This window comes from Neofelis nebulosa, chromosome 15, assembly GCF_028018385.1.
Source record: "Neofelis nebulosa isolate mNeoNeb1 chromosome 15, mNeoNeb1.pri, whole genome shotgun sequence".
Lineage (NCBI taxonomy): Eukaryota > Metazoa > Chordata > Mammalia > Carnivora > Felidae > Neofelis > Neofelis nebulosa.
This window is the reverse complement of record NC_080796.1, coordinates 63,155,987-63,228,075: the sequence shown is the minus strand read 5'-3', so window position 1 is coordinate 63,228,075 and position 72,089 is coordinate 63,155,987. Positions and strand designations below refer to the sequence as shown.

The following is a 72,089-nucleotide window of genomic DNA, read 5'->3' as shown; positions in this document are numbered from 1 at the left end:
TTTTTTGGACTGAATTAACTGGAAGTTTTGGCATGCTGATGAAGTCAGAAATGGCCAAACAATCTAGAAGAGCAACATGATTTTTTCCTTCTGAGGTAAAATTATGAGGTCGCAGTCTGCAAGTGATCTTTCAAATCTTTTCAGCCAGGAGCCATCGGATAAATGGAGTTACTGGTTCAAATTGGACTTTTTTGGAAGAGAGAGTGAGTCTTCTCTGTTAAGTCAGCTGGCCGCACATTGGCCAAGCCCAGACTGAAGAGCTATTAGTCATGTCTGACTGGAAAGCACATACTGCGTCCATGGTCTTCAAGGTGATGTATGGGCATCCGATATGCTCTTTGTTTCCCCTGACAATTCCCAACACTTACTTTTCACCCAGCGTCAGATAATCAAGGATCCAGGGATCGGGGGCTGCCACTTACTCCGGTGATGGATCTGTCTTAAACCATAGGATCAGCAGGGCCTAATGAATCAGCCCAGGGAAGAATGTTCCAGTTGGAGACAGAGATCCCGACTGCCAACAAAACCACGTGCCGTTCCCCCCGCCCGACCAGCAAGGGCTTTGGGCAAATGCCTCATAAAACCCGGGGACAGCTCGAACCGAGGAGGTGCGTGTGTTTGAAGGCTCTCATGACAATTTCTCCCCCTTTGAAACTCGGCTCCACATTTGTGACCCCCTGCTTCTCCTGGCCACTGAGTCAGCAGAGATGAAAGCCAGTGGGTTTTTCACCAGCAGGGTAAATAAATGAGGACTCAGGAAAAAGAACAACTTCTTGTGTGCTTTCCCGCACAGCTTCTGGGCATTCAGCACTAAATTGAAAGAGAGTACAAACGATGCAGAAAATATGACCGAGATCACCCTGGGCGAGCAGAGCTTCCTTTTAATGCATGGAAAAGTTGGTAAGAAATATTCCACTAGAGGGGAAACACTTCTCAAACAGACCCAAATTATCTGTCCTATGGTACTGAACCTTTTGTATATACATCCATATATTTACTTATTTGTGGGGAATGCTAAAACCACAGAGTTCCTGTTTGCTCTGTTTCTTAGGGATAAAGTTATTCTGTGGTCAGAGACACCTAAGACCATTAGGCACGCACACTACAGATCTGAAGAAGGTCTATTTACCCGAGCTTCCAGGAAAAATATTGACAAGGCAGTAAAAATACTTTCCTTGATTACTCAACCTTGTATTTTAAACCTAAAATTACAGGAACTTTTCTCTTTTAGTCATTTATTTTTAGCTTCTCTATTTTTCCACCTTTTTGGGTTCTTTTGGCTCACCTTTTAAAACATGGTCTATTTATACTGACTCTGCAAATCGAGGAATAGCAAAGCCTTTACAGCGCTGTCACTGTTTCCCTCTGACTTGTTCTCAAGCTACTCAGGGACAAGTGAATCTCAGCTTCTGGAGATAAAGGGATAAAGGAGGGTTTATTCCAGAGTGGAAAGAAACTTCTGGAAGTCCTTCAGTGATGGCTTCCGGGAGAGACACCACGTTAGCTCTTTCTTCTTTCCCTTTTGACCAAAGGTCGTAAATCATTAAAAGCTGATGGGGAGGAGTTGAGTCTGACTTTATCAATAGCATACAGAAGGACTTCCCTTGACTTGGTTATGATGCTCCAGAAATAAGAGATCCAGACAATTCTGTCTTCCCCGACCACTTGCTGCAATACTCCTATCCCGTTATCTCCATCCGTGACCCTGTTTTATTTTTATTAATTTATTTTATTAATTCTGAAAAATCACTGAAAAAATTCTGAAATTTATATGTGATTCTGAAAAAATCACATATATTTATTTGATGACTCTTTTATTATTTGTGATTTTCGCCAGACTCTAAGCTCCAGGACGGTAGCCTCCCTGACAGCATAGGGTTTTTCTTTTGTTTTTTTTTCAATAAAACATGCTTTTATCCTTGAAGGAATACGTCAAAGTGTGGTTGGTTGAGTTGCATTTTTAAATCTGTTTATTGATTCACAACAGTCAATGCTTATTTGTCTCTCATTTCTAATTGACAGAGGCTCCTCTCCCCAAATCTGGAAGGTTAGATGGGGCTGGTCACAGCTGGAGAAAACTGCTCACAGAGGTGATGTCACTGATGCTGAGTCCTGCCTTTGAGTCACCGCTGTATGATAAACTTTTGCCGAGTCCTCTCAAGGTTAAGTTCTGTTTTTAGAACTTTCTGGGGCCCCCGATGGTGCTTCTGCTGCTTCAACTTGCCAGCTTATAGTTTATATATTATTGTGTTTGTCTACTTTATATCCTGCCATAGAAATACATACACTTCTGGCTAAGCGGCCATCCAGAACCTACAGAGGACCTTGACGGAGTTAAAGAAGAATTGAGTCACTTGATGATGAAACTCAGCTGTTCACTCCTGGAATGAGTAACTGCTGCTCAGGAGAGATGGGCAGCTAGGTGGGTGGGGAGGAAAAGCGTTGCTACTTAGCATTGGAAAACCCCAAGGGAAGACTTTCTGAAAATGAGACAATGCCTCTTTAGCTGTTGGAGATGAAGGCACGTTGTGGATTGCCCACTTGAAAGTTGTATTCTCCAAACCACAGAATCTGAAGTTTAGAAGTGACCTGAGACCCTGTCTCAATTTCTTCCCATCATGCAGCATATTGTTGGGCCTTTTCCCCTCACTGACGGCTGGCTACGCTTGGGCAATGCCCAACCTGGGCAACATAATTGGGAAAGCAAATCTGGGGCTGCAGGAATTAAAATGCAAGCATAGAATTCATTGAGATGATAAGCAGACATTACTGGGGATATCTGTCCAGCTACTCTTTTTTTTTTTTTTAATTTTTTTTTCTTAACGCTTATTTATTTTTGAGACAGAGAGAGACAGAGCATGAATGGGGGAGGGTCAGAGAGAGAGGGAGACACAGAATCTGAAACAGGCTCCAGGCTCTGAGCTGTCAGCACAGAGCCCGACGCGGGGCTCGAACTCACGGAGCGCGAGATCATGACCTGGCTCGAACTCACGGACCGTGAGATCATGACCTGAGCCGAAGTCAGCCGCTCAACCGACTGAGCCACCCAGGCGCCCCTGTCCAGCTACTCTTATGTATAATAAACATGGTATAAAGTTGATAATACTTAAATACTAATAAAGAACATTAACTGAGCATTTACTATGTGACATACACTGTTCAAGGTACACCAAAGCCTTTTCTTTCTCACTTCTCACAACATCTGAGATAGATACTCTAATTATTATCCACATTTAAAATGGAGGAAACGGGGGGTGCCTTGGTGGCTCAGCCCATGAAGTGTCTGACTCTTGATTTCGGCTCAGGTTATGATCTCACGGTTTGAGGGCTCAAGCACCGTGTCGAGCTCCTTGCTGACAGTGTGGAGCCTGCTTGGGATTCTCTCTCTCCCTCCTCCTCTGCCCCTCTCCCTTCCCCTTATCCCTCTCCCTCTCTCTATCTCTCAAAATAAATAAATAAACTTAATTTTTTTAATGGAGGAAGCGAAGATTCAGAGAAGTTAACTTCCCCGTGACCACCATGATCTGAAACCAAAGAGCTTTCTTCAGAGCCCATTGAGGACGCTTCCAGTCCCGACAATGACTGAGGAGTTGTTTGCACAGCCTGTGAAGTACCTTACCAAAATGAGTCATTCTCATTCAGCTTCGAAGATTTGGCCACTTTTCTATTTTCGAATCCACAAATATTATAATTTCCACAAGAAACCTCAGAGGTCCCATTTCTGGCTCAGGAGAGGGTTAACACATTCCGCCCAAGCTCTCCCAGCACTGGGCTTCATTCATGTTCCACAATGTACCATGTTCTGTTTATTAGTCTGTTCCACATCGTTAAAGGAAACTCACACACCAAGTTAGCTGAACCCCGGCCATGTGGTGCTGCAGTGACCTTGACCTCATTTCCCCCTTAAACTCTTGGTCTTGATCAATTCCCAGAACCCAAAGTTCTGTACTAGAGACTAAAACAAATGGGGGTGTTTCAGTGGTTTGCTTCCACAAGGAATCAAGTGCTCTCTTTTGATGTGTCTCTTGACATCCATTCACCGAGCATTGAAAAATGAAACAAAACAAAAACAAATTAAGTTTCCAGGAGAAAATGAGTGGAGTTTTTTGAATAGCAAATTTATGTGATATGCACGTAAAAACTGCATACATTCTATGACTTGAGAAATGTTGGGATGAACCTTGCTCCCAGCATATTTCCCTTCCGCCTCTGCCTGGTTCCACTAGAGCTTAATGCTTTGGGGATCATTTGGTTCTGTTTGAGAATCCAAAAGTAAACGTCTCTTAGCGAGGTGATACAGGAAACTGCTGTCAATCTTTAACATCCTTTTGTGATGCGGTTAATTAATCCTAGAGGATTAGAATCAGTAAGGTTTCATCAGGAGAGATCGAAACGGAGAAGGAAAAGGTAACTTTGGCTCAAAGGAGCTGAGCTGGTGGAAGAGACCTGGCAGAATTGGCCACTGGAGGCTCCAGTCAGTGCCCTTGAGGAGGGCACCACCCACTTGAAGGAAAGGGTTCTTAATGCCCAGGCTTTGGACGCCTTCTGCTGGGCTTTCTCCCTGTTCCTAGTCTCAGCTTTCCTCATTCCTATTTGAATCATGACCTTCAACATGTGCCAGTAGGAAGCTGGGCCTGAAACTTTATTTAACTCGAAGAGAAAGTAGATGAAAGGGATGTGCCCCTATAGGAGGAAACAGAAATGCCGATAATGTAGCAGATAGCAAGCATATTAGGGAATGAATAGATGGACATAATGGAATAATTAATGGAATAAGAATAAACTCTATCCATCTTTCAACAGGTCCTGCCCTGATTTATATAAACAGCTATTTGTCTGTATTTATTTTCTCTGTTCCTGAGTCTTTCGAACAGGAAAAGATTATGATCTAGCTAAGGAAATATAAAGAAGTCCTTCTTAGATCTGGAGGAAATGCCAGTTGACCTTCAAAGTATTCTATTATTCTTAAAATCCAGATAAATGGAAACTCTCGATAAAGGTATGGTTTTCTTGCCAAATCTGCAGCTTTAGGTACTGGGGGGGTTTCTTAACCTATTAATGTGTTAGGGGAGTTTGAGTTGGCTGTGACTAGTATACCAAGCACCTGGCACATGGATTCTTTTTTTCTTTTTTTTAAGTTTATTTATTTATTTTTGAGAGAGAGGGAGAAAATGTGAGCAGGGGAGGGTAAGAAAGAGAGAGAGAGAGGATCCCAAGCAGGCTCCACGCTGTCAACACAGAGCCCGACGTGGGGCTCAAACTCACGAACCAAGAGATCATGACCTGGGCCCAAACCAAGAGTCCAACACTTAGCTGACTGACCCACCCAGGTGCCCCATTGATTATTGATCATTGTTATTTGTTTTTTTTTAAATTTTTTTTTTAAACGTTTATTTATTTTTGAGACAGAGAGAGACAGAGCATGAACGGGGGAGGGTCAGAGAGAGGGAGACACGGAATCTGAAACAGGCTCCAGGCTCTGAGCTGTCAGCACAGAGCCCGACGCGGGGCTCGAACTCACGGACCATGAGATCATGACCTGAGCCAAAGTCGGACGCTTAACCGACCAAGCCACCCAGGTGCCCCTGATCATTGTTATTTGAATGAATGAATACATGGCAAATAAATCCCTCATTTTGTGGCCTGTCTTTGGGGCTAACTGATCTTGAACTTAATTGTTTATAATGGGTGGGAGAGATGAATGGCAGAGTGCAGTGGATTGTTGGTAAAGATACCTACAAACAGCTAAAAGTTTGTACCCCTTTACCCTCATGCCTTTTTCACTCAGCACCGTCCACCATGCATCTCGGGCAATCACCGACTGAGTTTCTATAAGACAGCTCTGTCTTTTCTAGAACTGCATGAAATGAAATGATATACCATATCTTCATTTACTTGCGATTTCTTTCATTTGATGTAATGAATGTGAGATTCATTAGTGTCAGTGCATCATCTGTCGGCATTTCTTTTGAGAAAGGGTTTCTTTCCCCTCATTTTAGAGAGGAGGAACTCAAATTCCAAGAGGTGGTGGTTTTTTTTTTGAAGGTCTCAGTTCATAAGTCAACCAGGCCAGGACTCCCACATGGATCTCATGTATCCTGGTTGACTTTTATCATGATGCTGCTCCTGGTGCTGATCTGAGAGGAAGAGAACACTCACTCCCACTTTGTTGGACATTAACCATGTGACGAAGGCACACAGAGCACCAGGAGAGAATGTTCTGGTAGTCTGATACAGGCGTGACTCTTTGGCTACAGGATGAGTACCTGACATAGCAAAGCCAATCAGAATTCTTCACCTGGAGTTTTCAGTGGAAATAAGGAAGAGGGTAAAACCATTTCTATTGTTAAAAGCTGTGGAGTTTGAAGCCCAGGACTAGCCATCGGCCATGCTTCCTGCACTATGGGAGAAATCTGAACTAAAAGAGAAAAAAGGGGGGCGCCTGGGTGGCTCAGTTGGTTAAGCGTCCGACTTCGGCTCAGGTCACGATCTCGCGGTCCGTGAGTTCAAGCCCCACGTCAGGCTCTGTGCTGACAGCTCAGAACCTGGAGCCTGTTTCAGATTCTGTGTCTCCCTCTCTCTCTGACCCTCCCCTGTTCATGCTCTGTCTCTCTCTGTCTCAAAAATAAATAAATGTTAAAAAAAATAAATAAATAAAAAATAAAAAAAAAATGAAAGAGAAAAAAGGGAACGCACAGAGTAAAGCAAAGATAAGGGATACAGAAATAAAGTCTTGGCTTTTTTTGATGCTCTGATTCCACTTGTTTTTTTGGGCCAACCTCTTTGTTCTTCCAATAAATTGGTTATTTAACCCTCTCTTTGGTAACCCGAGGTGTCTCAGTATCGACCAACACATTCCTTCTAAGTTGAGTTAGGTTTCTGTCACTTGCAATCAAAAGAACCCTGAGCAACACAGAGCGCTTAAAAAGATTTAAGTTGGAATTCATCATTTGCATGATATTGCCACATCTTGAAAAAAATCCGGGTTTCTTAGTAACTCTAGTTAAAAATACTGCATCTGTATCGTGCCAGGGAGAATGACAACACTGTATTTACCTTTTCAAACAAGTTGTTCATTTGGCATCTACAGACGTTGAAATATTAACAGTGCATCCCAGGAGAAAAACCTAGCTCTGTGAGGTCTATGGGTGATAAAATATATTATATAAATACTCTGTGTTGAAGATCAGCACATTCTCTTCATTTTTTTTTCCTGCTGGGAGTTCCACATTTTTATGGGAAATGACCTGGCCCACTCTAATAACTGTGAGTAAAACTGTTGGGGGATACCTTCTCTGATTCTTCTGTCATTTGCAGGTAGTGAATAACGTCTTGTGTGTCTCAAGATCCGATTTTCAGAAGTAGAATACTTGCACGTGAGAAAGGCTGGAGGCAATTGATCTCCCCTTTAGGCAGACTATATGTCAACAGCAAAACAAGTCCTTTCTATCTCATGCAAAGAAATTCCCCTTTTTTGAGGACCAGTGCCCAGGAATGCTATCAGTGCCCCCAAGAGAACTCTATGAGCAACAGAAATGAACCGTTGGCTGAGTCTGTCTTTGCTTTGCTTTTCATTATTCTAACTCTTCTTTCTGATTTTAGTCTATCCTTTGCTTAGCTGCTTTTTCCTCCTATCCTTGTTTCCCTTTTCTCTTCCTTCCCTTTCCCCCAGGGTTTATTGAGTGTGGAGACAAGTCTCCATTTCTCCTCATTAAACTCATTTGTGAACTGGAGGGGTGACCTTGCCGCCTGTTCACGTGCAGGGGGAGCATTTAGCAGTTTCCACTTTGGACTTCCGTCCAGCGTGTCAGAACGCTCATAGGGTAAATATATGAGAAAGAGAAGATAATTGAATTACAGATTTCTATTGTGTTCAAGATGTTAGCGCTTCACACATGTAGCAATTCCTGATTGCTTAAGAGGTCCCTGGTATGTTTTTGGCAAGTGAAGACCTTTACATGTGCCTGGCTCTGGTCCAGGGGACAGGCACAGCTCTGGGATCACTTAACTACTCATCTGCCTGCATTTTCTCGCAATTCCTTAGAAAGAAAATTGAAAACAAGGAGAGAGAAAGAAAAGGGGTGTTGACCTTGATGACCAAAAAAATTCCTTTTTGATGAATTCCAAGATAAACTTCCAGATAAGACACTCTTCAATGGGATACTTGCACAAAATAAGATCCAACACAGGCTTTCTCTAAACAGAAAACGAACAAGCAAACAAAAAGACTTTGACTTTTGGAAATGGGTGTGTGTGTTCGCGTGTGTATGTTTGATTTCATTTTGTGAACTTAATGGTGATCTTTGATGACTTTCAAATCTGCCTAGGATGAGGAATAAATAAATAACACAGAATAGAGTTTGTTTTAAATGATCTGATTTAGAATGCACCTGTGAGGTAAAAAGAATGAACACCAAAACTGGCTTAAAACGTTAAAAATGATTATTATTTTGTTTAAAACGATTTTACAAATATAAATTACCATGCAATGTATATGTTAATACAATACAATATGTATTAATACAATTATGTACATTTTTACATTGTTTTTACATTACCATGCAATTTATATGCTAATACAATAGATTTTACAATATATTTTAAATTACCATGCAATTTATAAGTTAATACAATACACTATGTATTAATACAATTAGGTACAGTTTTACATTATTTTTACATTATTCTGTACATTAATACAATTATGTAATTAATACAATTAATACAATATGTATTAATTACATATAGGCAAGATGAGAATTCGGACTTCCAGATAGAGAGAGAAATGAGGGGAGAATAGAAGATCCTAGGAAGACACATGGATCTGTCTGTGTCTTTGGGGATCCAAGTTTCTTGTTTCTCCTCAATAGGAACCATATCTGCTTTCAGTCTTTTGGGGGGTCTCGCATGAATGGCTGCATCTGCCCCGGGAGCTAGAAAGAACAAGCATTGTGTTCATTTGACTCAGGGCATGCTGTTCCCTTTGCTCTGCAAAAAGAGTGGTTCCCTTCCTCCTTTTCCATCAGGTCACATATCAAGTACAACAGCTTGCACATCAAATTCTAAAAAGAAAAGGATCAGGAACAGTAATTGAACTTGGCGGTGGATGACAAGTGCATGGTGGGATGGACGGTTCCCTGAAGCTGAGAAAGAAAACTGGCTTGTTTTCTCCCCTGCTTTAGAGTTAGCACCCCAATCATCTGAGGCACAGTCGTGGAATAATCTTAGAATAGGGTAGAATATTTCAATCTGGACCATCGATGGAAAATTTGAAGGAGAAGAAGGGGATGAAGGTGGAAGATGCTTGAGTCACTTACAACTTTGTGTGAACTGGCTTAATGGGCACTTTGTCCCCAAATACCTAGCCCAGAGCTTAATGGGTACTTTTCTCCCAAACACCTAGCCCATTGCCTCCAATGCCTCCATTGACATTGAGGACATAGGAGGGCTTTAGGGAGAATAGTTCCAAGCGTAAGACATAATTTTGATCATGGAGTCCTTCAAGGTTGGATGGTGTTAAGTGGGTGGTGAAGGGTCCAGATAAAGGCTTTGGAGCGTATGCAGATCAGAGACTAAAAGGGGCCATTGAGTCGTAGACAAAGTGGCAACAGCTGAGGAGGAGAAAATAGAACGTAAAGCAGGAGAGAGAGTCAACCAAGGAGGCAAACAATGGCCCATCTAAATCTGCTTGGGTTGCTGTTGCTCTGCTGTTATGCCTGCTGTGGTTACTAGAAAATTGTTCTTTGTTTCCATAAATGCTTGTTTTACTCTTTCCTCCATACTGAACGTGCTGTAAGGGCTGGGCCATGCGCTGTATAGGACTTTTGTATTCTGCCGTCATCTCTCTTTCTCATCCATGGCAGGATACAAATTTGCCAGGAGCAAAATGAGTACTCCATAACACTTAGTAAGGGTTTGACCAGAGAGGGCTAAAGGACCCAGTACCAAAGCGGGGAAAACTGGAATGCATCAATAATGCATTTTGAAGAAACCACTGTTTCTCCGTGACCCTATTTTTCAAGGGTATTTTTCTTCAATGTCCATGTGCCGTTAAGAGATGTTATAAAAAGAGACAAAGAGGTAAAACGAATGCTCTTTCTCTAATTCTCGGATACTCTAGAATTTGTCGTCAGTAGAGCCAAGAAAATCATCAGCTTTTTGGGATCGACCTTGCCTTCTCTTCTGCTTGTGGACTCTTGCTTTGTGAGCCTGTGTCACTGATGAAAAACTCCTGAGGCACCCGCAGGACTATGAATGAAACTGTGCCAAAAAGAAGATGTCAGGCAAGGTGTGCGGGGGCCACTTTTTTTCTCTGCACACGATGTTTTATAAGCCACATAATACTGATCTAAACTGTGATGGAAACTAAGACCTAGTTCAATGTGATAAGGTTCTGAAAACATCACCTCTGACAAAGGGTGGAAATGAAGTTCAACCCTCAGAAGAGCACTGAAGCACCGTAACTGGGCAAGTAAAGAACAGTTGAAGCCGCCCCTCAACTTGATAGTTATATGAGCCTTTTCTCATCAGCCACCAAAAATTTTATGGAGCAGCCAACTTTCCCGGTTGGGGGAGTGACAGACTGGAGGGCACCAAGCACAAGTTTATGGGAGCCATAGAGAAAAATGGTGTTGGGGTTTTTTCTTGCTCTTTTTCCCTCCACCTACCCTTTTTGTTTAGCTTAGCTCATTCTGGAGTGTACCATAGAAAAGGCCTTGATTATCAAATGTAATATTCATGTAAGATTGTGCTGTTCAGCCTCATATTGGGGAGTATACAGGGCTTCAGTGTTCCTTAATAAATTACCTCTTCGTGTAGCAATTAACCCCCTTCTGTGAAGGTTCAGTGTTTCCTTGGGCCTGTGCCAGTGCTAACAGCTATGGCTTAGCATTCTTTTTAATGGGCTGCAATTACTGCTGAGAGCGGGGAAACATAAAATATTAACACTTAAGCATCTTTTACACTTCTTTGAACGTTAGATTATGTTGAAAATATAACTGACTTTTCATTCTTAAACCTGATATTTGCTTAGAATTCCACAGGACCCATGAAAATGTTTCGGTAAGTGGTTTCTGTTGATTTATTAACTCTCGTGAAAGCTTAATGGAAATCCCTTGCCACCAAATATTGAATATGTTTTATGCATGCTTACAAAAGACTTGTTTACCAGTTCAACGGCTTTCTCACATTTTACAGCAGATAAATGACTTGGCACACAACTTGATGTGAGTCCCAGTTTTTCTCCTTCCATGCCATCTGTTGGGGACAGAGGGGACTGAAGCCTCCAAGCATCCAACGATTGTGTACAGGTCAAGTTGCATTGGGCTCTCCACTATGCATGTATTCACTATTATCTTTGCTCTAGTTACTTTTCCCTTTTATGGTATTGCCTGTTGATACGAAGATCTCACGAAATAAATGATGTGGGAATGTTAGTAATCTCTACGCTACTTATTATTCTTTACATAATAAGTACATGTAGAATGATATATATGTACATCTATATATAATATACGTGTTGTATCATTACATATACTATATATATGGTGTATGCACAGAACATATGTAGTAAATATACGATACTTGCAGTGTATATGTAGTGTGCATGTTTAGTGTGTGTGCATATATAGTATGCATACATGATATATATTATATATAATATACACACTATGTACACTATATAGAGAATAGACACTAATAAGTAATGTACCTATATACAACACATACATGTCTGTTTCTAAAACTATGAAATAATAGAGCTAAGAGAGCTATAACTAATTTTAAGAGATTATATGAATTCATTCCATGATTTCAGATAGTTAAGTCTAAATCCATTAAGATCAATTTATTTTCTTTGCTGTCTCTAGAGATAGCTGCCATATTAACTTTTAATTATAGAAGTAACTTAGGTACTTTTAATGATGGAAGTATATTCCATCAAATAAATAATTTTAGTAAATCATCACATAATTTCTCATAAACTGAATACATTTGATTCTGCAATATTTGTTTTTTTTTCCATTTATTCATTTATTTTTAATTTGTTTTAAGTTTATTTATTTTTGAGAGAGACAGAGCATGAGGAGGGGCTGGGGAGAGAGAGAGGGAGACAGAATCTGAAGCAGGCTCCAGGCTCCCCACTGTCAGCTCAGAACTTCACGTGGGGCTCGAACCCACGAACTGTGGGATTTTAACATGAGCCGAAATCGGAGGCTTAACTGACTGAGCCACCCAGGCACCCATTGTTTCACTTAAAAAAAATTTTTTTTGAATTAATCGAACAGGACTTACATCACTAGGTGTGTATAGATTGACTGGTACTGAGCTTTACTCTGGTTCTTCTAAACATTATTTTGTGGGGGCACCTGACTGGCTCAGTCTGTAGAGCATGTGACTCTTGATCTCTGGGACTTGAGTTCAAGCCCCAGGTTTGGCACAGAGCTTACTTAAAAAAAAAAAAAAAGTAAATAAAGATTATTTTGTGTACGAATATTATTTCTGAAATACTTTCCAATGTTTAGTTATTCTGACTGCTAAGACAGTCTTCCTTATGAACTACTGAATTATTTTACCACTTCACATAAGTCCGTTTTCTCTTAATCATAGTTTAATACAACTGAAAGTAGAAAAGAAAACCATATTGACCTCCTCCCTTTGTAAACACGAGATTCAGGTGCTAATTAAAATTCAAATACATCTATTTTTTTTTTTTTTTTCTTGCTTGCAATTGCAGCACTCTTGTAGAATGTCCTCAACGAAACGGGATTGCTTTAGTTCTCCAGCACAGGTTGGCAAACTATGGACCACGATCTAGGTCCACCACTGCTGTTTTTATACACGAAGTTTTATTGGAAACAGCCGCCCTCACTCATTTATGCATCATCTATTGCTGCTTTTGCATTACAATTGGCAGAGCTGAGTAATTGTGACAGGGACTCTCTGACCTACAAAGCTGAAAACGGTTCAGCTGTTTTCAGAGCCTTTACAGAGAAAGTCTTCCAGTCTCCGCACATAGATGGACACTTAGCACCAGTAATTACGCTGCTCTGAAAAGGAGGCATTCACATGTGATATTGTTCGCTGTATTAATAAATGTACCCAAAGGATGGTTTCCATGTGCATTTTAATATTCCATATAAACATGTTTACATTTAATTGCTTGTTTCTAAGATAATTCTCTTTAGAACTGTAATCTGCCAAAATTTCCTCAAATTCAGAGGTCTTTTGTCTTAACTTGGGACATAGAAATATCACAGTTTACCCAATGGTTAAAAATGTGGCTTTGGGGGGGCCGAAAAGTCATGATTCACAGCAAAATGTGCCATTTCATGTCTGTTTACACCTGGTAAGTACCCTGAAGAGAGTATATTACGGCATGTCATTGAATTTTCTGAGCCTTATTTTCTTCATTTATGAAATGGAAGTAATGAACATATCCATCTCGTATCTCGTATGTGAAGATTAAATGAACTTGTTATAATGTATTTATGGATTATGGCCAGAGTGCATGATGTATGCCCCATAAATAGTGCTTTTTTATGATGATCAAAGTAAATGTACAATAAAAAATAATAATTATGATAATAGTTATCTCAACTCTTCACTTTATATGTTACAAGTAGCCCTTAGTCTTGTTCCTAAATCAGTGACTCTGACTGCTTCTTTGACTTGTAATAAAACTCAACAGTTCATTCTGAACTATAATGATATGATGTGAGGCAAAACAGAACTCCTAGTTTATTTACGTTTCTTAATTAACCTCCCTCATTGAGTCTCTCTGTCTCCGGGCACAATTAAAGTGCTATGTGTTTCTCTAACACACCGAACAATTCTCTGTCCCTAGGCACCCTAGAATCTCAAACTGATGAAATGATTAAGGAAGAGGGAAATCCCAGAGGTGCCCAAGGGTGATATCTAAACATGAGAAATTGTCAAGAATGTTCACACGCATGGTGACACGTGGGAATTCCTATGGACCAACCCATGTGCTGGCAATGCCACACTGCTTCAATAGTCAGGAAAGCCTTATTTATCCAGCAGTTTGGAGTGTTTTTACACACTCTTGTACACAGTTGCCATAGAATTTGCAGTTTTACCATTCAAGAGCCATTTATTTGAGGATTCTGTTTCTGCTCACTAAAAAATAGGCAAATAACTTCTTTACGTAGCAAAACTTTTTCCCCAGTGAAAAGCAACTTCTTCCTTTAAAGTTTGCATTTTGCTTGCTACTCTTTCTCAGCATGGTGCAGTTATTTGCATATCAATCGGAATCACGTTTCCATTCCCTTTTCCATAATCTGCAAGAGAACTGGGTGCAGAGAAGATAGATATACTCAAATCTCCGTACGGCCCCGGACATGGCCTTGCACACAGGCATTTCTCAAGACTGTTACCAAAATGAAAACTATTTCTTTACTTTCCACAAGGATCTGCTTCTTAAAAAATATTCTTTGTCAGAATTCTTTTACCAGTTAATAAAAGCTATAAAAATATTGATCCAATAATCCCTTCTGCTCTGGACTGGATATTTGCGTCCCTGTTTCAAAATTCATATGTTGAAACTCCAGTCCTCAATGTGATGGTATTTGGAGGTGGGGCTTTGGAGGAGGTAATTAGGGTTAGATGAGGTCATGAGGGCGGGACTGCATGATGGAATGAATGTCCTTATAAAAGAGGAAGAGACAAGGCCTTTCTCCACTGTGTGAAGAGACAGCAAGAAGGCATTCATCTGCAAGCCAGGAAGAGCACTCTCGTCAGGAACTGAATCCGCTCGCACCTTGATCTTGGACCTCCCAGTGTTCAAAACCATGAGAAATAAGTGTCTGTTGCTTAAGCCTATGGTCTTTTTATTATAGCAGCTCCAGGTGACTAAGTCTGTTGTTTTTTTTTACCATAGCAGCTTGAACTAAGACTCTTTCTTACTGAATATTTATCTTTGGCAGACCCTGTTGTTGGCTGGCTAACTTCATGCCCGTCCCAACCCCTCTCTCTCTTACTTACTTCTACGTATAGACTCTGCCCCAGATATTGCAGCCTGGTGTAGTTATGTGGCAGATAGGGGCAGTAGGATATAAGAGGAGACTAAGGGGACTTGGTGAGAAAGCGTTCCATTTTTTAACAAAAAGGACAGATGTCGCTAGTACAGCCTTTCCCCTTCTTCCTGACTCGAATGTAGGCCAGATGGCGACTAGCACACTTCGAAGACGGCACTGCTCTGTGTTGAGGATGGTGGACGGACAGGAAGAGCCTGGGTCCTTGATGATGAGTCGGTGCTCAGTGGCCCAGCTACCGAGACTACTCCAGCAGACAGTTACCTCAAACTTCATGTTCTATCAGACAGTGAACTTCTCTCAATTCATTTCAGCCATTTAGCTGCATTTAATGCTGCTTACAAACGTTGGTGAACAGATGATTAAAAAATCCAGCAAGATTCCTCTAAAATACTGTTAGAAATACGATTTAAAATGATACTGTAGGGGGGCGCCTGGGTGGCTCAGTCGGTTAGGCGTCCGACTTCAACTCAGGTCACGATCTCACGGTCTGTGATTTCGAGCCCCGCGTCGGGCTCTGGGCTGATGGCTCGGAGCCTGGAGCCTGCTTCCGATTCTGTGTCTCCCTCTCTCTCTGCCCCTCCCCCGTTCATGCTCTGTCTCTCTCTGTCTCAAAAATAAACATAAAAAAAAAAAAAAATAAATAAAATGATACTGTAGTATAACCCATAGTATACTGGGTTATAGTACAGTATATATATATATATATATATATATATCCTTCAGAATAAGGATTTAGTGTTGGGTCCCAGCCCTACAACCCCCTACTAGCTCACTTAGGCAAATGATTCCACTTTTCCCAGCCTCAGTTTCTGTGTCTGAAAATTGGGTGAGATTATGTAATAAAAAGACTATAAGAATTATGTGTTAAAAATGCATGAAAAGCACTTACTTGGCACATCTCACAATAAAGGCGAGATATTTTATTATTTATAATCTTATAGATGAAGTCGTGCTAAAGAACTTAATTCCATGGCCCCCGTTAGGCTTCGTTGAGGTTCTACTTTAAAGTTTTTCAACCGTTCAGACGTTGGGATGCCATACTGCCCGGCTTCAGTTTGACATCAGTAAACGAACTCACTTCGACTGACCACTTGTTTCAAACAGGATAGGTGAGGCTATCGTACAAAGGTTGGGAGATATTATTTCTGTGTTTGGGTATCATCTTATTGTTATTTCTATAACAATCACAGTTTGTTGCGATTCAAGTAGTTCCAAACCAAAGGTTCATTAGAGTTAGGTTTGTTAGGATTAATATCTCAATTGCCAACGTTAATTTGAATCACCCCATCCATTCACAGAATGCTGCTTATTTCTCTTGCCCGCGCAATGTCTAAAGATTTTGTGTGTCCCGTTTCAGATTACAAAGCAAACCTTTAACAGGTGGCTGTTGTTTTATTTTTCTCTCTCTCCTCAGTTTGGAAGAGGCCTTCTCCCTGGCGGCCATAGCCAAACCAGGAGACAGCACAGGGAAGAAAGGTGTGATTTATATGAGGAAGAATGAAAATAAAAATCACACCCCACTTAAAGGAAGAGACTGGGACCGAGTCAAAATAGTCAGAGATGAAAGCTTAGCAACTTTGCACATTTTAAGCGCCGCCTGGAATTCTGACTGATGGGATATTCTGGAAGAAGGCTTAAGCAAATAAATGCGCTAAGAAGAACACTGAAGTTGTTTCATGCCGTGGCTGTTTTAATCTTTGGGCATGAACTAGCAATTATTTTCATAGGGTGTGGGAGTAGAAGTAACCAGGGGATTTCTGAGGCCCATAACGGTCTTCTGTGGTGTGCACTGAGAAGCGAATGCTACACCACAAGATTACAGGCTCTCTATCTCTTCTGACCAGTGCAAATTCTCGTCCACACTCCAGCCTCAATGTGTCATCCCAGCTGGAGTCTGCGGAAGGGGACGTCATCTTGCTGCCTGGGCTTTGGATAAATAAAATGGTATTAGCCGTCGTCTTAGAGGTTAGATGAATTCATGGCTCTTGAGGAAGTATACATGGGATGCCTTCGTAGTCTAAAGTCTGTCTCTCTCAGGTACCTCGAAGTGTATGGGATTAATTAGCCAAAACCGTTGAAACCTGCCCCCCCCCCAACCGAGTTTCCATTTATGAGAAGAAATTATAAAGCATCCAGAAAGATCAAAAATTAAAAAAAAAAAATAGCAGACTTCAGTCAGTTACATTCTTCTTGGGCCGATCATGTATCTTCAGATGTTTTTTATTAGTAACAAAAGCCAAGATATCTGAGTGTGTCCTCTCTGATAGAACAAACTCTTTGAGGACAGCCTTCCCGAAGCTTAACCCACTGTGACATGGCATAGATCCGGACCCCTTGTGCCCAGGATATTAACATCTTCTGTAGTGAAGGACGAGAGGCAGAAAAATGCTCGAGTTACTGGGAAGGCCCTTTAATACACCATTTTGTTATTCTTTTCTTTCCAACACCGGGACTACCTTTCTCCCTAAACCTGAACATCATATAAACATCATCTAATTTCTCTTTATCTCCTCATTGCAGGCACAGGATATGAAAAATAATAATGCCATCCTGAGGCTTACTGGTTCCAAAAAGGAAGTTCTGCAGCTCACATATTTGGTGGGCATTTGATTGGGAGAAGTTCGTCCAGGTTAAGTCCTGTCCCTCGTCACCATGATTTCCCTCACCGTGAAGCTAGATTAATCTCCAAAAGCATTATCTTTGTTGTGTCAGAACTGAGCCCTGGTTCCTCTTGTCCATGGTGCAATCCTTCTGTAACCTGGCCACTCCTGACTTTCAAGTCTCGTCTCTCCTCACACTTTTGCTTGAATTTGATTATGAAGGTCCGGACAAATTTGGTTACCAATCATTCTTTCAACACTCCATTTGTGCTCGTTTGCTGGTCTCCTCTGGAACACTCGTATCGTCTGCCCGTGTGTCAATCTAGTTCATGCATTGTGGCCTTCCTGGAAGAGGCCTGTTGTGGTCGCTGCAGGTCTGATATTTTCCCCTTCTAAACTTGTGCCACTCTTCCATTTGTGCCCCTATTAGGGTATTCTTTACTTATTGCCCTTTATTAAACTATTTGCAAACCCACCTGCACTAGTTCAAGGTGCATTTATTGACCGTCCTGTGCATATCCTTAAGTGTTCTGGGAACAAGGGATACCATAGAAACAAAATAAATGTGCGCCCTATAGCGCCAGGGTATCTCTTTGATTAAACTGTAAATTCTTCAAGGACATCCAATTCAGCTTTATATTTTACATACGACAATGCTTTGAACACGGAAAGAAATTACTAATTTGTATTAAATAACTAAATCGGTGCTTTCCAACCCTAAAGGCCCCAGTGGCCCTCTTCTAGGCAATAGTTTGCAATATGCCTTTATAATGCAGAAAGAAAAGTAACAAATAGGATCATCTATCTACACACATCATTTGAGAAAAGTTAATATCTCTAAATAATTAAGAATAAATAAAGAATCATAATCAATAAATTTAACACCCTTAAAAAGGGCAGTTAAAGAACAGCAATTTGTAACAAAATAATATGCGTTTCACTTATTTAAATGCTTGGGCGTGACTACTTGGAAGATGTGATGAAGTGGTCCCATGAGTTCGTTTGGATTCTCAACAAACAAAAAGAGAAGAGACCATTCCCTATGTGAAAAGCAGGGCAATGAAATTGTAGCAATACGAGCGATGCTAAAATAGAAACTAGGGTTTGGATAGGTTATAACCTAGACTCATTCATGTAAAATAAAGAGAGAAATGACCTTAATTGAAGTTGGGAAAACATGCCAAAGAAAACTTGCAAACTAACAAAGTGGAGAAATGAAGCAAGACACTCCGACAAATGAGCTGTATCTTACTTGTAAGGGGAGGGTCAAAATAATTCATATGGAATGACCTAGGGCAGAGTAGTGACAGAGTAGCACAGAAAACATATCTCCTATTTTAAATTCCTGCCACGTGTTGGGAAATACTTTCAGTTTCTGGTATTTATTAAGACTTTCAAGGCCAAATATTTTGGCAGGTGGTAGGGGGCAGAGGGTGGATTAAGAGAAAAAAAAAGAGTAATACACTCAGGAGGCTGTAGAAAACTGTTTTACGATATGTTTCTGGGGGAAGTATAAGAGGAAAATTAAAATTAATAGGCAACTCACTTCTGCTTCCGGTCACGACAGAGGAACTAGCATTGGGATAGCCTTCCTGCCGTAAACAACACGTATCTGCACAATATACAGGAAACAAATGGGTTCTGATGTTGGACAAGAGCCAGCACCAGAATGGGATTCCCGAGAGATGGGAAAGAAGTGTGTCATATAATTGCTCTGGTTTTCAGTCCGAAGCCGTGTTCCGGATCACAGCACCGTGAGCAGGAGCCTACACAGAGCACAACCATCTTAATGAACTAGAGAAACAGAATAGAGCCTAAGGAGGCTGAGACAGCTAGAAGTTGCAGGACAGAGCCCCAGAGAGAAAGAAGAAATACAGAGAAAGTTCCAGAAATCTGCACACAAGTCCCCTTAGATCTAGGATGGGATTCTGTGAGGCTGAGGAAAAACAGTTATTGGGGAGTCATAAGGTAAACAACTCTGGACCACGCATGATCCTGAGAAGGGTTTGAATTCAATCCAGAATGCAGGGCTGGAGCTCAGGAGCTGTGAGATCATGACCTGAGCTGAAGTCAGATGCTTAACTCACCGAGCCACCCAGGTGCCCCATTCATTCATATCTTTACATCTCATCTTTTCTAAAAGCCAAATGAGTAATGTATCTCCAAATCATTATCATTACATTTAACCTTATTCAACGGTTGGACAGAAGCACTCTGAAAGTGCTCAGTGACAAAGGTTATTTAAAGAAATCTGTTTCTCGATAGTTCCTGTGAACATTCCTTTTACTTTAACGCAATCAATGTCATTTCCTTGGATCTCAAGGGTCATCTCTTTACTTTTTTATCGATAACTCAGAAAAGTAGGTACATCATTTTTCAATATTTTAAATTTGGTATTAAATATTCACTAATTTTCCATTGAATGAAAATTCTACAACAGTATGAAATAGTGCACACAATCTTTATAAGCAATTTCCTTTGAGAGCTAACGCAAATGCAGGACGAGATTATCTTTTTTTTTTTTTTTTAAGGTTTATTTACTTATTTAGAGAGAGTAAGCAGGGCAGGGGGCAGAAAGAGAGGGAGAGAGAGAGTCCCAAGTAGGCTGTGTGATGTCAAGGCAGAGCCCAACATGGGGTTCGGTTCTAACTCACAAACTGTGAAATCATGACCTGAGCAGAAATTAAGAGTCGGTTGCTTAACCGCTTAACTGACTGAGTCACCCAGGTGCCCGAGGACAAGATTACTTATTATGTCAGATAAGCCTTTTAATATCTTGGTTATTCTATAGGTTTCCAAATAATCTGTCATTCAAAAGATTAGTCTTAATTTTAATTACTCTTAATTAGCGACTGATGCAAGTATTTACTGATTTGTGAAATGTTTCACCCAGATACTTGTCTCCAAGTTATCTGTGAAAAATAGAATGAGCTGCTAAACGTGGTGATTCTTTAAGTTGTTTTTAAAGGCTTGTTGATAAATTGTAGCCGGTCTCGTTATCTATAGAGCAAATGATAATATTGGAAGTGAGATTTTTTTTTGTAAAAGAATTTCAATGACTAACATCCTTATTTTATTCGTCCTCTATCAGTAAGTTTGAAAAGAATAGTTTTATACAACTTTTTCTTTCTTTGCAAATCTTATGTATGTGAACAGTAGATCTTTATCACATAGGATGCTCTCCTACACTTGTCATAAAAATGTACTTGTTGTAGGGGTGCCTGGGTGGCTCAGTGGGTTAAGGGTCTGACTGCAGCTCAGGTTATGATCTCACTGCTCTTGAGTTTAAGCCCTGCATCAGGCTCTGTGCTGACAGCTCAGAGCTTGGAGCCTGCTTCAGATTCTGTGTCTGTTTTTTTTTTTTTGCCCCTCCTGGACTTGTGTGTTCTCTCTCTCTCTCTCTCTCAAAAGTAAATAAACATTAAGAAAAGGTTTTAAAAATGTGCTGATCGTAGCATATTACTTGGGGCTAATTTTTTAACACTGTTTGCCATCTCGTCAATTCTTCTTGAAATAATATCATTGCTTGATGAAAAAGTAAAAGAAAAAATTACTGTATTTATTTTCCTTTCCATCGTCATTCTAGTAAATTCGTGTACAGGTGGTTAGATTAGCTTTCCTCCAAGATTATGTAGCTTACCACATTTTGCAATCATTTGTGCTACTCTCTAAGATTTGTTCTGTTTTGATGAAAAGACTATTTATAAACATTTCAAGGGCAAGATTCCTTGGAAATGTAGCATACCTTTGACAGATTTATTAGGATGTTTCTTTGTAAATTTTTTTTTTTTAATATTTATTTTTGGGAGCATGAAGTGGGGGAGGGGCAGAGAGAGGGAGGGACAGCCGATCTGAAGCAGGCTCTGTATTGATAGCAATGAGCCCGATGTGGGGCTCAAACTCACCAACTATGAGATCATGACTTGAGTCGAAGTTGGATGTTCAACCGACTGAGCCACCCAGGTGCCCTGTAATTTTTTTTTTAAAGATATTAATGATTTTGTTTCTTAATTTGAAAAAAAAAAAAAAAAAGACCAGATAGGGATTAAGGGCACATTGGTGGCTTTTATGGGCAAAGCAGTAAAAATCAATTTCAAGTTGATATTGTTGTCATTTTCCTTTATTTCTGATATTTTGAAATAAGATATGAAGAAATATATTCATACATAGGTTTAGTTATCATAGAAGGAATGACTACGAATATAGAGTAATACACATGTTTTGTGTTAGAAACGCAAATTTTACGACTTGAGTTTCTTTTACTGGTACTGTTTTCCAAAACGTTGAGAAAATTTTTGCAAAGCAACAAAATACAGTTTTCTCTTGATTCACACAGTAGTTGCATTTTTGCAAAATTTAATAGAAGCTGTTAAATAAATTCCTTAATTTATATACATAAAGGAATTAAGGTCAAGCCTCAGGTAATTGTACGAGTTAAAAATATATTTTTAAAAATCTGAAGAAGGTAGAACCATTATCTGCATATTAGAACTTCCCTGAACTTTGCAAGACATCTAACATACCTGGTCCCTTCTCGCTAAATGCTAGAAACTTCCCAAACCTTGTCTCAACCAAAACACTACGGGAGATTTCGGAAATGTTCCTTAGACATCTTCCATTGAATGACACTATGGTAAAAGAATAATTGTGGGGCCCCTGGGTGGCTCAGTCAGTTACACGACCAACTTTGGCTCAGGTCACGATCTTGAGGTTGGTGGGTTCAGGCTCTGTGCTGACAGCCGAGAGCCTGGAGTCTGCTTTGGATTCTGTGTGTCTCTCTCTGCCTCTCCCCCGCTCGCACTCTCTCTCTCTCAAAAATAAATAAACATTAAAAGAAAAGAATGTGAATAGTTTGTGGGCGATTCCTCAGGGCTGCACAATTAGGTTATACATTTTACACACTACCCATAAATGTCCAATAGAGGGAGTACGGGGGCCCCGAGACCCACTGCATACTCAGTGCTTCCCGGAGGAAGGGGCAGGCACCGTCTCTCCTTAAAAACGCATCTTCTTCCCAAGGAATGGTCCAGAAAGGTCACCTTTTCCTTACTTGCACAGGGTACAATAAAAGCACATTATGCACAACAGAATAAATCGGGATGTTCTCACATCTAATGAAATATATATAAATATCCCGCAAGCAAGCAAGCAAGCAAACAAACAAAAAAAAGAGTTCTGAAGTGGAAAAATGATTTGCCTAACATGTTTCCTTTATTTCAGCATTATCATAATAATGTGTATTATAAATGTATATTATAGCTGCTGACTGGTCATTTCAGAGGTATGGAGGTCAGGGGGTGAATGAAATTGCACTTATCTACTTTTTGCCACGGACTCAGATCATCGTCCATTCTTCATCTGTACTATATTATTGCTGCCTTTTCAGTGAAAACACATGGTTTACTAATTGTTAGTAGTTTGGGGACAGGTTGGAGACAGGGATGGAGATTAATCCTACTGAAATATGTGAATAGGTTGTATTTTGTTTATATACTTCTCTACCAAGGACACTAGATGTGTTTTAGTCCTCACTCTGGTACTCACGTCGATTATACTCTCCAAGGAGTCCTCATTGGCGGCCACTATAGACACCTCTCAGCTAGAAGGACTGAGTCAAAGCTCTAGCTTGGAACAGAGAATGGCGTGCGTCTGGTGTCTCCTCTCAATGGCAAGTGCAGCGGCTGCAGAAAACTGAAAATAATACGGGTCCAACTCAGGATGAGAGAGCACCAGAGAGGCAGTACACCTCAAGGACACTTGTCTGAAAATATCTAGGTGATAAAAAATATTTTTAAAGATTGTCTTCTGAGTCATTATTGCCACTGAAAAATAATAGTAGCAAGCCACAAGAAAAGTTTTATTTGGCTGAAGTTGCCACCCAAGCCCAGCTCTGACGCTACCAAACATTCTTGGTAACTTGGCAACAAAATATCTTCTATTATGGAAAGGCCATGTTTTTGAAGACATGTTAATTCCTCTCATTGGTGTCTGGGGCCAGTTAGCACAGAAAACTCTTGGAGCCCACACCGGACTCCACTTCCTACCTGGTTTAGTTCCTCTGTCCCAGCTCTACTCCCTGGCCCCACTCCCACCTGTGGACTCTGTAGATACCTCTTTCTCTGAAGAACCTTCTCACTGCCTCTGCCCCGCCCCTGTGTCACCATATCTCTTAGCCAGAAAATGTTCCCGGGGCGGAGGATGGCGGGCTGTTTTCCAAGTTGCAATTAGGGAAGATGAGGGGGTTCTCTTCCTTGAACAGCGTCCTTGCCTTTTGAGGCATCCATTTGGAACTTCTGGGGCCGTTGTGTCATTGGTTAGGCAGAACCCTGAAGGGCTTCGGAGTTTGTAGGCTCCTGACTGAGAGAGACTTGCATCAGAATCTTAACTCTTTCACTATCAGTGTGAAAGAACTTTCCGAGGTCTCAATTTCCCCGGTACCTCAGACATCCTTAAGACCAGTTAGAACCAAATGGGGCTAGGCTACCTCTTGCGCAAGCAGAACAAATGAAAACATTACAGAAGAAGAAATGTTCTGTGATTTTATGGAATTGTCAGGCACTAATTTAGTAGCTCGAATCCAGGCCATTCTAGTTTTTGTGAAGTGGAGAACAGAACAAAAAAAAATGACACCTATAGAACCGAGCTTTTAAAGTGGAATTAACATACTTTTGGTTGTGGCTCCTTAGTGGACTTAAAGTGCTGCTTTTATGTTTCTTTTCTTTATCCTTTCCTTTCCTTTCCTTTCCTTTCCTTTCCTTTCCTTTCCTTTCCTTTCCTTTCCTTTCCTTTCCTTTCCTTTCCTTTCCTTTCTTTCCTTCCCTTCCCTTCCCTTCCCTTCCCTTCCCTTCCCTTCCCTTCCCTTCCCCTCCCTTCCTCCCTTCCCCTCTCCCTCACCCCCTCTCTCTCCCTCCCTTTCTCTCTTTCTTTTGTTCTGACTGGGCTTGATGTGGAGGATGAAATTCTCTATCAAAGTGAAAACAAGTTTCCTTTTCTTTGAGAGTGCATGCACAAATATAAAGGCCTGATCAACACATTCATTTTGGGGACGATAAATGCGTCACAATGGGTCTCCTTATTAGAATAAGGTGGATTATTTTGCTAATTGTCTGGCACCATGAATCACCTGATGCTAATCCTCTGATGGGGGGGGGGCGTTGGTGGTGGGCACCTGGCAGTTCTCAGCCTTGCTTGAGAGTTTGATTGAATGGCATGAGGCCTGGGCTCTCTGCTTCCCTCTGCCCCCCACACTTTTGTGTGGTTTGAGGCTGCCTTTATGAGACAGAGAGATTTTCTTTCAGGAAAATATGGTGAACTAAAAAGTCCTTTGTATCTTCCATAACCCGGGGAGAGGGGTTTCAAATCCCCTTAGTCTGGAAGGCAAGGGTGGCTGAAAGCTAACAAAGGAAACCCTTTTAAGCTTGATGAGCTGAGAGAAGGGAGACTATTTGAAGCGCTGGAAAAATCCCAAAAGGTTGGCTTTTCTCCCTTTTAATATAAATGTGTGACTAGACTCTAAGAGCCCATCTGATCTGCGTGCTCCTGGTTGGTACTGCTCTTGAAGGCTGCTACTGTTAGCAGTTAAGGACCATACTCACCCTCTTGAGATCCAGCCAGCGATGTGGCTGAGTGAGGGACAGGTTTATGCAGGGAGCAAGACTCACCTTTAGAATCACCTAATTAAACATATCATAATGTTAGCTCATGGTGCGTGCACTTTCTCTTAGAAAAATATAACATTCTGGAACGGGACAAGAAATTTTCCTTCTTTTGCATTTAATATCAACATGTTACGAAGCTTTAAAATTTTATTTGAAAATTCTGCCTTTTTGTATTTTCCCAAGGTTCTAGATTAATTTTCAAAGTGTGGAAAGAAACCCTGGGCTTCCCACCTCCTGCCACTGCCTCCCCACTCCTACCTTCACTCTGGAGTGCAATCATGCCGTCCTAACACTCGGAGGGGGGTGCTCTCTGGACCGCTGCTGGGACCCTGGGGACTTGTTGGTTATTTTTGCAAGGGGTGGGGTGGGGGCATTAAAATGCCAGCCATCGATTTGTGTCTCCTGGTGAAGATATCTCTACACGGAAGAGGCAAGCAAGCGTCAGCCTCTCTTTCAAAGAAGTTTTGCAAGCGCAAATTATGGGAGCCCAGGAGAATTAGCTGTATTTCTTTAAATAAATCGCCCCGAGGTTCTTGTGAAGCCGGCTGTGCTTCTCTAAGAAGCGGTACATTCTACCTGGGGGGAGAGTTGCACCAATACCCTCCCCCACCCTCCTTCTCTAGCAAGTCTCCAGCGGGGCGGGTGGGGCTGCTGTGCAACGGCACAGATTAGGTAATACCCCCCTGTTAGACTGCAGATGTGTGAACTAGTTTAAAACTTTTATTAGGGCTTTTATTAGACTCCGATGCAGTCTTGGCCTCTTTACAGTTGCCAACTTCACCAGTTGCTCACAAGTTATAACAAATTAGGAATACCTAATGCCTAAGCTATTCTTACACTTCGGGGGCAAAATCCCAAACAACTCCTAGTGTTCCTTGTGAATCCAGTCTCCCTCTTGGAAATTGCACTTGCAGGGAGCATGGCCCTTGAGTCAGGGTTTTGTATGGCTGTGTAATAACGAGGAGGTTCAGTTCTCTCAAGCACATAAAACCCAGGATCCTTTATCATTTGCTGCCTGCCCACAGAATGCCCTCTCGCCCGTCTTTGATGGCTTTCCAAAGTCGTTTTTTTTCCTTCTTTTTATTGCATGTATTCCTTAAGTGATCCTAACACTTCTGTGAATGCCGGATTGGCATCTTTGACGGCTGACATTGACGTTTGATCCCTAGAGTAAGTATGATGAGGTCGAAGATGTTCTCCTCCCTTTGCTTGGGGGAAGACTTGAAGGAGAAGGGGACACTTCTTTCACCTAGGGAGACATAGCAGCCTGGTCCCTGGCTTTCGTGTTTTTATTATGTGCCAGTGAAACAAGCTTACCAGGCTGTCTAACTCCTTCATCTGAGAAAGACATCAATCTCCCTTTGTTTAGAGTGACTTACACTAAGGAGTGTAATAAGCACAAAGCAGAAGGTTCCTTTTCTCCGTGTTACGGGCGTGCGTTGAAATGTGTCCATTCATTAGTCCTCAAATGTTTTCGCCTTTAAGTTTCAATCCAGGCCGCAAAGGCGATTGTTGTGCACTGACAGCAGCAACTGAAACATACGTCTTTGGAGCAAATGAAATGATAGCACAGTGTAACAATCAAAGAAAAAATTTTTTCAAACATTTATTCATTTTTGAGAGACAGAGTGCAAGCTGGGGAGGGGCAGAGAGAGAGGGAGACACGGAATCCGCAGCGGGCTCCAGGCTCTGAGCTGTCAGCACAGAGCCTGACGCGGGACTTGAACTCATGATGTGCAAGATCATGACCTGAGCCGAGGTGGGCCACTTAACTGACTGAGCCACCCAGGAGCGGGGGACGGTGTAACATTTTAGAAAATGAACATGATTGTTGAGTCACTATAATGTTACGTTTGAACTTATTAGAATATGCACGACCAGTTTTCAAAGGTTATTAACTCACTTCACTGTACCTCTGGTTTTGTCTCTTTTTTGGTCGGTTTCTGCTTGACTTCCTGCCACAACAGTTACTTTCTGTGGTAATGTTACAAATTAGAGAATAGTTGACCTATTCTCTGAAAAGCTGTGCAGATGTTAAATCATTTACATCTATTTATTTATTTATTTATTTATTTATTTATTTATTTTTAATTTACATCCAAGTTAGTCAGCATTAAGTGTGATAATGATTTCAGGAGTAGATTCCAGTGATTCATCCCCTGTGTATAACACCCAGTGCTCGTCCCAACAAGTGTCTTCCTTAATGCCCTTTATCCATTTAGCCCATCGCCTCACCCACGGCCTGTCCAACAACACTGTTCTCTGTATTTGAGCGGCTCTAAGTTTTGTCCCCCTCCTTGTTTTTATAGTATTTTTGCTTCCCTTCCCTTATGTTCATCTGTTGTTGTTTTTTTTTATCTTGAATTCCACATATGAGTGAAGTCATATATTTGTCTTTCTCTGACTAATTTTGCTTAGCATAATACACTCCACATTGTTACAAATGGCAAGATTTCATTCTTTTCGATTGCCCAGTAATACTCCATTGTGTGTGTATATATATATATATATATACCACATCTTCTTTATCCATTCATCTGTTGACGGAGGTTTGGGCTCTTTCCATACTTTGGCTATTGTCGATAGTGCTGCTATAAACATGGGGGTGCACATGCCCCTTCGAAACAGCACCCCTGTATCCCGTGGATAAATGCCTAGGAGTGCAATTGCTGGGTCATAGGGTAGTTCTATTTTTAACTTTGAGGAACCTCCATACTGTTTTTTAGAGTGGCTGCACTCTAAATGTCAATGGACTAGATGCTTCAATCAAAAGACAGGGTGGGGCGCCCAGGTGGCTCAGTTGCTTGGGTGTATGACTCAGCTCAGGTCCTGATCTCACAGTCCATGAGTTGGAGCGCATGTCAGGCTCTGTGCAGACAACTCGGAGCCTGGAGCTTGTGTTTGGTTCTGTGTCTCCCTCTCTCTCTGCTCTCCCGAGACTAGTGCTCTGTCTCTCTCTCAAAAATAAAATGAAAACATAAAAAAAATTTAAAAAAAGACAAAAAAGACACAGGGTAGCAGAATGGATAAGAAAACAAGATCCATCTATATGCTGTTTATAAGAGACTCATTTTAAACCTCAAGATACCTTCAGATGAAATCATTTGCATCTTATTTTCTTTATTTTATAGATCAAATTGAGGCCCAGGGAAAAAAAAAATTTACCAGCAAACCCCAGCCCAAATTCTAACTAGATTACACCCTAGATATCTGTTTGGGGGTGTGGTTGGGGGGGGGCTAGTCGTGTAGCCTCTCCGTGACTCGGTTGTTCAATCTGCAAAAAGGAGACCATGTTACAAAAAGGTAAAACTGTCACACTGATCAAGTAAAGAGCACATAAAGTGTCTGGAACGGAATAAGGGCTCAGCTGTCCACTAGCTTCTTTTTGTTTCCTCAAGTCCCTGTAGAGCTGTTATGGGCATGTCTCAGCCTTAGAACCCGGGATTCCTAACTAACTCCCTCCCGTGTTCTTTCTATAATGTCAGGCTTCTTCCTGCTGAGATTCACCGGGAAGCTGCCTGGTCACGTAGCTGCTGCTTCTCACTGGGGACAACGGTGGAGATAAAAGGCACAGATGTCTTACAAACCCCAACCACTGCCATTGTTGAAACTGCAACCGTGAGCTACAGAAAAGCCATCTGTTGTCGTGGGCAGGGGCCATTGGTATTTTCAAGATATGCAGCAAGCAGGCCCTCAGAGGTTACGGAACTACACCACACGCAAGGACACAGCTGTGATGAGGCGACAGTCATGACAGAGCAGTAATCATCCCTCTCCGAGATGCTTCCAGTCTGGGGCTTGCCTTTCTAAATAGATTTTGTGTAGACTTCCATTTGAGGGAATTCTTGATGTTCGTAGAAATAGCTGGTGATTTGAAATAAGCTGAATTCTTCAGGAGAGTTCTCCTGAAATCATTCACTCGCTCATCATTCATTTCATCCTCAAAAATGTTCTGAGCTCTGTTGTGTGCTTAATACTTTGCAAAGTACAAGGAAAGATTCAAAGAAGTATAATACATAGGTCGTTAAGGATCTTACAAGTTTGGGGATTGCTACATACTGGAAAGCCTAAGAGAGCCTACCAAATATTCATTCATTCATTCATTCATTCCATACTTGTTTAGAGAGAATGCTGACATGAATAAGGCATTGGTGTAGGTAAGATGTAGCAAAGGAAGATGAATAAAATTTGTTTCTAAGTAGCATGCAGTTGGACATGAAAATGACATCATTGTGTTGAGTATGATAAATTAAAAAAAAATTTTTTTAGTGTTTATTTCTTTTTGAGACAGACAGAATGTGAGCGGTGGAGGGGCGGAGAGAGAGAGAGAGAGAGAGAGAGAGAAAGAGAGAGAGAGGGAGACACAGAATCCTAAGCAGGTTCCAGGCTCTGAGCTGTCAGCACAGATCCCATCTCAGGGCTTGAACTCACCATGTGCGAGTTCATGACCTGAGCCAAAGTTGGATGCTTAACCAACTGAGCCACCCAGGCACCCCCAGACATCTTTTTGATTTAGTGTTTCCATTTCCTTCAGATATGTATTCAAAGAGGAATTTCTGGACCAAATGGTAGTTCTATTTGCAATTTTTTTAGGAACCTCCATACTGTTTCATGTACTGGCTGCACCAATTTACGTTCCCACCAACAGCGCGCACAAGTTCCCTTTTCTTCACATCCTTGCCAACACGTGTTATTTCTGGTCTTAGGGTCTTATACCCATTGTCATTAAGTATTTCTAGAGTGTATGTTCTTACTGAAGCATTTAAAAATATATGTAAGTAAATTGTTATGGAAAGTAAGTTCCTTATATTTGCTGCTTTGGCAAGATGGGGACGAGAACTTTTCTGCTGCTTAACAAATCGCTTTCTAAAGTTGGCAGTTACCAAAGGCTACTTCATGGAGTGCTTTATGAAAGAAAATAACAAACTACTTAAATTTTGGAAAGAAGGAAGAAGCACATCTTTACTTGTTTAGTTCTGGTTTTCATTTTCTCAGATGGTTGACTCATAGAATTTCTTTATTTTTTGAATGTGGATTTCTCAAATCCATTTATTTTATTCTCTACTCTTCGGGTTGTTAGGTTTTGTTGAATTTTAAGAAGTTGGTGCAAATAACCATTTATTTTGCTTCCTCATAGGAAACTAACATTGACTACTGTTGAACACTTCTGGGCGACTGACGTAGGGCATGACACTCGGACTGTGCCCCTGTGGCAATCAGTGGAAGAAGCCAAGGAGAGAGAACCACATGGAAATGCGATCCAAACTCAACTTTTGCCAGAGTGTGAATTACTTATTCAATAGGATGATTTTACTGGTATAACCATTGAATCTGCTTGCCTGAATTGTCCAGAGACAATTGACCTACAGCACATAGTTGGTTTCTATCTCTGACTTTTCTATCTGCACAGGATCCTTCTGTCCAAACACTAAAAGCCAGAGAATCCTTTCCGATTCTTGGTTGGTTTGAGCCACGTTGACCACTCCCGATTTAGGCTGTACAAACTCAGAAACCCTGAATGGGGTCTACTGTATAGTTTTACAGTAATGCCGAGAAACGTGTTTCAATTTTGTTAAATGTTTTTGTGTAAACAGGGCCTCCTTTTGTCCAGATCCTGCAACGGGACTCTTCAGGCACCTATGACAGAATGTGGCCTGGGAATGTTCCCATTATTTAGTTTTAGTTAGAGCCCCAAGAGCTGAGGGCAAGGACCTAAAGTAGGCACATTCTAAATATAACCTTTTATCTCATCTATCATGCGATAGCAGAGCTAGTCCAGAAATCCATAGCCCATTAGCCAGTTTGAATGTGTATAACAGAGTTAGAGGTTGATTAGAGGACTCTTCTCGAGGCGTTTCATGGAGAAGAGAACGTATCCACAGTTCTCTCTACCGAGAAGGTCAGATGGGGCCCCAAGAGGAACATGTGGAATTGTGGGGCAGGTATTACTGTGGGGCAGGAGTGGACCACTGTGGGACATCACTCAAGAGCACTTGCTGTGGGGTCTTTAGAATTTGGGGATTTTTTTGGGAACGGGGGGGATGATGTCTGCCTTTTGTTTGGGGACTCCGGAAGGCAGAGGGCAGCTGACGTTGCCCTGATGCTGGGGGGCGGGGCAGGCACAAACCAATGCAATATGTACAGACGTGATACTTCAAAGTTAAGCTGCACCAACATTTTCTCCATCACTTTGTTAGGACTAGACTAACCTTGGCACTGTTATTTTGGGCCGAACAAATCTTTGTTCTGAGAAGTTGTTCTGTGAGTAATAGGATGTTAAACATCACCCCTAACTCTCCCCCCTCTAGATACTAGTAATACCCACGCTCACCAGCTGTAAAGTCCAAACATTTCCCCAGACATTGCTAAGTGGTGGGCATGGGAGGGGCAAACTTGACCCTGGTCAACAGCCTGTGGTCTAGACGATCAACAACACCAATCGGACCCTGCTTTACAGTGTTGGCCAATTTTTGTGGTGTATATACTTCCGCCCCGGCTAATTCCAAGCGACCAATGTGATGTAGCTGCAAGCAAAGTTGGGAAGAGATGTGCAGCAGCACGTAAGGCTGACACAATAGAGATAACCTCAAGAGCACAGATAATGCAAACTGTAGTAAAATAATTAGACACTCTGGGGTTTTGAAGATGTATTATCTTTGTTTTTCATGTAATTTGTTTCTTTGCAGGTCTACTTTATTTTTTATTTTTTTAAAGCTTATTTATGTATTTTGAGAGAGAGAAAGCATGCTTGAACAGGGGAAGGGCAGAGAAGGGGGGTGGGGAGAGAGAGAATCCCAAGCAGGCTCCGCACTGTCAGCGCAGAGCCCGTCACAAGGCTCCATCTCACAAACCGTGAGATCATGTCCTGAGCTGAAATCGAGAGTTGGACAGTTAACAGACTGAGCCACCCAGGCGCCCCTGCAGGTTTATGTCCTTTAATTTTCAATAATGACCATGTTTAACAACCGGCTTATAAAATGTCTGAAAATTTAATAAATTGGCCCTCATGTACCGGCGTGAGCTGCCTGCAGCATACCAAGCTAAGAACGTAGAGAAGAGAAAAGATTTCTTCTTCCTACACTTGAAAATATAATGTTGAATGGGCCCCAATTTGTCAACTCAATAACTATGTATCCCTTCTATTACCCAAGTAGCACCCTATCCCCAAAGGAGGTGTCCTCTAGCATATTTGGGAACTTGGGAGACTGTCTTAGTTCTTTCCCAAGTTCATCCACCTGGCAGCTGACTCTCAGTGCTCCGTGCCATGTCATATTGGGCCACCACTTGTGTCGCTATTGTTCTGCTCCTGGAACTCTGGGACTGCTGTTCTTGATGCTGTGTGTGCGTGTGCATCCCTCAGCAGCACCGAGACCAGGGAGGGCCAGGATTCTCTAATAAGCCACAGCTGTGAGCTTTGCTCCTCTCCCCTGATATCTGCCTTTGCTTTCTATCCCTTAAGAAGTCCTACATCCTGGGGGCGCCTGGGTGGCGCAGTCGGTTAAGCGTCCGACTTCAGCCAGGTCACGATCTCGCGGTCCGTGAGTTCGAGCCCCGCGTCAGGCTCTGGGCTGATGGCTCGGGGCCTGGAGCCTGTTTCCAATTCTGTGTCTCCCTCTCTCTCCCCCGTTCATGCTCTGTCTCTCTCTGTCCCAAAAATAAAAAAAATTAAAAAAAAAAAAAAAAAAAAAGAAGTCCTACATCCTGTTTCTCCATCGCATTTCCATGGGAGGAAATCCCACTTCTGAACTTGGTCTTGTCCTAGAATCCTTTTCCCTCTCTGCCGGTCCCCGCAGCGCAATCCAGAGGATCCCATAACCTGTAAAAGAATGCTTCCAAAGTCTGATTGTTTAGAATAACGCTGGCAGTGGGTGGAGGTGTGTGTGGTTATATGTGCACACACACAAATACACACACACTTCACACACACATCTCCTTCGTATAAGCATAGAATACCTATATACTGAACAGTCATACTGAATGGTAGTTATTTTTGCGGATGGGGCCCGGGGATTGAGGTGGAGGAAGACTAATGCTTTTAGTATAACATTATAAGTTTAGATTAAGTAGGCAACTCCGATCAGTCCCTGCCAGTCTTTTGTCCGGTCCTTTTAAACCGGGAGGTCCTTTAGCATCCAGAATAGTTGGTCCAAGTCATTGAGAGTGTTTGCTGTTGATGTTCACTTGCCTTGTTGGACCTCCTCCTCTTATTAGCCCTTCCTGTTTCATTTTGTTCTCTTAGAACACGACCAAGTGATGACCACCATGTTAGAAGTAACACATGCCTATCCGGTTTGCATGGGTTGCCTTTAGGCAGATGAACCAGCTGCTCAGAGGGACTTGAAGAACGTATACTCACAGGGATGATGTTTATGGAGGGAGGCAAGAGAAGACTCCGCAGGTCCTTGTGGAGGCCCTGAGCTTGGTGTGACGTTGATGTGGGAGAAGAAGGGGGTACTGTGAGTCGATGCTAAGCTAAGGAAGTCACTAAACTTAATCCACTCTTGGGTTAGGCATGTATGGGTATGTGTGTGTAAATTTTAAAAACATAAAACTAAGTTAGGCTTTTGTTTAAACATAAAAAAAAAAGAGTACAGAATATTAGCTCATTTGCCGTGGAAAAAAACAGGGTTGTCAGTGAGAGACTGGTTATTCCATCTAGATTTTCCTAGCTTCAAATATAATGAAAGAAAAACAGACTAACTAATACTACGTTTATTTGGATAGGTGAAGTCGCCGATCAGATGTCAGCTCTCAGAAGTTATCATTCAGCGTAGAAACCCAATTTAATTATTTGCAATTAATTCTTCTTTGTTTTGGAAAAAGAGGATGATATTGGTTTTACTTACAGTCCCCTTTAAAAATGTACGTTTTCCTTCTGCTGGTGATTTGAAAATCACTTTCTACCACTGTTAATGTCTTGTTTGAGGTTTTTCATGCAGATAAACAAAATGTCGAATGAAGACACGACTGCAAAATAATTACCAATTGTAAGAGTTTGAGATATTTTTAAAAACCTTAATTTAAACTCAACTTTGAAGACCAAATTGATAGTTGGGAAAAATCGAAATCCTTTAAAGGAAATAAACTTAAAAAGTGGTTTAATATGCATAATATAGTGTAAAAGTGAAAAAAATCATTGAGTCTCTAAAATAATATTAGTTTTTATTTCTATTTTTCTTTAATATCTACCTCTTTTTTTGGCTGTTTTATTGAAAATTCTACAGACAGTAGCTTATTTTTCCACTAACCTAAGCACCTGAGACTTTTGGCTGATGGCTATAAGACCAATAAAATTGCCTATAAAATGTAACTTTATATCATAACTTATACAATGTTTATGGAACATATTCCAACATTTACTTGTTTCCAGAAGCACACATCTCAGTGTTTGCATGCATATATTCATTATATTACAATGGAAAACAAAAACTAATAATCTGATGTTGAATAATGTTAACACCTGCATGGTGTTATGTCGTGATAGTGTTTTGTACCTATCAATTAATAAATCTAAACAGAGGGAACATCGATCCTGCTTTGCATAAAATTTTTCTGAGCCTAACATGAAGGAAGGAAAGAGTAATATTTTACTAGAACATGTTTTATTAGTTTGATTTTCAAGTGCTATGGTAAAATTGTGGGTCTGACTTTCTATGCAGCATAAAATAATATGGTCAGTCATGTGGTTGGTATTATCTTGTGTATTGGTCAGGGTTCTCCAGAATATATATCTATATATTCTCCAGAATACACATATTCGTATATATATGTGTATATATATATATATATATATATACACACACACACACACACACACACACATTTGAAAGAGAGAGATTTATTAGATATTTATTATAGGAAATAGAAATTGGCTCACATGATTAAGGAGGCTGAGAAATCCCAAGATTTGCCATCTGCAAGCTAGAGACCCAAGAAAGTTGGTGGTGGAAAGCAGTCCAGGTTGGCTTGAGAACCAGGGGAGCTGATAGTGTAAATCCTAGTTCAAGTGCAAAGGCCTGAGGACCAGGAGCGTGAGTGTCTAAAGGCAGGAGATGGATGTTTCAGCTGAAGCGGAGCAATTCACCTGTCCTCTGCCTTTTTTATTTAGGATCTCAGTGACTGGATGAGGCCCACGTGCATCGATGGAGGTGATCTTTGCTCAGGCTACCGATTCAAATACTAATCTCTTCCAGAAAGACTCTCACACACACCATCAGAAATGATCTGGGGGGCGCCTGGGTGGCTCAGTCGGTTAAGCGGCCGACTTCGCTCAGGTCATGATCTCGCGGTCCGTGAGTTCGAGCCCCGTGTCGGGCTCTGTGGTGACAGCTCAGAGCCTGGAGCCTGTTTCAGATTCTGTGTCTCCCTCTCTCTGACCCTTCCCCGTTCATGCTCTGTCTCTGTCTCAAAAATAAATAAACGTTAAAAAAAAATTAAAAAAAAGAAATGATCTGGGCACCCTTTGCCCAGTCAAGCTGCTGTGCAAAATTAACCGGCACATCTCATAACTAGCACACCGCACGCTCCCACCCCAGGGTCTTTGCCTGTTGTAGTATTCCTTCCGATATCCATTTGGTTTAACTCCCTTACCTCCTGTAATTCTTTGCTAAGTATCATCTTCTCAGATACCCATGATCATTCGATTTAAAATTACACTCTTGCCATCCAGCACCTTCAGTCTCTTTTACGCTGAGTCATTTCTCTCTACAGTGCTATAACTCTCAAAAGGCTATGTAATCCAATTATTTATTATGTCTATTGTCTGTCTTTTCACAGCCGATTATCAAATTCATGTTAGGAAGGATTGTCTTTTTTTGTCTCTTCATTTTGTTTTTTCATTGTTGTATTCCCAATGCCTATTACAGTGTGCAGAGTAGGCAGTGTATACTTTTGTATAAATGGATAAATAAGTGAATGAACAGATGTAGGTTACTTTCTCCACATATTTGTTGTATTCATTGGTTAATTTCTTAAAGGTTTTTAAAAAGGAATTTTAGCATTTCATAAAAATAATAGACCTACTGTAACCAACACTTACACTGATGACAATGAGCATTGTGATAACTTAGAGAAAAATCCCAAAAAGCGGCAGCCAGTAATAGAACGAAGCAAATTTGCTGAAGATCATAGAATTCTTCTCAACCATAAAAAAAAAAAATCAATAAATGTAGCATTACTCTGCCAAGTATGACAGAACCGGCATTGTAAGTGTTTGACTCATTCAGCAGAAAGGAGACTTATGTGGATGCTTAAAAAAATTACTCGATAGAAATGTGATTTGTTACTGATCTACCAGTATCACCCAGTGGGGTGTCTCAACACCTGAAATCTCCAATCCACATAACTGAAATGTGTTTCGGGCACTGGTCTCCTTTCAATGCAGTGGAGACCAGGTGGAAGGCATAGCAGCTTCCCACAATGGATTTGTACTTGACCAGAGATGTGGAGAAGAAAATGAACTGTGAACAAGAAAAGGAAGGGATGATGGTTGCCCTCCTCCTCCCCTTTCTCATGTCGGCATCTCTTTCCTCCTCTCCCCAGTTGTGTTTCTTCTGTGGCTCTCCTCCATACGTGAGTCTAAAAGGAAAGCATAATATTGCCTTTGCAGTTTTAATAAGAGTGTGGTTTTTTGTCCTTGCTAAAGATGGATATTTATTGAGGAAGAGAAAGCTGAAATAGGTATTTGGAAAAAAATATATTACTAATGGTAAAAAAAAAAAAAAAAAAAAGAAATGAAGCAGTGGAAACAATGGCTAAAGGAGGTGGAATAGAGACTTGACTTTTCACGGATATCATATCACACCTGCCATGCTGGAACCATTGTTCAGTACTCCTTGTCTTAGATTTTCAAGTAAGGATCTGGAATATGTTCAGGAGGGGGAAAGTATTGCAATCATGTCACCGCCACGTGCCAACATGTTGCACAATTTGCAAAAGCCATACTGAAATTTCCTTCAACAATTTCTCCACCAGAACAAAGTTGTGTCCTATTAAGTGGTGCTTGGTATGCCCAGCAAACATTCTGTTTACATTAGACCAAATATAAGACCCAGAGATACTTATAAAAGGCACATAGAAGAGGAATAGGTACTGATTTTTATTAAAATATTGGGCATTAAGGACGCAATCTGTTCTGTTTAATTCTGAAGACTGAGTCATCTGGAGTAAGACTTATGCTTTGCCTTTTTAGAGTCTGGGGCTGTCTACATACTTAAAAATCCTCTCCCTTCCTTTTTTCCCAGAATCTTCTCTACCCATCTGTAACTCCCCATCTCCCATATAACAAGACATTTGTACTAAACAGTGGATCTAAGTTGACTAGTTCTACATTTTAAATGTATTTTGTGGTTTCCCTAATAATAAAAGAAATGAGAGATTTACACATTACCCAGTACAAGTCATTGCACTCTGGTAACGTTTAAGTTTGGAGTATACACAATAAGTTTCATAAGAAACCAGAAAAAAGATGGGTAAGTGACCCTGAAAATTCAATCTCTCTCTCATATATATATATATCTCAGAGTCACATAGCTAATACACAGCAGAGATGGAATTCAAACTCAATTCTATCTGATTTCAAGGTCGATGTCCATTCAGAAAAGGGAGCTCCTATGTGATATGGCTGTCAGGGAATTAAGGGCATACTTGTCTTGGTGGGCTGTTGGAAGAGAAAATACTTCCCATGGTCTATTTTTAGAACTCCAAATTTCACCCCTTTTACTGACATGGTGAACTCTGCTCTACCAAATGCCATCAGCTCAAATGCCACTGGTTCTTTTCACATTTCTGTTGTATTGATTTTGTTTTGCTTTGTGCAAAAGTTACTTGCTTAGGTGGCTTTTTCCTCAAAACATGGTGTATGCATGAAGGGAAAAAATTCCCCACACTCATTTCTCATTCCCTTTGGGTCCTGTGCACGTACTAGGTGTGCAATAAATGTTAAAAATGAAATAGTAGCTCTGCAAGAGCATGGAGAGCCAGGGATGCGGAATCTATTAAGTTCTTGTGACATCTGCATTAGCATAAAAGATAGAAGAAACCATTTTCTTGGCATTGCAGTTCAGTCCTTTCCAGCCAAACATAGAAAGCTGTCATGTGAATATTTTTGAACCTCAAAAACAATTTTGGTTTAAGTCTGGGTGGGGGAGGAGGGGGGATGGTGGCTCTTATTTCTGCCACACCAGTCCACCCATCTCATATTAGAACATGTAATTCCAACAGTGCTGACTGTCTTAAATTTTATGAACAGAGTGTCCTCTGAACGCTGTTTGGTATACACATTGCCTCTTTAAGAAGCTTCCTTGTAGCTTCTAATTAAATTAAAGGACCAGCAGCTGCTGAGCAAAAGTATAGCCTAGAGGTCATGTTTATGAGTTTCTCAGGCAAAAGGAAGTCATGTCAGAACTACTATTGTTATGAGCCTGAATGTTTCCAATGAAGCCTTTGCACGAATCATTTGCTTAGTACTAGTCATGCAGTCATGCTGCTTGATTTCAGCCCACTATTTCCTCTTCGAACTGGCAAAAACAACTCTACAAAGGAAAACATTGCATAAGAAAAATCATGGGCTTCTGCCTTATAAACAGTAGACCTGAACTCAATGACCAGCTCAAGGTGCTGCCGCCTCTGCCTCCAATGGCCTGGGAAGACCACTACAAAGATGCAAGCCATGAAAGTGGAAACTGTGTCTCCTCCTTTCTTTGTTTTCCTAATAGAATATTTCAATGCATAGTAAGTAGAAGACCATGCTTCCTGGTTTGCCTAGGGGTGTCCTTGTTTTAGTTCTGAAAGTCACATGTCTTGGGCAACCCTGCAGTCCTGGTCAAACAGGGATGGTTGGTCACCCCAGTATTAGGTGTCTTATCAATGCTGTTAACCAAGAGACTCGCATTCCTAGGTCAGGTTTTGATCGAGAAGGCTCTGGGCCATGGTGACCAAATCACAAATCGGTGGCTAAGTCTCAGTGAATTTTATGCTCAGAAGTAGTCCGGGAATCCCCAAAGGGCCCATAAATATCCTTTCCTTCAGCTCCCACCCTGGATGCCCTGTTATAGGTGTTGACATACTTGTGTGCTACCGATGTGTTCCAGGCGTGCTGAGATACGGATTGCCTCAGCCCTTTGGTTGGCTTAGCAGGGCCTTCAGTGCCTCCAGCCCTCAGTTTTTTCCCTCTGGTCATGAGCTATCTCATCTCTTTAGCCCAGTGGGCTCTATAAAATGATATCATTTTCTGCATGTGCCATAATGAGAAAAATTTCGGGAGGAACTGTTCAAATCCAACCCATTCATTTTATGGCTGAAGCCTAACTTAGATCATTTCTATTAAATGCGGGTTTATATCAAGCTGAGGCAAAAGTATGTTTGATTTTTGTTGTGTTCAGCGGTCTTCAAGGTGACTGAGATAACTACGTGGGAAAGCTGATGGATTATGTAGTGAGTGGTAAGTAACAGAGCTCAGCAAGCCAAATGGACTGTGCCATAGTCTGTTCATTTGCAACAGAGGCACACATAGCTAGGTGAAGAAAATAGACATTTGTCTGGATAATATTGTTAGAAATTCCTATGTTGCTTCACACATCTATGTTTGTAATAAACGTATGCCATTTAAGTCTGAGTTACCTTTAAGTCTGAGTTACCTATATGATGCTTCAATTCCACACTTGCCTGTACACAGTAAAGTTATGAATTCAAAAATTGGGATGTTCCAGAATTAAAGAAAGCTAAGTAAGAATTGTATACTTAGAAATCCAAATTTCCGAGACAATAGGCATTTCCACTTTTACTTAATTATTTTAACTAATTATTGAATGATTAGTTCAAGTTCAAAGTGGATAAAGGACTCAGAGAGAGAGAGGCAATATGCACATAAAGATCTATGGCCTCAAGGGTGCTAGAGTTTCAAATTCCTGGTTCTCTTGCTGTTCCTCATAAGCAGTGAGAGGAGAAGGGACAGATTCTGTGTATAAAGTTGAGCCTTTACAGATCAGAACTTTACATTGTGCCAAACTCGAATCCTGCCCATTTCTGGCTCTTCGATTGCTTAATATATTAGTGGACTCGTTCCAGTTCCCAGTGGTTGGAGTTCCACATCACACAGTCCCTGTCCCATCTGCTGCTAATTGGCACCCTTGTTGGCAGTTTCCAAAAGCAGAACAGGAAAAATAAAAAGGACTATCTTTCTATCCTTAGAAGCTAGAAGTTTAGTACAGTCAGTCCTCAATTTAAAATGAGTTGTGTACAAAAATATTGTATGTAAATCAGTTGTTTAGAACCCAGAACAAATTTTTCCAATGAAACAAAGTCATGCCTGTTAGTTCCCCAGGTCAGCCCAGTTCACCAAAGTCTGTTTGACCCATAACGCACCCCCCAAATAGATTCCATCTTAATGGCATAGAACCATCATGGGAAAACCAAGAGATCGGAAGAAACGGTAAAACCAGCATGACCTTTGATGACAAAAAGCCAGGCTGTACTCTTACCAACTGTGCGATCTTGGACAATTCCCAGAAGTCTTTTTAGCTCTAAGTTTCTTTAACTGAATAAGAGGAAGAGGGTAGATCATGAAAGTTGCTTTTCATCTCTCACTGGGCTGTTACGGCAAGGACCAAATAAGTTATACAAAGCCATTTGAAAACTGTTTCATCCTGTCCTGAAATAACAGAACCACAGGTCTCTCTGTGTTTCCTTCCTAAACCTTGTTAGCAGGGGTGTGTCAGGGACTGCTGCCTATCCACACTACTCTTTGGGGTTCCCATTTGGAAGAAGGGATGGGGAGTCTGGGAGGCCACGAGGCAGTAGGAACAGAGGTTACCGAGAGATGGGACCAAGGGGCTGGCTCCTTAGGCAGAAGACTTTCTATTCCATATAAATCCCCGAAGATTATTTTTTGGTTCAGGATGTTCTCTGTTATCCCTGTATTTTCATTCTAGGGCCCTAGGGATTGGCCTGTTAGTTTTATTGTCAATACTTTCTTCTGAACAACACATTGTTCTTCTCAATTTTATTGGGGACTTAATGTTTTTTTAATGTCTCATAATGAATTTGGTTACTTGATCGTAAGAGAAGAGAAAGAGAAAATCGAAAAACTCTCACCTGTGCCATCTTTATCTATGTCTCTATTTTTCATCTACCAATCAATCCTCTTCCCTAAGTGATAGATGAAAAATAAGGCCACACATACATGCTAAATGCATATTTTTGTAATCTTAGAACAATTCTGTTTCATCTATATTGAAAAGGAGTTATAGACCCAGGGGATTTCATCTCAGACCTGGGCATGGAGTTATGGGAAGAAGAACAGGCTTGAACTTCTACGTAGGCACTGGGAACAAAACCAGCGAGATATCACTGAGGCTGGAAAGCCTGAGAAACAAGGTGGACTGCATGGAGGAAGGAGAAAGAAGAGGTATCCCTGGGGTGGGATGATCACCTTTCCTTGCTCTCCTAGTCTTCCTTATCTTCCCACAAGGAAGGAGATGCCATCAAGAACATCCATTGGGGCATTTCTTACGATTGCAGCACTTGACTCACTTCCGGCCACTTCCTGTTCTGTCTGCATCCTGATGGTCCACCTTCTGAGCATCCTTCGTCTTTCCTGCACGCACCTCCCACCACCTTGTGCCCTCTTCCATGATGATGCCAAAGCACCTCTTTCTCTCTCTGCATCCCCCTCAGTTACCATCAACCTCATTCTACTCTTCTCCTCACCTCTTCTTCAGGCATTAGCCTTCTGCGTGTTAATTTAATTCAGCAAGTACCCATCGTTGTATTAGAATCTGATGATGTTAAAACATATCTCCTGTCATCAGGGAACTGTCACATTTGTAGATGCAACGTGATATATGGCAGGGAATGCAGAAGTCAAGTGCTAAGGACATAGGGGAGGCAAAGATCAATTCCAAAGAGTATGTGAATTTTCAGGTGGGGTGGGGCCAATCAAGATGGCCACCATGGAGGCTGGGTCTCCAGGGATATGGACGAGCTCAAAGGGGAGACGACCTTTTAACTAAAAGGAAGACACCCTTAAGGAAATTCCAGTTTGATAATCACATGTAATAAAACAGCACAGATTAATAAGCCACTATCACTTCCCAGGAATCTGTCCATCATTCTTCCCCATGACAAGTGAAAGAGGACCTTCGGGCTTTAAATAAAAATTTCTGATAACATAGAAGTAACAGATATAGCTGGAACACAAGCCCCGAGAAGCTCCTGAAAGCAACCCGCTAAACCAGAACTCAGAGGAAAAATAGCAAATCAAGTGTATTTCAGCCACTCATGGCTCACAACCAATGCAGCCCTGCAGTCAAGGATACTGGCTCATGCTAATAAATTCTTTGCTAAAAACCCCCAGTGGAAAGGTTGTAATCATGTGGTTCTATTTAATGAAAGTATAAACAGAGGCCATCCCATTCTAATTTAGAAGAGGAGAAAAGTTAGGATCTGGGGTTCTCAGGGCAGTGACTCACACTCTGAGCCATTAACTCGAGAGAAAGCCTGTGTTGACATGTACAAATTGGGTGTCTGTTTTGACTTGACTGGTCAAGGAAACAGGCAGGTTAGGTTAAAAGAAAGAAAACAACAGCCAGGACAGTCAAGACATAGGCGAACTGATTGTTTGACAGATGATTATTATTTTCGTTTCGGTCTGTCACTATGTCAAGTAAATCACACCAGTTAAAACAGATGAACTTCATGTTCAATATGCTCTTGGTGATGTCCTATCCGCCCATCTCATTTGTGTGGAGACTCCAAACTTCTCACTTGGCTCTTTCTTTTCAACTTTCTCCTCTGTTTTTATTCCTCATTCTTGTTCTCACTTTCGCTTGCAATCCTTCATTCTCCATTTCCCACCATGCTTTCTTCATCCATTCCTAAGAGGAAACAGAAAAACTGTGTGCACTTTTTCTCCGCTGAAGCTAATTGTAATGCTGTGTTTAATTTTTAAGGAGTTACATCAGAAATCAACTCAGGAATTTACATTTGCAAACTGACAGAAACCTACATAAACAAGTTCACTTTCAAGGAGAGGACATTTGACAGTTCTTAAACAAATTCCCAGCCTGATTTTTATTTGTGCAGAATGGCTATAGGTAATTTGCTGACACTTTCTAGGAATCAAAGGTCAGGCTTATTATTTCTCATTTGGTTTCCCTGAGTCTTTATGGTGTAATTCAAAGAGCCCTGGACTGAAAAACAGATTTCTGTTCTACTGTGTTCCACCACTCGTCGTCAGTGGCTGCCTTATTGGGTCTCACTCTCTTCCTTGAATAATGGAGGATTGGTCTCCTTGATTTCTACCATTGTAACATCCTAGGATTGTGATTCTCTAAGGCTTCTAAGAATAGATAACCACTATGGCATTTAGTATTTAGATGCTATTTCTTTATACATGCTTAATGTCATTTTTGGCTTTACTAGAAACCTCATCTTGAACATCACAGCTAACGACAGTCTTCCATACTTTGAGAAATAACTCAATCTAAATAGATTTCTCAAGAAGACTCATTCCTGCAGATATCCCTAAGGTATGCTAACATCAAAGACTTGAATATCATTGTCTTGTGCCTTGTTATACTGACACAGGCCCCCTAGACGCCTGGAAGTTCTTGCTTTGCAGTCTCGGCTACAAATAAGTCAGATGTCATGGCCCTGGGAGCAGTTGTTCTTAAGCTGAGCTTTGGCTGATTTACTGGGCATGAAGGGGTATTTCTGCTCCTGCAAATGTGGTGTACTCACTTGTGGTTCTGCTGGTTCAGAGTTTTCTGTTAGCGGCCGCTGATGCTGAGCTGGGTATAAAAGCCCATCTCAGATGCTGCCTTTATTCCACGACTCGGTACCTTGTCTCTGTTACTGATCCCAAATCATTCCATGTCCTCCTGACTGGCCACTGATGAGGCATGGTAAGCACAGCACCATGCTGGTGTCCTCAGGGCACCAACGCTTTGTGATGACCTATGGAAAAGTGGTGGGGAGAGACTATCCCTTTCTGTTAAGTTCTGCTTAGAGGGGATCCCAAAGAAGAGTTCCTTATGTCACAACATAAAACAACTATTTCAGCATTTACTTAGAACTGTTTGTTTTCCACAATGTCAGATTAAGCCCAGTTGGGGTTATGTGGGGGATAAATCTCAGACTTGCTGTGTTCAAAATCATTTTCCTCATCCAATGACTAAGGCTTTTTTACTGAGTCACTTCATCATGCATGGATCCTTCCTCCCTGAGGACCACTTCTCTCCCAAAAGATTTGTCAGGCTTCATGCAAATACATTTCTAGAGGCTGACACTGCCCTTTTGCCAGATGTCCCCAGACACATCTGAATCTCTTTTAGTTTCAAGCTGAGGCCTTTATTATAGTTTCATAAAAAGCTGGGTATCGTTCAAAGTCCTGACTGTACTTTCTGATTCCCTTGAGCACTTATGCTCTACCTTCCCACACAGTTCATCCCGTGTGGGGGTCCTAATGCAACTTGTTAACATGCTTCTTTGTGGTTTGCTGTGTTTATACCTGGTCTTTCCTTCCGAGTGGTAACCTTCTCAAAGACAGACACTGTTTTCTTCTGTTGTATCCTCTGTCATGTCCTGCAAAGTGCTGTTCGTATATTGGGATTTTGACTGGGACAGCGATATCCAAGAATATCACTGATGCTTTGGGACAGTAAAATAATTTTACCTTCTTGGGCTCAATAACTCAGTGTGCTCAAAACACTGGAGTGTGTCACCTACCAGAGTCCCAAAGAATCAGATCTTGCAGTGTTACTTAAAGTATAGACAGAAGTTGGGTTTTCTTCTTCAGCTTTGAATAACTGCACAGTATTCTGGTGGTTTAATATACAGAATAACACAGTAGCAAAGAGTCCCAGAGAGGTGAGCATGAGACACTGGGAAGATTGTAATTACACAGAATTTAAGGGACTGAAACAACTGGGGTCACCTAATGATATGGTTAATTGCAGGTTAGTCAGAAAATCATTCTTATTTCAACACTTTTTGAATAACCCTTATAAAATGCCTTTAGCAGAGTCCCATGTAGCACACATAGCTGTGTCATTCTTTGACGTCTGGGGATGTTGAGAGCCGTTAGGTCAATATTAGAAACATCAAATTTCATTTGTGTGTCAAAGGGCAAGATAATACAGGACACTGGCCTTTGCCTGAACAGGCCACTACATATTCCCTAGGTGTTGATTTAGATAAATCTTGATCTCAGATGGATTTTTTTTATGATTCTTCCCCTTCATTATCTCACTCTCAAAATTAGGTCTGTAATATTTTTGTAATCAAAATCTATACATATAGGAAAATATCACCCCCAATTTTTCCCTCTACTGAGATATAACCTTTAAAAAAACCCAAAACATATTTAGGTATTTTGGTTTCCTTTGTTTTGATGCTTCCAGTGATGTTTTTTTTCCCTCTACAGTAAAACCTCGGATTGTGAGTAATTTGTTCTGCGTGTGTTCCGCAAGATGAGCAAACATTTCTAATAAATTTAACTTGAGAAACGAGTGATGTCTTGTGATACGAGTAGTATGTGACACCGAATGTCACATGATCACAACTGAGCCAATGGTTCTTGAAATTTGCTTCCATATGCAAGTGCTTTGGATGACAAACATGTTTCCAGAACAAATTATGCTTGCAAACCCAGGTTTTACTGTGCAGTAAAATTTTAAACTAACCTAGCATCATCATATAGACTAAATATCCGCAAGCAACAAAACACTGAAGTTTCACAGCAGAATAAAAAACATATCATTTAAAAAAAAGCCTCTCTCAGGGCGCCTGGGTGGCTCAGTCGGTTAAGCATCTGTCTTCGGCTCAGGTCATGATCTCATGGCTGGGTCATGAGTTCGAGCCCTGCATCGGACTCTGTGCTGACAGCTCAGAGCCCGGAGCCTGCTTCGGATCCTGTGTCTCTCTTTCTCTCTTTCCCACCCTGCTTGCACTCTGTCTCTTTCTGTCTCTCAAAAATAAACAAATGTTAAAAAAAATTAAAAAAAATTTTAAAAGCCTCTCTCTGCACACCTCTTTAGCCTTAGTGTCCCAAGATAATAACTTTTTTATTTTTATTTATTTATTTATTTTTTGTCTTTCTCTGCTTGATTTATTTTATTTATTTATTTATTTATTTATTTATTAATATATGAAATTTACTGTCAAATTGGTTTCCATACAACACCCAGTGCTCATCCCAAAAGGTGCCCTCCTCAATACCCATCACCCACCCTGCCCTCCCTCCCACCCCCCATCAACCCTCAGTTTGTTCTCAGTTTTTAAGAGTCTCTTATGCTTTGGCTCTCTCCCACTCTAACCTCTTTTTTTTTTTTTTCCCTTCCCCTCCCCCATGGGTTTCTGTTACGTTTCTCAGGATCCACATAAGAGTGAAACCATATGGTATCTGTCTTTCTCTGTATGGCTTATTTCACTTAGCATCACACTCTCCAGTTCCATCCACATTGCTACAAAAGGCCATATTTCATTTTTTCTCATTGCCACGTAGTATTCCATTGTGTATATAAACCACAATTTCTTTATCCATTCATCAGTTGATGGACATTTAGGCTCTTTCCATAATTTGGCTATTGTTGAGAGTGCTGCTATAAACATTGGGGTACAAGTGCCCCTATGCATCAGTACTCCTGTATCCCTTGGATAAATTCCTAGCAGTGCTATTGCTGGGTCATAGGGTAGGTCTATTTTTAATTTTCTGAGGAACCTCCACACTGCTTTCCAGAGCGGCTGCACCAATTTGCATTCCCACCAACAGTGCAAGAGGGTTCCCGTCTCCCCACATCCTCTCCAGCATCTATAGTCTCCTGATTTCTTCATTTTGGCCACTCTGACTGGCATGAGGTGGTATCTGAGTGTGGTTTTGATTTGTATTTCCCTGATGAGGAGCGACGTTGAACATCTTTTCATGTGCCTGTTGGCCATCCGGATGTCTTCTTTAGAGAAGTGTCTATTCATGTTTTCTGCCCATTTCTTCACTGGGTTATTTGTTTTTCGGGTGTGGAGTTTGATGAGCTCTTTATAGATTTTGGATACTAGCCCTTTGTCCGATGTGTCATTTGCAAATATCTTTTCCCATTCCGTTGGTTGCCTTTTAGTTTTGTTGGTTGTTTCCTTTGCTGTGCAGAAGCTTTTTATCTTCATAAGGTCCCAGTAATTCACTTTTGCTTTTAATTCCCTTGCCTTTGGGGATGTGCCGAGTAAGAGATTGCTACGGCTGAGGTCAGAGAGGTCTTTTCCTGCTTTCTCCTCTAAGGTTTTGATGGTTTCCTGTCTCACATTCAGGTCCTTTATCCATTTTGAGTTTATTTTTGTGAATGGTGTGAGAAAGTGGTCTAGTTTCAACCTTCTGCATGTTGCTGCCCAGTTCTCCCAGCACCATTTGTTAAAGAGACTGTCTTTTTTCCATTGGATGTTCTTTCCTGCTTTGTCAAAAATGAGTTGGCCATACGTTTGTGGGTCTAGTTCTGGGGTTTCTATTAGATTCCATTGGTCTATGTGTCTGTTTTTATGCCAATACCATGCTGTCTTGATGATGACAGCTTTGTAGTAGAGGCTAAAGTCTGGTATTTTTATTTTTAATTAATTAGATAATTAATTAATTAATTTTTAAACTTACATCCAAGTTAGTTAGCATATAGTGCAATAATGATTTCAGGAGTAGATTCCAGTCATTCATCCCCTATGTACAACCCCCAGTGCTCATCCCCATAAGTGTCTTCCTTAATGCCCTTTACCCATTTAGCCCATCCTCTCACCCCAACCCCTCCAGAAACCCTCATGTTGTTCTCTGTATTTAAGGGTTTCTTATGTTTTGTCCCCCTCCTTGTTTTTATATTATTTTGCTTCTCTTCCCTTATGTTCATCTGTTTTGTATCTTAAATTCCTCATATGAGTGAAGTCATACGATATTTGTTTTTCTCTGACTAATTTCACTTAGCATAATACCCTCCAGTTTCATCCACGTAGTTGCAAATGGCAAGATTTCATTCTTTTTGATTGTCCATTAATACTCCATTGTGTGTGTGTGTGTATATATATATATATATATGCCACATCTTCTTTATCCATTCATGCACTGATAGACATTTGGGCTCTTTCCATACTTTGGCTATTGTTGATAGGGCTGCTATAAACATGGGGGTGCATGCGTCCCTTCGAAACAGCACACCTGTATCCCTTGGATAAAACCTAGTAGTGCAATTGCTGGGTCATGGGGTAGTTCTATTTTTAATTTTTTGAGGAACCTCCATACTGTTTTCCAGAGTGGCTGCACCAGTTTGCATTCCCACCAACAATGCAAAAGAGATCCTCTTTCTCTGCATCGTCGCCAACATCTGTTGTCTGAGTTGCTAATGTTAGCCATTCTGACAGGTGTGAGGTGGTATCTCATTGTGGGTTTAATTTGTATTTCCCTGATGGTGAGTGATGGTGAGCGCTTTTTCATGTGTCTGTTAGGCATCTGGATTTCCTCTTTGGAGAAGTGTCTATTCATGTCTTTTGCTCATTTCTTCACGTGATTATTTGTTTTTTGGGTGTTGATAAGTTCTTTATAGATTTTTGGATAGTAACCCTTTATCTGATATGTCAGATAATAACTTTTTAAAAACAGGTCTTATTTCTAGTTTTCTCATGTTTAATATGTTAACTTTATAGCATTTATGTAGTATTACAGTTAACAGTAGTAGATTATGTTAGTTCTAATCCCTCCAGAAACATGTCTAAAATGACTGTCAATGGAATTTAAAATAAATGTCAAAACCCCTCGTAGTTAAATAGAGTGATAGCAACCAAATTTGAAAAGGTGGAACTAATGGCGTCAACTTGTATTATACTAACGCTTGGTATCTTGGTTAGCTTGCAATTCCACTTTTAGACCTTTGCGGTATCCCATATGTGGTTCTGAGATTTGACTTTATTTGCAAGCCAGTGGATTAGTCTGCCATAATTTTATGGATTACGGCAGGAGACACAAGAATTCTGGGTCAAAGAGGCAAAAGACTCTATTCCTCGCGATGCAACAGATTAGTAGAGCTTTATATTTGTGTGATCCCATTTCTCTCTGAAGTCCTACAGGGCTCTTCAGACCAGTCCAGGTGGATTCTGTACACTTGGAGGTTATCATCACAGCTGCGGGACTGAGTTGAGGAAACCCCAATCTTTTATCATGAGTGGTTAGCAAACTGTTCCAACCTTTATCCTGGAAATAGGCATTATCATTATTTTGGACGGTAAACAAGCCTGTCCACTCCTCCCAAAGGAGACATTATCTCTATTTTCCAAGGCCGTTCACTATACAAACATCCTTGAAAAGATAGTCCTGAACAAAAGGCTGTCAGGCAAGATGTGCAGAAATGTAAGAAATCAATGGAGAGTGGTCTTCCAACAATGACATAATTCAAAAATAATTTTTTAAAACTAGTATTCCAATTCTAAGAAGTTTAAACTTGTAGGTTGACTATGTAGTATGAAAAAAAATTCAAGTATCTAGTTCAAGATACTGGACTTGTGTTCCTCTCAAGATCCCAATTAAAAAAAAATATATACATACACACATATAAAACCTGCATATTATATATTCTTGTGTATGTATAATTTTATATTCATATTTATATATGCATGTATATACATATGTATTACAGATGCATATATACACATACATATTTGTACATTCAAAAACAAAACAAATAAGGCAGTTAGGGAGGGTAGGGATTACTAGGTAACAAACACACCTATGAAAGAGCAGTGCATAGATACATTTTGAGGGAAATAGTGCATGGTAAAGCTGTTGTCCAGAATGTACTTCAAGAGGGCTTCAGAGAAATGACAATACATATGTTTGTAGGATCAAACTATAAATAGTTGCCCTCAACCTCCCTCCCCTGGCATAGGCATCCAGGCTGTCATTTCTTATCCAAACACGGAGGCTTCTCCCTTAAAGAAATGCAAAGAGCCATTTAAGAAAATGACTGTGTAGACGTTGACATCACGGATTTAAGTCCTCTTCCTTATGTTCTTATAATAGGAGGGATCATAACTGAGAGTGTTTCCTTTCCTCTCATGTAAAGGAAAGCTGAACAGCTGTGCATTTTGTTCAGTTTCATGTTGAGTATCCAAGCATATTCTCATTCAACAGAGATAGTGAAGGGAAAAGAGACATAATATCAGAGAAAATCCTTATTAGCTAAGCAGTTATTTCTTAGATATGAATGGATAAGCAAAGGCCAATAGATATATGAGAACAAACTATATAGAGAGAATTATTAAGAAACCAAAACAACAGAAAATCTGATCATAGAGAAAAAAAGAAACAAAAACAACAAAAATGATATAATTTGAGTAATTGGAAATTGTATTGCATCCACAAAACAAGTACAAGATACTCTAAAAAAAATCAGAGGATTAGAAAGAGCAATTAAAGGCTAGTAATATAAATCCCAAAATTAAAAACAAGAGCTAAAATTTGTGGAAAATAAAGCCAAGGAAATCACCCAGTACCTAAGCAAAAGAAGCAGAAAAAGGAAAAAACATGACAAAAATATAAAGAAACATAAAAAAACATTGTTACTCTCAGATGAAATAATTGGAAATATAGAAAATCCAAAAGAAACTATAAACAAACTATTAGGAATAACAGGCGAAGCTAGCGTGAGCACTAGACACATGATCAATATATGAATTAAAGTATTTCTATGTCCTAGAGAGAAATAAATGGGAAGTACAATTTTCAATACCATTTCAAAAGCAGCAAAGCAATTGTCAAATACCTAGGAATAAATCGAATGCAAATTTTACAAGGCTTAAGATTATAAGGCATTGCTAAGAGAAAATAAATATGTTTAAATAATTGGAGTTTTAATAGAGACCTATATCATATTAATGGATTGGGAATTAGGTTTTGTTAAGATCTTAAGTCTACCCAAATTGAACAATAGATTTAATGCAATCCCAGGCAAATAACAGCAAGATAGTTTGTGGAAACTGACAAGTGGGTCCTAAAACGATGGGGAAATATAAAAGACTTAGAATCCCCAAACAATTTTGGAGAAAAAAATAAAAGGACAGAATTGAAACACTTAACTTATCAGATGTTAAGATTCATAGGAGAAACAGTAATTAAGGCAGTGTGCTATCAGTGTAACACTAGACTAGTAGGTAGATATTCAGAGCAGAATAGAATCCTGAAAAAGACTCACACCTATAGAGTCACTCTGATTTACAACAGAAGTTTTCCTGTAACTCAGTGGAGAACGTGGCCTTTTCAGTAAAAATGGTGCTGGAACAATTGCCTGTTTTCAATGGGGGAAAAATGAACCTTGTCTCACATCACACACAAAAATTGATTTGCAACAGATTGTAAACTTTAAGTATTAAAGGCAAAGAGTGAAGATTTTAGATGAAACTATAGGGAAATATCTTCATAAACTTGAGAGTAGATTAAGATTTCCTAAACAGGACATAAAAAGCACTAATCATAAATGAAAGATTTGAGAATTGGATTTCGTTAAAAGCAGAAGCTTCTGTTCATGCAAATACACCGTAAGAGAGTTAAATGGTAAGTCTCAGAATGCAAGAAGATATTCATGATACGTATATCTGAATAGTACTTGAGTCCAGAGTATTTGCAGTCTTCTACACAACAAAGAGAAAATGCATATAACCTGATTTTAAAATGGACAAAACACTTGATGAACATTTTATAAAAGAGGCTATCCAAAGGACCTCAAGCATATGGAAAAGCGGTCAATATCATTACTTGTCGGAAAAATGCAATTTGAAACCATGATGAAATTCCATTTTACATCCACCAGAATGGCTAAAATGAAAAGGGCTGACAGTGCTGGGTATTGGTGAGGTTGTGGGCTCACTGGCATCCTCATACATTGCTGGTGGGACTGTACATTGGTCCAGCCACTTGGGAAAAAAGTCTAATAGTTTCTCATAAAATTAAATACAGTGACCCAGGGGCGCCTGGGTGGCGCAGTCGGTTAAGCGTCCGACTTCAGCCAGGTCACGATCTCACGGTCCGTGAAGTTCGAGCCCCGCGTCGGGCTGTGGGCTGATGGCTCGGAGCCTGGAGCCTGTTTCCGATTCTGCGTCTCCCTCTCTCTCTGCCCCTCCCCCGTTCATGCTCTGTCTGTCTCTCTCTGTCCCCCAAATAAAGAAAAAACGTTGAAAAAAAAAATTAAAAAAAAAAAATACAGTGACCCAGCAATTTAATTTCTAGATATATACCTGAAATAAGTTAGTACATAATGTCCATCAAGAATGCACAAGAATGAGGGGCGCCTGGGTGGCTCTGTCGGTTCGTTGTCTGACTCTTGGTTTCAGTTCATGTCATGATCTCACGATTTGTGAGTTTGAGCTGCGTTTCAGGTTCTGTGCTGACAGTGCAGAGCCTGCTTGGGGTTCTGTCTCTCCCTCTCCGTCTGCTCCTCCCCGTCTCGTACTGTCTCTGTCTCTCTGAAAATAAATAAACCTTAAAAAAGATTACAAAAATAAAAAGAATGCGCAAGAATGATCACGTGTACAAGAATGATCACGTTTGTATTTTTCATAATAGCCTCAAACTGGAAACAACCCACATGTGCATCAACAGGAAGGCTACTAAATAAATTGTGGAATATGAAATATTCTACAGAAGTTAAAAAGAGAGCCAAATGTTGATATTCCAAATCACATGGATAAACCTTGCAGCATTATGTTCAATAAAAGAAGCCAGACAAATAAGAGTATATGTTGTATGATTCAATTTATATAAAGTTCAAGAACAGGCAAAACTGATTGATGATGCCTTGAGTTATTTGCGTATTGACTAACTTCTGAGATGCTGGAAGCATTGTCTTTCTCTGTCTGGGAGGAGGTTATATGAATGTATACATGTATATATGCTTAAAAGTGGTTCAATTATTATATGTAGGGTTAAACAAAGTAGAAATTAAAAAAAAACAAACAAAAATGGGTGACTGAGTGGCTCAATTGGTTAAATGTCCAATTCTTGATTTTGGCTCAGGTTCATAGGATCAAGCCCTGCATCAGGCTCTGCCTGCTTGGGATTCTCTCTCTCCCACTCTTTCTGCCCCATCCCTTGTTTGCATGCTGCGCTCTCTCTCTCTCTCTCTCTCTCTCTCTCTGTCTCAAAATACATAAATAAACATTAAAACAAACAAAACTAAGAGACCAATTCAGGTAGTCCTGACAGAACCACATATGACACCTAAAAAAATGAATGGAGAAAATGGGAGAAGATTATTCTCAAATGTCACAAGAGATTTCTAAGAATATTCAGATTAAAGGGGCTCTCCAACTATTAAGCACGATAAGTTTAAAAGAAACATTTATAATGTTCTGATTAAATTATAGTGCATCAAGGAGAAAGGAACGTTCATAGAATATTCTGGAAGGTAAAAACAAGCATATGTAAAGGAATAAGGATCAGCCTGATATCAGATTTCTCATAAGCAACTGAGTATTACAGGAAAGTGAAGCAATGTTCCCTCAATGTTCTAAGCCAATATATCAATCAAGTGTGAGAACAAAATAAAGATATTCTCTGACGGCAAGGAAGGGTGATGTTTACCTTTTAATGATGCACTTTTAGGGTTTAGTTGAAGTTGTGATTTTAGTCGAGCAAAAGGAGGAAAAATACTAGAAATGGAGGATATGGGATTCAGAGAAAGAGAGACCAGCACAGGACAGAAGAGAAGGGGGGGATCCCCCCATGACCACCATGACAAGGTCGTGAAAACATCCCCATTTGGTGTAAAAGGACAGAGAAACCCATGAAAGAACCCCTGTGGGGAAAAGATCAAAGGAACTCCACGCAAGAGAAACTATAGATAGAGGGATAAAAACAACCAAATAAAAGGATAATTAGAAACTCTGAGAAAAATGAAATCTGGAGTAGGAAGTTATGGCCCCAATTGTACACAAATTAAAATACAAGAAAACAGATTCTATGTAACCTTGCTGCAAGTGAATGTGTTACTTGAATTGGCCTAGGGGTCTACTTTGAGTCAAACTGGCCACACAGAAAAATAAAAATTATTCTAGCACAAAATTGGACTGGTGGTGAAACAGTTTTGCAAATTCAACTTGTAATACATACAGAGCAGGAAGGTCCTATTTACTGTTGAAGGACAGAATATGAAGGTTCACTATCCTGACAATGCTAAGGGCAAGATATATCTGAGAGAAGGAGAAGGGAGGGGGAAGGGGCTGGAGGGGAGGGAAGAGGGTTACAGTTCTTCAGAGAAGGGAGTTGAGATACTACTTAAAATTGGTGGAAAAAGAAATATAGATATATCGTATAAAGTCACAAAGGTAAACAAGAAAATATTTAAAAATTATAATAGTTCTTGGGGCGCCTGGGTGGCTCAGTCAGTTAAGCATCCGACTTTGGCTCAGGTCATGACCTCATGGTTGGTGGGTTTGAGCCCCCTCTTGGGCTCTGCGCTGACAGCTGGAGCCTGGAGCCTGCTTCGGATTCTGTGTCTCCCTCTCTCCCTGCCCCTCCTCTGCTTGCGCTCTGTCTCTCTCTCCCTCTCAAAGAAATAAATTAACATAAAAAAATAATAGTTCTATCAAACTTTGAAATGAGTGAGTAGTAAGGATGGGGAAGGATAAATGCATTGGAGTGTATAAAAGCTCATTTCATAAAGAAATGGAACTTTCAAAGAGGTTTAGAGTCAGGAGAGCAGTCACCAGGGGAATCCGGTGCAGACAGAGTTGGGAGACCTTCTCTCTGGGAGGAGAGGCTGCGGTCCCTGCTGGTTTTCACTCTCAGCTCCTTCACTACCTGCTGTGTGACCATGTAAATGTGTTATTTTGTTTAAATGTTAAAATAAAAATGTAATGACCATTTGCTATGGGTGTCCCACCCCAAGTATTCATTTCTGCTTTCTTTTAGTAACAGTGACCAGATTTTCAACCCTTGCACATGGCTGCTGTTCTGGAGGGGAAGGGCCCCACCCTCACATTCCTCTTGTGCTCTCAGTGCCTGGATGGGACTCAGCACATGCCCCATGGGAGGTCCATGAGACCTGAGACAGGGAACTTTTCCCACCATGTTTGGGGAAGAAATTTCCTCTCTCTTTTTCAGAGCCACCTAGAGGGAGGCCATCTTAAGGCGAGAGTTGAACAAGGACATATGGGGCCCCAAAAGCCGCTGAGGGCCGCATTATGACCATAGGCCTCAGAATGAAGACAACTGCAGGATTCAGAGAGGAGAGATGGGAAAATGCTTCTCTGGAGTTTCTGAGTCTCTCAAGAGTCACTATCTAAAGCATCACCTAAGACCAGTCCTACCACTGGAATAGTTAAGTTATGTGGGCCATTAAGTTTTATTTTTAAAGCTAGTGTAAGTCAGGTTTTCTGTTATTCACAACCCAAAATGTCTACAAGGCCAAAAAAAAAGAAAAAGAAAAAGAGAAAGAAACACTCTGAGAACATTTATGAACCAAAGAACGATGTAGAATATTTTATAGAATTTGATGGGTTACAAAACATTTCCCCAGGTATGTCTTCAATCTTCACAGCATCCTTCTGGTAGGAATTGTTAATCATGTGTTACAAACAAGAAAACTGAACAGAATAGTCAGGCGACCTGTTCAAGTTCCCTTGGTCGTAATTGACCTGATCTTTTGCCTCCAAGTCCCGTGCTCTTACTAAAATACCACATTGCAGGTGTAGACACATGAACCTTTGGAATAGAATAGAGAGCCCAGAAATAGATCCATGCATATGTGGAGCTTTAATGAGGGCAGAGGTGGCCTGGCATTTCAGTGGAGAAAAGAGGGATTATTTAATAAAAGGAGCTGGAAAAATTGGTTGTCCACTTGGAAAAAAATGAATTTGGATCCCACCCTTACACCATACCCCAAAATCAACTCCAGATGGATTAGGGACTTAAATGTCAAAAGCAAACTTTAAAACACTCAGTATAAAAATATAGGTGGATATCTTTCCGACCTTGGGGTAGGGAAGGATTTCTTAAACAGGCACAAAGCATATAAACCATAAAAGGAAAGATTTATGATTTTGACTTTATTAAAATTAAGAAATGCTGTTCATCAGAAGAATTCTTAAAGAAGGTAAAAAAAAAAGAAGCAAGCTACAAACTAGGAGAAATCATTTGCTAACAAATGATATAACTAGCAAAGGTTTAGTAACAAGAATATGTAACAACTTCTATAACACACTAAGGGAAGTACAAACAGCTCAATAGAAAAAAAAAATTAAAAATGAAAGACCAAAATACACAAATAGACATTCACCGAAGGACAAAAATATACAGCTAAAAACATATGGAAGGATGCTCGCCCTGTCTACCACAGTGTAGACCAGCAAATCAAGATATAGAATAGCAAATCGAGACTACAGCAGCTACCGCTTCATGCTCGATTTATTGGCAAGACTTAAGAATGGAAACTATACCCAAGTTGGAGAGGGTATGGGCCAACTAGATTTCCTAAATATTGCTGCTGCAAATTGCGTAATCACTTTGGAAAGCTATTCGGCATTTTCTTTTAAAGTTGAACATCCACGTGTTTTGTGACCCAACAATCTGCCAGCTATATACCAAAGATGTATTTGGTACTTTTGTGCACCGCAAGAAAACACAAAAAATATTCATAATAGCCATGTTTGTAATAGCAAGAGCAGATAACAAATGACTATCAACAGGGAAACAAATCAATATATTACAGTGTATTGTGGAATACATTTGGCCGGTGGAAATGAATGAGCTACAGCTACATGTGACAATGTGATGGCAAGTGCCAGCAAGTTGTCAGGTGACCACAGCATGGTGCTCTTTATAATGTTCAAAATTACTAAAACTAAGCAATACATTTTTACAAACAAGCAAGGAAACAATAAAAGCATAAAAATTCAGCATGTGAGAGCAACGCAGTCAGGTAATGGGATAGAGGAGAATCACGTAGGTAGATGTGAGTCTTGCTTGTGTCCTAATTCTTGGATTGTGTGGTTGGTTTTTATTGCCATCAAAGCAATGAACAAATGAAAAGAAGAATTCGTAAATGAAGAAATAAAATACCAGTAATAACAATGCCTCATAAATTAAGTCTTCTCATCGTGAAATGGGATTGATAATGGTTCCTTCCCCTTAGGATTGTTATGAGGATTAAAACTCTTAAAACAGTTCCTGGCATAAAGTAAGTTTTATATTAGTATTTGTGAAAGATAGAAAGGAAAGAGTGGAGACGAGAAGGATGGAAGGAAGGAAGGAAGAAGGAAGCAAAGAAGGAAGGAAGGAGAAAAAAAGGAAGGAATACAGGAAGTTTGGAAAGTATTATAAATAATCTAATTTTGAAGTCCATTATTAAAACATTAGTCCTGTGCAAAGAGGTGTGGGCTTAATCAGGAAAAATTCCCTACAGTGGGTAAAGTTTGAAAGAATTTTTTTTTTAATGTAAAAGTGTTACTAAAATTTAAATACGTCAGTGGATTGGTTTACTAGTTAATGGGTTAATGTTCCAGCTTCTATTTTCAGAGTGGAACTTAGTTGCCACGATAATAGGAGGTGACATTTGTTTGATTTTCCTCCTTTGAGTTGTGGAAGAATCCTATAAACTCCTCTATAAATAACCAAGTACAGGCTGAAAGATTTCCTGTAACTTACAGCCTAAAGCCAGTAACCTCTGATGGCCGTCTGAGTGACGGTTGAATCAGCAGGGTGGCAGCGTTCGCCAGGGGATTCTGTCTCCTCCAAGGAGGTTGGACTGGGCAGGAGCATCTTATAATTGCTTCCCTCAGTCCTCAGTAGTAGTGCATGAAGAGCCAACACACATGAAATGTTCCATGCAGTACCTTTGAGTACTTAAGTCAATGAATAAAGCTCAGCCCCTTTGGCCAAGGGAAACAGTATCTAGCTGTTAATGGAGAGCATGCAGAGAATATACAATGATAAGTAATCAACCCAACCAAACTCCAGCTGGGCAGTGGGCAAGACTCCCCGGCCCCCAAACCCTTCATCTGAGCAAAGTGTGGATTGAACGCATTCAAATGCTTTTAGTAAAATGCATAGTACCCTGTTATGTGCTGTTTAAAGTGTGATGGGGAAGGAGAAGGCGTATGGAGAAGAGGAGTTGAGCTGGTAACAGGGTTTGGCTTACATGCAGAAATGGATAACTCAGACCACAGGATAAATGAGTAGAAGTTTTCAGCTTCTTTGTTGTGCTGGCCCTAAAGCTGCCCTTTATCTTTCACCAATCTGCCAGGATCAGATGCTTTCTCTCCATTGTTCAAATGCTCCTCGGCTCTCCGTGAAGTAGGCTTCATAGCGGAGGAATGAGGGTCTAGGTGGGTGTCTTTTGGTTATTTTGTTATTTACATTTCACCCCTCTTCAGCAGATCATAAAGGGGTGTTGCTTAAAAAAAATAAAAACAAGGGGCGCCTGGGTGGCTCGGTCGGTTAGGCGTCCGACTTCAGCTCAGGTCATGATCTCACGGTCCGTGGGTTCGAGCCCCGAGTCGGGCTCTGTGCTGACAGCTCAGAGCCTGGAGCCTGTTTCAGATTCTGTGTCTCCCTCTCTCTGTGACCCTCCCCCGTTCACGCTCTGTCTCTCTCTGTCTCAAAAATAAATAAACGTTACCCCCCAAAAAAAAAAATTAAAAAAAAAAACAAAAACAAAACCAAAAGACTATATCCTACAACAAAGGAAGGTCCAAGTAGCAAAAAACATGAAAATGACTTTTTTTTCACCTTTTACCCCCAGTAATAGTCTACCTTATTTTTTTCCCATTTGAATAAACATACATTAGGAAGACCAAGAAAAATATACAGAATTATCTAGTCTTCCACTAGTCAGACTATAAGAATTGATAACGCTTTCTCAAATCCTTGGATTTCCATACTCACCAGTTCCATTTGATCCAAGAATATTCTGCCTCTCCTCAGTCCTTCCAGCAAGCTAATTTTGTGGAAAGACCAACTAATAGTTATAAATAGAAGCTTGCTATTACAAAAAAAAAAGTCACAGTATAGGGACAGGTCTTCCCAAGAAATGAAAAATAAAATAGAACGTGAGTCAAGGATTAAGTAATTTCAAATTCACATACAAAACTGAAAGCCCTTGTTTTATTTTACATTCAAAGGATTTTCCTCTCTGTTTAGGTTGTGGTCCAAAAGACATACTGTGATTTGTATAAGAAACGTGCTCCCATTTGTACCTTTAACAAATTCAACTTGCTTTTAATTCTGTATAAGTGAATTTTAGTTGTCTATAATTGAAAACCAGTTTAAAAAAGAAATAAAGAAGGCAATGGGAGTGGATAGTCCAGCCTGCATTTTCTATCGTTTTCGTGACTCCAGTTGTTGGACGATGAAATTCAGGAGGGAGGGATGAGATATCTCCAGAGGCTTAGTTTAACATCATCAAAGCCTCTTCCCTCCCCCTTGCACATTACAGTATCTGCTTTACTAATCAGAGGGAAATTTATCATGTAGGATTTAGGGGAGATATTTATGGTGCCTGTAAGCACAATGGCTTTGCCTTGTATGATGTCAGCTATTCTCCTGAGGAGATACAAGACCACAGCTGGTGAGAGAACAGACCAGGGACCATTTCACAATTTCAAAACAGAAGACCTTGTTGAAGAAGAGGGATTTTAAATAACATTTGCTTTTGTTTTGTTCTTTATATGATGAGCAGGTGTGGGAGTCAATTCGAGAGGGCCGCTTAGAAGATCGTGGAAAGAGGGAGTGAGGTGAGTATTTTTGATGGCTGGTGAATGACTGAGATTTACAAACTTCATATGAAGTATGTAGTCCAAGCTCTTTCCACCTGTGCAGGTCCCAGAACCCAGGTCAAGGAGAAACAGGAGGGTGCTGTGAGAATTTTCCACTAAGTTATGGCATCCTCCTAGCTAAACAAGATGGAAAACAAATATGGGACACATGTCTGGTGTGAACATACAAATGCCGTTTTAAATTCATCGTGCTTTATGGGTTAAGCATCTTAAGCACATGATCTCCTAGAAGATAGGATGAACGGATGTAAAGTTTACCACTTTGATTTTGAAAAAAGTTAGGGCCATCACACTGAATTATAAGAAGTATTAAAAATGACTTCGGATATGCTAAATAGCACTGTGAAAAGTAAAGATTGATAGGTATATTAGAGGTTATTAATAGCATCGACATTATTGCTATCAAAATCCTTGAGTGCTGGTGCCAAGGATTTGTCCTTTTTATCCTTGTAACCCTGTGGCTCTGCACAGCTTCTTACACGTAGAAAACCCTCAATAAACATTTGACCAATTATTAAACAAAAGGTAGCCACACATTTTAGAGGGGCTGCAAAACACCTGAACCACAGAAGGAAAAAGTAAGAGAACAGCCTTGCTTTATGAATCAAGTAGAGATCATTTAGGTGTTAAGTTTTCTAGCTGCTCATTTTTCAACACAAATCCTTGGGACAGTCACATAGCGTTATTTTAAACAATTCCTCTTAGGGGCCCAGGAAGCAGGCTTTTCTGCCGACAGGAGAGATGTCTTTTACAGCTGGTCGGCGTTTAGTTCTCTGAATTCCTGACTGAAGGAAGAAAATGACTAGGATGTAGGATATCTGACCTATAGATTGTTCATTCTCTGCGTGAGTCAATCTTTGAAGTCCAAAGATAAAAATCATCATTAATCACAAAACTTTCCTATAGTCATGAGGTCAGATATTCCAGCCCCCTTCCAAAATGACCGCACTGACTGGCAGTGGGAGAGACCGACCCAGACATGGTTACCTTTATGACACAGAGCTCCTTCCCTCTGGCCGATGGTATGAATGAACAGGCAGGAAGAACAGAATTAAAAGTCAGCTAACCATTGCTGAGTCAATCCAGCCCACAGCATGTGAAGACTGAAGGGCCCCCTGACCTGAGGAGACTACTGAAAACGCAGGGCTGTTTTCTCCTTGGGGAGCGTTTTCATTAGGGAGGGGCACTGAGTCAGAGAGCCTGCCCATTGCTTTACTGGACAATGAACATTCCCAACATGCTGATCAAAGGTTGAGAATTTGGTACTTGTGGGAATGCTTCAATATCTCACCTGTGGCTGAAGCAGACGTGCATTTCTAAATGCTGATTCCTTTTCCTGTGAAGCCAGGTGTACAAGAAGAGCTAAGGGGGAAAGACAACCTTGTTTTCCCTATGAAAGTATGGATTCAGTCAATCCATTACCATTTCAAAAATAGTTATTCATTTTGTATCCCTCAAGTGAACAGACTATTATCCTCAGGAAATAAAGAGGTAGCAATTGAAGAAAGACAGGAAGGAAGGAAGGAAGGAAGGAAGGAAGGAAGGAAGGAAGGGGAGAGAGAGAGGGAGGAAGGAAAGATTGGTGAGTAACTTTTTGTGCTGTTTCACAGACACATCGTCCCTTTAGGTCCTCACAGCAGTTGTTTAAAAATCTGACCGATAAGGAAGGTGAAACTCAGGGGGATTGTTACTTGCCTGGTGAGGTAAACATTATTTATTTTCGTGGCCAGTGTCTGAATTTCTTTCTTTCTATTATTTTGGGAATTGCTCACTGTTTGTCTGTCTGTTTGTTTGTTTGTTTTTTAAGTTTATTTATTTTGAGAGACACAGAGAGAGTGCAAGCAGGGGGAGGGGCAAAGAGAGGGAGAAAGAGAGCCTCCCGAGTAGGACCCACACTGTCAGCACAGAGCCTGACTCGGGACGAGATCCCACAAACCCTGAACTCATGACCTGAGCTGAAGTCAACAGCCATTGCTCAACCAGCTGAACCACCCAAGGGCCCTGGGAATTGCTTACTGCTAAATTCTTAGTAATGGAGATGGGGCAGGTAAGCCCCTTTTACTATTGGAACAGAAGCTACTAGATGTTCACTTTCCCCATTTCCCCAGCCTCCTTTGAAGCCATGACCAAAACTCTAATAACCAGAGGAATCTGTGCCAGAAGTTCCTGAAAGGGAAAGAGTGGACGCGAGCTCTTCCTCCTGGAAGTGACTCTTCTCTCTGTCTCTCTGTGTGTCTCTGACTTTCTCTCTCTCTGCCAGTGGCTCGACAAAAAGAGGAGAAAAATCAATGCATGGTGGTGGCTGCAGGGTATTCCTTACCAACATTTTTCTGAGACTTGATTTTGGGTTGTTCCTAGAAGCTGGATCCTGTGTCTTTGTTCTGTGGCCTTATCGTAAGTTTTTAGCTTTCTAATATCTTTTTCTTTTTATTTATTTATTAAAAAAAATTTAAATGTTTATTTATTTTTAGAGAGAGAGAGAGAGAGAGAGAGAGAGAGAGAGAGACAGAGTGTGAGGGAGGGAGGGGCAGATAGAGAGAGGGAGACCCCGAATCCAAAGCAGGCTCCAGGCTCCGAGCTGTCAGCACAGAGCCCGACGCGGGGCTCGAACCCATGAACGGTGGGATCGTGACCTGGATTATTTCAAACAAACCTCAGACCTCACGTTATTTCTTCCATAGCACTTTCGATCTTTATTTCTAAAATGTAAATATTATTTTAAAAATGACTACAGTATCATTATCCCACTTAATAAGAACAGCAGCTTAGTATTAAATTCAAAGTTCTCTGATTATCTCACAATTTTTAAACTTTAAAAAAAAATCTTCAAATCAGGATCAAAACAAATTGTTTTCAGTGTCTTTTAACGTATAAATTCAATCTCTTGCCTACTCTTTCTTTTTTAATTTGCAGTGAGGAGGCCAAGTTGTTTGCCTGTAGCATTTTCGACAGTTAAGCTTTACTAGTTGGATCCCTGTGGTATCATGTATCCTGCCCTTTGTCCCATGCATTTTCTGTCAGTTGGTTTTAGTTAGATCTAGAGGCTCGATCATATTCATTTTTGTTTGTCAACCTACTTCATAGGGGGGAGTGTGAACCTCTATGAAGCTATATAATACCTGGTTGTCTCTGTGATGTCAGCAGCCATTGATGAGCCTTATTTAGGTACATTACTTCAGTAGGAGATGTTGATTTTATAAGCTTCTTTTTAAAAATTAAATTCTCTTAGTGTTTGTTGTAGCTTTTCTCTTTATTGTTTTGACTTTGCCAAAATCGTATCATCTGTGAATAGAGATAATTTTACCTTTCTCTTCTACTCCAACATCCTTTTAACAAACTCCTCTTTTGACTCAACCATCCAGAATTTTATTGCCTTGCCTGCAGCCGAGAACTCTTTATAATATCAAAGATCAAAAATCTAGAAAGTGATAAAAACAGATTCCAAAAGAACATCTACTTCCCTGAACTCAAGCTTCCTCTTACCTTCCCCTTGATGACATCTATAAAGAAAACCACATGTGACAGAAAGCCAACACAATTTAAGCAAAAGGGTGATATTTTTGGCTCATGTGATGGAAAATCCAGTAGACCTGGCTCAAAGCAAGGCCTAGGTGATCAAATGATTATATTAAGGCCTCTATTTTTCTGTCTCTTGGTGCTTATCTTTGTATGTCAGTCTCTTGTTTTTGTATTTCAAATGGCTTTCACCATTGTGATCGGGAATATGGCTATAACAGCTTCAGTTCACACTTCCTTATGGTTTCTCTCTTGGGGAAAAGATAGTCGGGACTGGCTCCCGTAGGAAAGTTTCAGGTGAAACTCTGATTGATGCAGCTTGGGTCGCATGCTCTCCCTGGACCCAATCAATATGCCCTAGAGTGGGGTACTCTGGTACGTATGGATCACATGCCCATTTGTGGAATCAGGTAATGCAGAAAGCCCTGCACAAGCCATTGGACCATAAGCTCCCAAAGGAATGCTTCTCTCAACAGCAAGGGTACTATTCAAACAATATTATGTCCATAACACCAGACCTCCCTATTCCTTCGATCACAGCAGTTCCATTACACATTTACTAAATAGCTGCTAGTTAGTGGGATCTAATCCTACCAGAGTTCATCCTGTTCTCAGCATCGTGGCATATCTAACATGATGTTTGAAGAACATGAGCCATGTATTGCGTGTTTCCTTGAAGAGCGATGCTCACAAAGCAGAATATAGATAAACGCAGCGGAGGTCAACGTGTTATAGAACAGCAGGGATTAAGGGAGCATCCTGGGCTGGTATGGATGATGATGCTTCTTATGGAAGAGGTAGAACTTGAAACCGAGGGATTCATGCAACAGGACAGTGTTGAGGACATAGGCACTAGTTGCAAAAACGAGGAAGGCAACTCTGGTCCTCAAGTAAGTTGTGGTCTAATGAAGACATTAATAACACTCTCATGTTATTTGTGTGGTATGTGAAAGTTATGTGGAGGTATATAAAGGATATGAAAGAAGCGGAGTCCAGTAAACCTGAAGAAGGTCAGAAAAGTACCCACAGGGCAGCTGTTGTCTGGTCTAGTCTTGCAGGAGTAGGAGTTGGTCAAGTGAGCCCATAGGGTGGAGTGAGGGTGGGCAGGACTGGGGTGCAGAACAATCCATGGGTCAGACATGAGTTTGGAGGTAAAACAGAGTTTGAGGGAGTCTGAGAGCGAGGAGAAACAAAGTCAGACGAAAGTGCAAAATTCATAGCCTTACATGTCAGGTAGGCAATATTACATGACAGAAATCTTCATAGGGTTACCGGTGCTTAGCCTTTTGTCTAAAGAAATAAAGGTTGCAAAATTTAAACTCTAAACAATAAGCATTGACATACTCATGTCCTTTGATCATTATAATTTCATTTCTGGTGGATATTTAATCAACAGTGGCTTAGATGATTTCCCTTTTTATTTCTTCTGTTGAGTATTTAATGATCTGGAAATAACCCTTGAGTAAATGCCATACAAAGAGTCCTTGTTATCTTTTGGTGTTATGAGGATTTTTTGGTGATATGAATAATTTTACCCTCTGGTTTATGTGTTTGAAAAAAGACATTTAGACGCAAAGTCATAATTCTCTTTATAACTGGCATGTAGGAATCCCCAAGAACATTCTCAAATAGGTCCTGATGATAACCTCGTAGGACCATGTGATCATTTTTCCTTTCTCATGGTTCAGGGCAGATGAGAGTAAAAGGTTTCTCTTAGGCCTTTCCTATAAGTTATTTGCATCTTAAATAAGAGGAATGAACAAAATATACAAGGACTTTATACTAGGTCCCAAAGGAAATAAAAAATGGTTTTACAAGCTTTTCTGATGGACGAAGATTATAAATCCCATCCTCTTTCCCAAAACTCTGCCATGAGAAAGATAATAAAAAGAGTCAGATACTGTACGTCATTTTCTTAGAATAACCATAGCTTTGGGCTACCTTGGATGTCTGCTCTAGAGGTATGACTATCAAAGTCTCATCTTTTCAGGTCAGAGCTGGATATTGTGCTGGTGGTATTGAAATATTATTTGTCGTTGTATTTGACACGGAATAAAGGACACGTGAAGCTCTTCAATGGGCCTCTATCTAAGAGGACCCCATCCTTTTTCTTCTTCTCATTGAGACCGAAAGAATCAAAGTATCTTCTGTAGCAGGGAGAGAAGGGACTCTCCAGAGTCACATACCCTAACCACAAAGGGTTAGATAAAAGACTATATGAAGGGAACAAGGGGAAATATATATCTGTATATACTGAAATATTTCCCCAAACTTCATTTTGGAAGAGGGACCTGCCAGCACAAATCACGCTTTCTGGGTAAGACTACTCTCCCAGCCATCTGGATATGGAAGTGTGGGGAGAGAGGAGATCACAGTTAGGGAGGCCAGGTGGTGGATTTGAGATCCATTGAGGAAGGATGGAGTGGAATGGGGGCAGAGAAGGAAGAAGAGGCTTTAAATGTGTGATGATGGATAGGATTTGGAAAGATGGAGGAAAGAGATGAAAGTCCCAGAAACTCATAGTGGCAGAGATCTGACCTGAGCTCACCTGGCCCTGGGATACTCTTACTCTTACTGACTCATGGGCTGGCATACATCTCCAAAAGTGCAATGAGGAGACAGGCCCAGGAACTTGGAATCCACAGAAACCAAGGGAAGACTATTTCAATGCCTTTCCAGGAAGAAAAACTGAGCGTTTCAAAGGAATGAGAGAAGACTCAAACCACAGCCAGCGTCGTGGATGACGCTAAATGTTCAGCCTACCCTGAGTCCGCTGGAGGTGAGAAATGGACTACGGGGCTCCAGAGATGCTCATGTGTTCTCGAGGCCTTGTTGGTCAATGCTGTGCATCTAATTGATCAAAAAAAAAAAAAAGAGTAGAGCAGTGTTCCCAACCCCAAACTGAACCCTGAGGGGTTTGGGTTTGTTTGTTTTTTTGCTCATTCAAAGCATTTATGCATGGAAGCTCAAGAAACTACCACTTAAAAGTTGCAAGCTGTTGTTTTGACTCCCTAGAAGTTGTTTCATTTTTCAGGGTCACCTGTTGTCTTGTGGAAGAAGTGCCACTAGAATGGGTCCTTTAGTCATACAAATTCAAAGGTATCAGCTCAAAGCTCTTTAGAATAATATAAATGCACCGTTTACCTGAATGAACCTGGTTTATTATATAAAACAGCAATGTCATAGCTTGGGGATGAAGAAACCAAATGTGGGCCCCGAGTTTTACATAGTCCGATGATCCAGCTCTGCTCTGGACATGCCTCTCCCCACGAGGCAATGAATTTCTAAGCCAAGTGGATGTGTCCACCCTGAGCATATCCCCCCAACCCCTTAAAGACTAGGCACCAGGCAGGCCGATTTATGCATTTGGCACTGTAGGCACAGTGCTGAGGGCCCATGACACGCTTAGGGGCTGCAAAAGCGTTTTAAGTTCTTTTAAAATAAGAAGGAAAAAAATGAACTTTTAAGTTGAAAATGTGTTTTAGGCGTCCCTGGGTGGCTCAGTCAGTTAAGTGCCCCACTTCGACTCACATCATGATCTTGCAGTTCACGAGTCTGAGCCCCATGGGGGTCTCTGCGCTGACAGCCCAGAGCCTGGAGCCTGCTTCAGATTCTGTGTCTCCTTCTCTCTCTGTCCTTCCCTTGTTTGCACTCTGTCTGCTCTCTCTCAAAAATAAATAAACATCTAAAAAAAAAAAAAAAAGATGGGGAGCTTGGGTGGCTCAGATGGTTAAGCATCCAACTCTCCATTTCGGCTCAGGTCATGGTCTCCTGGTTTGTGAGTTTGAGCCCCGTGTCCGCCTCTGTGTTGATAGTACAGAGCCTACTTGTGATTCTCTCTCTCTCTCCCTCTCTCTCTGCCCCTTCAGCACTCTCTTTCTCAAAATGAACTTTAAAATTTTTTTAAAAAAGAAAGAAAATGTGTTTTATATAATATTGATATATTTGTCTCTGTGTCAATGCACAGAGATAAGATATAATTTGTAAGATATAATTTTTAAGTTTTGGGGTTTTTTTAAACATTTTTTTAAAAGTTCATTTATTTATTATTGAGAGCGAGGGAGCACAAGCTGGGGAGAGGCAGAGAAAGAGGCAGACACAGAATCCAAAGCAGGCTCCAGGCTCCAAGCTGTCAGCACAGAGGGCCTGGAATCCACAGACCGTGAGATCATGACCTGAGCCGAAGTCAAACACTTAACCAACTGAGCCACCCAGGCGCCCCTTTTTGTTTTCTTATGGGAGAAGGACGAGCATAAAGACAAGAGTGCCCAGGACTTACTGAAGACATAAAGTGGCCCTGCCCCTGGGTACCCAGGACCCCGGATTTCCAGGACAAAATGGCCCAACATGCTTCCAGGGTCTGTGTGGTTCTCTTCCCCATCCTCCTCCTCCTCCTCCTCCTCCTCCTCCTTCTTCTTCTTCTTCTTCTTTAATTTTTTAAAAAGTTTTTTTTAGAGAGAGAGAATATGAGCAGGGGAGAGGGGCAGGAGGTGGAGAGAAAGAACCTTAAGCAGGTTCTACACTTGGCACAGAGATCAATGTGGGGCTTGAATCCCACGACCCTGGAAGCGTGACCTGAGCCGAAATCGAGAGTCAGACACTCAACTGACTGAGCCACCCAGGCGCCCCTCCCCATCTCTTCTTTCAAGAGAAGTTTGCACCATTGGCATGAGCACCTCAAGGCACAGCTGTGACCACAGGCCACTCTTAATATAACCTGTGGCTGGAGTTTGGATGTGTGGGCTAATATGTCCGTGCAGCTGTGTGTGGGGTTCCCGGCGACATATGGTATTGGGGGCAGCATGGAACGGGGCAGATGAGGGCTGTGGCAGTTCTCCCCGCAGTATCGCGTTCTGGCTCAGCAATACTTGAGCAGAGCTGTGTGATAGTGTGATAGTACTTTGAACGAATGTAGGAAGTATCATTGATCGTTAAGAAGATAACACTGTAAACCAAACTCATGAAATAGACGTAAGTTCAACTAAGGCTAATAATTTTTTGGTAAATAATCTAGTGCTGAATTTTACCTCATAGCTATCTAACTTTATTTTCTCTTGTCTTTATTTAGGAAAAGATCTCAAAAAGCCATTGAAGTAGAAAGGTCTAACATGGTGAATGTGGGGGCAAGAAGATGGCAAGCTCTTGGGTCCTCAATGACATCACTGAGTCGCTGGACCACTCTCGGAATCGCCTCGTACCTTGATTGTTAAACTCCCTTACTGTTTAAGATACGTTTGGTTGGAGTTTTTCTTTCTTGCATCAAGAAGGATCGTGTCGCAGGCCCATGAACCATTCTACATCTCCTCTTCTAGCTTCATCCAATAATAGCACAAGCCCTCATCTCTCCCCTTTCCACCACTGCTGTCTCTCGACAGCCAGATGACAGTGACACTCTCACCTAGAACAGCAGTGGTAAATGTACCCCCGCCTCCATTCTTCCCTCCCCAAGGAACCTCTTCTTTCCCTGTAGGCACTGCCCAGGGTTTGTAATGTTACATATATTTGTTTATTTTGTTCATTGTCTGCTTCACCCCACTTGGTTGTAATCACCCTGTTGGCAATGGCTGTGAGTCTTTTGTTCACCGAGGAATATCCAATGCTTACCATGTAGAGCCTGGCACATAATAGGCGCTCACTAAATATCTCTTGTAGCGATGATTGAAAGTAAGAAGGAGGGAATGCTTTCTCCCAAGACAATGGGACATGGTATCCAGACAAGCTGGACCATTACTTCAGGCTGAGCACTCTGCTTAATTGTTTATTCTAGTACCGTATCACATTCGGTTACAACAGAGTGGATGTCCTAAAAGCACCACTGATAATTTCATGATTGTAGAAAGGGCTCGTTAATCCTCCCCGCTCTTGTAAGGCAATCAGCTCTCTTCCAAATACCCTCTTAGACTTCAGCCCTTCTCCTCAGTCAGCACATCGATCCATCACAGAAACATCTGGCAAGCCAAGTTAATCCTCGGCTAAACTGGGACAGGGCTGATAAGTCGGCCTCGAGAGTTGAAAAAACCAGCCCTGCTGAAGGAGAGGACACTTTTTTCAGACAGGGTGAGAGGCATAAGCCTCAGCCAGGACACTTCAGTTACAAGAAGATAATTTCTCACAAAAGTGTTAGCTCAAGCAGTCCAACTGCTGCTCTTGCACCGAAGAAATTCAGAGGAGAGCACCTTGCTTCTTTCCCATCCACACAGGTAGAAGGGAAGCCGTGCCTCCGAGAGCTTAGGCTGGTGTCTACTGGGCCAAGCCTCCAGTTTATCCTGGGAAGCTCAAGGGTTCTGAAGGCCTTTTATGGGATTCACAAGGATAAACAACATCTTCAACATATGTTCTCGGAGGTCAAGCCTCGGACCCAAATCTGAGGATCGAAGGAGCTGCTTCTCTAATAATTCTGGACAGTTCCCCAACTTCGCACAAACCATTTATTTTAGAATGTAAAACTTGAATACTAACCTTTTATCACCTGAAGTTCTGCGGTCATTTATAAAATACAGTAGCACCCCGTTTTAATTAGAACTGAGTGACAAGAATAAGCCCCTTATGGGTTTTCTAGATAATGGTCAGACCTAAACAAACAAAAAAACAAACAAACAAACAGCATGCCTCTCTGAGTGGTATTTTGCAGTATTTTTTTTTTCCCTTTACACTGCATTTTAGAATTCTAATAGAGGCATGTCTGGAAATTTTTTAAAACTTGTTAATGAGTCATCCACTTTGAGAAAAAAACGGGTGATTTCAGGGGCCCAGGTGTGAGCAACTGATTTAAAACCAGTGTTTCCTGGGACGCCCGGGTGGCTCAGTCGGTTGGGCATCCGGCTTCGGCTCGGGTCATGATCTCAGAGTTTGTGAGTTCAAGCCCCAAGTCGGGCTCTGTGCTGACAGCTCGGATCCTGGAGCCTGCTTCGGAGTCTGTGTCTCCCTCTCCCTCCGCCTCTCCCCCACCTGTGCTCTGTCTCTCTCTCTCTCTCTCTCTCTCTCTCTCTCAAATAAATAAATAAATAAAATGCAAAACCAGTGTTTCCTCAGTGCATTCGTTCCGCAAACATTTGATGAACACCAAATCAGAGTTCGGTTGCAGATGACAGAAACCACTGAACTAATTTCACCAGAAAGCTGTTTAACACAAGAAATGAAGTGCTTACAAAATAGAAGGCTCTGGAGGCCAGAAATCTAGGCCAACACCACGTAGCTCCAGCCTGAAAACAGAGACCCTGGCTGCCACAGAGGAGCCAGGTGCATTGGAGTTGGGGCTGGCCAGCAAGAGCATGGCTGTACCTCCCGACACGGTGGTTTTCAAAGCTTGCTGGGGCGAGGTGGATTGGGAGGCCGTTTCAAGAGGGGACCTTGACTCTAGGAGAATCTGCAAATGAACTCGTTTCTTGTTGGCTTTCTGGCCTCTGCCATGGAGCATGCTTTTCCATAAGAGAGAGACTTAAGATAGTTAAGTAAGCCCATTGGATGGCATTCGATGTACATTCTTACCCTCCTGGGATACAAAGTGAATAAGAGCCAGTTCCTGTCTTCGAAGAGCTTCCGGTCTAAGGAAACAGACAGACACACGGACAGAGACATACACGCAGCTGGCGGTGTTGTGTTAGAGACAGGTATTGATGGGGCGGCCGACGAGTGATGTTTGCATCTGGGTTTTGTTGACATATTTGAAAATGCATAAGTTAATGGGCTTCGCTTTAAAGAGAAAATATTCTATTATTAACGTGGGTCCCTTTGAATGGGAGAGATATTGATGCCTCCTTTGCTTCCCACTGTCCTGAGGAGGCCCTCTGTCTCCTTGTGTGTTTCCTCGCCTGTCCCTTCAGGAGGCCCTCGGTGCCATCATCTGAATTTACTTAGGCGGCGGCACTGGGGGGGTTACTTGGCAGTGATTAGTCATCAGGCCACTGGCAGAGACGACTGGCACATGGAAAGCCTGAGGCTGAGTTTACTGTTAGCCCTTTGAGTCACAGAGCACCCCCTGTCCCCACCTCCTCCCGCCCCCAGGCTGAACCCAGAGTCCTGTTCAAAGATGTTTCCCCTTCTCTTTGACTTACCTTCTGAATTCATTTTGGAAGAATGTACCAAGATCCTCTGAATCCTACAGGAATGTTGAACTCAGTGAAAAAGTGATGTGGTTAAGAAAGCAAATAATATGCTGAAAGATGTTCATTGCAAGTGGCTAGGGACATCAAAGAGATTGATGAATCTGCATTTCAAAAAGCTGGCAGGGGGTCACATTTCAGCTTACCTCATATCCATCCTGTTTCTATACTGGGGGTTCACTGCCAATGATGTTTCTTCCTTCCCATCAGGACAGAATACTAATATAGCTAGCCCCGGGGTAGAGATGTCTGGAAAAGGTATTGTCTTCTTAAATCAAAGCAGCTCAAAGAAATTTGTCTTTTTTATTAACAATAGAACACAGTTGCTAACATTGGGTGAGCATTTACTATGTTTCAGGCACTGTGCCTAAGTCCTTT

The 72,089-nt window shown here is 41.0% G+C and overlaps 1 long non-coding RNA gene across 1 annotated transcript; it reads left to right on the top strand.

Moving 5' to 3' along the window:
* Nucleotides 1-59,766: 59,766 nt before the first annotated feature.
* On the top strand, nt 59,767-70,567 carry LOC131495423 (uncharacterized). The gene is made up of 3 exons (XR_009253938.1): nt 59,767-59,885; nt 59,997-60,051; nt 68,678-70,567. It is a non-coding gene; the product is annotated as an uncharacterized LOC131495423 (long non-coding RNA).
* Nucleotides 70,568-72,089: the final 1,522 nt, after the last annotated feature.